This window comes from Cannabis sativa, chromosome 8, assembly GCF_029168945.1.
Source record: "Cannabis sativa cultivar Pink pepper isolate KNU-18-1 chromosome 8, ASM2916894v1, whole genome shotgun sequence".
NCBI lineage: Eukaryota > Viridiplantae > Streptophyta > Magnoliopsida > Rosales > Cannabaceae > Cannabis > Cannabis sativa.
In genome coordinates this window covers 39483213-39554744 of record NC_083608.1, presented here as the reverse complement: position 1 = coordinate 39554744, position 71532 = coordinate 39483213, and the positions used below count along the sequence as shown (strand labels likewise).

Sequence of the window (71532 nt, the reverse complement as noted above, 5' to 3'; positions counted from 1 at the left end):
GTGAAGGAGGTGAATAAGTTGAGTTCCAAGGGCAAGAAGCTAAAGGGGTCTGCAACGAAAGTGAAATCTGGTGGAGGAAGTGAATCATCTCCGGTTACTAGATCCAGAAATTCTCCAAGATTGGCTAAACAGAAATGAGGAATGAAGTCTCCAGATCTCGATCTCGATTTCGATTCTAGGGTTTATGTAGTCATTACCTTGTGAAATATATTATCTTTTTTATAGTTTTTCCTTTTTTTTTTTTGAATATGTAATGAAATCTAAGTTTAATGATTCTCAGTTGAGCTAGCATGATGAGAATATATGAATTTATTTCATTTCAATTTGTATTTTTTTTTCTTTCTTTTGGGAATGGGTTTATACTAGTAGTGATTTGATGTTTGAATTTGTTTTATTTGCTTCAAAATTGAGTAATGTATAGTCAAAATTGCAGGAGTTACTTTTGCCTACAATATAAAGATTTTCAATGATTTAGATATATTCATCTTAGTTTGTTCTCATTTTAGCCATTTTGTTTTGAAATGATAATCTTTAGGTATAAACTTACAATCTATCCAAAATAAACAATAACATGTAAGGATATGATTTGACTAAATCCTAATGTTTAATGTAGCTTGTTGGGACCCAAGTATTGGATGTGTTATATTATCCATGCTGCTGAGATTTGTTGTAGCATTTGGTCTAGTGACAAGATATGCAAACCCACTAAAGAACGAGATGGTAGAAGCATTCTTGCGCAGAAAATGAGAGGCAAACTACACTGCATAATTCATTGACTTGTGAAAATCTATGACAGACCATTGTCAGTGGTTGGGGCTTAATTAACAATAGTGTAATGTACTTAAAGTCATGTTATAATGATAAGCAAACTTACCAAGAGTGACCAAAGATCATAATATAGTACAGATGCAACCACTTTTTATAATTTGCTACTTTTTTTTACACAAGTGGAAGGTATTATTCAAAAGGTTTCTCTCTGCTATTTTTCATTTTGTTGTGGCTGAACTGTAGTTAGCCATTATGTAATTTTTTTAACATGACACACGCCATAACATTTACAATTCATAGCATCATATTTTTACCAAGCCACTAGCAATACATAAGACTAAGTATGGATTTTGATAAGAGAGTGCAAATAGTGTACGAGTGAGTAGAATAAATATGAAACAAAAACGAGGAACCCCTTTATCTTCCAACACTGTAAAAAGCCATATCAATGACCTAATATAACCACACCCCAAAAAAAAGAAACGTTTTTTTCCCTCCTCTCAATGGACTCAGAAATATCACTGTTTTTGCATACAAGAGGCTTTGAAATCCGGCTGTTGTTGAGCCACTCCCTCGAACTTTGACAACCTGCATGATTGTTTTACCACCAATGTTTGCAATGAAGGCACTTCCCATGGTACCATTCCAAAATCATCGTTGTACTCCTCCATCCCATCAACCAAATACTGCCAGATCAGCGCACCGGCACCAGACCCGCCTTTCTTGGCAGATTTGTAAATTATGTCGTAAATAACTTTGTAAAATATATCCCGCTGCTCCGGCTTGAAATCCTTGTTCAGGTTTGACAAGCCGAATTCAGAGAACACGACTGGCTTCTTCAGCTCTTTGTTACCATCTTCAATGTGAGATAGCATCCACTTGGAGAGGTATTTCAGTTTATCTTCAAATCCAACTTTCTTAAACCTATCATAATAATAATGATGAAGAAAAATTAATAGTGACATATGATGATGAATGCACATATTTGACTAAAACCCCTCTTTCCATATCTTCTCATATTTTAGTTTCATTTGTATTCTATGCTTACCACTGATCAGGGTATATGTGAACAGACGCAAAGTCGATGTTGGCAATCTGGGAGTTTCGAATAAAATCAGCTCCCAGCCGGGAAGCCCAGTCTTCAGGGTTCACAGACAACTTCTCAGGGCTTTTTGGACCATAAAATCCTTCAAGTCCTATGGTCACCAGGTGACGATTGTCAATTGATTTGATGAAAGCAGACATTTCTTCTAACCAATCCTGAAGTTTTATGCCATGAAATCAATTAATAAAATCATATTTCTAAGCAACTTGAAAGATATTGCCCCTCAGTTATACATGTTAAGTGGCAAGTCCAAGAATTAACAACTTACTTGGAGAGTGTCACCAGAAGCATCTGTGACGCAACGTGGTTCATTGATTATCTCCCATCCGAAAATGGTGGGATCATCTTTGTATCTGATGCCATTTACAGTATTCTTTCTTGTCAGGATAGTCTGAAAAAGAGAAGAAAAACAAATCAGAAATAGACAATATTATTATAGCACATAAAACAATTTTCTTGAAATGCAATTTCTATATTAGCAAAGTGTTTCGAATAAATAAGTGATGGTGCACCACCCAAATATTACACACTTATTGGGCAGATATTTTCAACTAATCATATTTCATTATATACACATAAATATTCATTATAAAAAAAAAGTGACTTGTAGTAGAGTGCAGAATTGGGGCACTAGAGGAACAAAAGATTCATTTTTCTCAAAGTTAACCTCGTTACATGCCATGCTAAGTAGCTCTACAGGATGTTAGTTTTTCCTCTTTGGTTTTCATTAGTTTCAACTTCAAGAAATTAACTTTTGTAAGTCATAAATGTTGAATTGCTACTACCACTACCTAGTGCCTATTAGTGAATTATACAAGATTCATAATGTTGCCACACATATTTTCATATCCATTAAGTTTAAGCACATGCATCTACCTCATTCTTTCTGAGACGCACACTTAGCATCAAAGAAATCGAATTCCAACAATTATGGCATTGTATCTATACCTTAGCCATGCGTTAACGGAATTTCTACTATGAATATAAATACACATTTACTTCACCAGGTTATCAAGATTATTATTCATCAGTTTGCACAATCAACTTGCTAAACTAACTTGCCAACAAAATTTTGATCCTTGTTCTACAAAATCATTGGTAAGCAGGGTCGGCCCGGGATATTATTGGACCCAAGAGTTTTTTTGTGTTACCTAAAGTGGAGTTTAAGTATTATTATTGGGCCTATTTTATAAAATTTTACAAAAGATACCATACTGCATAAGATAAAAGTATACTGTATAAAAATTTGGAGAATTACCCCATATACTATTTTTTTTAATTTTTTTTTTTTATCAAATTTACAGTTTGAGTTTCTAAAGTGGTTTCTATGCAGGTTGCTATACGATTTTTGGTTGCGATTTAGGTTGTTCTACTAGTTGCAATAGGGGTTTCTATGTAGAATTACGTAAAAATATAAAAAAAACTATTTTGAAGTGCAAAAAGTAAAAAAACCCTAAAAATTTTGATCCTTGTTCTACAAAATCATTGGCAAGCAGGGTCGGCCAGGAATATTATTGGACCCAAGAATTTTTTTTGTGTTATCTAAAGTGGAGTTTAAGTATTATTATTGGTTTATTTTGTAAAATTTTACAAAAGATACCATTTTTTTTACTGCATAAGATAAAAGTATACTGTATAGAAATTTTGAGTCTTGGGTTTGGGTGGGCCCTAGGCACGGGCCTAGCCCGCCTTAGCCCAGGGCCTGGCCTGCGGGTAAGAGTACAGACTTTCATTGTCCAAAAGCCAAAAGCAATATCAACCATGTTTGAAGTACTTAGGTCCTTGGAATGCTTAACAGTTTTACTCCATTCCATTATACCAATTCTGACTAATACTATGGTAAAAATTAACTCTCAGGTGTCAAATTTGTTGTCTAGTTTCCCAAAAATTAAACAAATTAAAGACATGAAAAAAAAAATATCTTAAAACTTAGTCAGCAAGAGCTAACTGAGACCATAAGTTGGCCCCATGATGAGACAGCATATATTTAAGATCAAACTCATAAAAAGATGACTGCATACATAAGTACCTTGACATAGTTCTTGAAATAATCACGGATGGTCGGGTCGAAGAAGAAGGAATCATTAGAAGCACTTAAACCAAGCCCTTCTTCCCATGCCCACTTGACATATTGAGTCTTTCCACCATAAGCTTGCAAGTTATTAACCAGGGCAAGAAGCAGCCTGATTCCACGTTGCCCAGCTTCTGCAATGACATAATCCAAAGCCTGCAGACCAAGTTCTTAATCTGTTAGAGCTAGTTAATTAATTTTCTTAACACCAAAAAGGAAAGAAAGAGGTTACTACAAAGTTTAGGGACCAAATTAAACCAACTCAACCATTTATTCTAGAGCTAAACTTCGTATGGAAAACGAGTACAAATGAAAAGCAAGTAGTGCAATTATAATTTTGACAAATGGTACTCATTAAACATTAAGATCGAATAAGACAGAAGAAAATGTTTGTGGTACCACTAACGGTAAATTAGCATTCATAAACAGGTATCCCACACCCTAATAACTCGAATTAGTAAACTAAGTAAAACTGATAAATTATTTAATACCGAATTAAACATGATTACCTCTCACATCAAACAAGAGATCGGCAAAAGAAAATGACTTAAACAGCAAAGACATATTTTTTTTCTTCTTCATTTTGGGGTCTTGCAATTAAGACTCAAATATCATCGTATGATTTAATGTAAAGCAAATCCTTAAGATTTGACATGGAAAAACAAAACCCAGAAAGGAGATCGATTATCCATGGAAATACCTTGAAAACTCGCTCGTTGAAGACACCAGGGGACATTTGGAGGGCATTGTAGGTACCATCATTAAAGGCCCAAGTACGACACACAGTGAGACCCATTTTAGATCCGGCTTCCAACATTTGCCCGACCCGATATCTACTGTATTCATCCACAGCGTGGTCCATTAACCAGTAAGAGTTCCAGCCATTAATGTAAAAAGGTTTACCATTAACCACAAACTGAGTTCCATTCCTTCCTACGAAGTCCAATTTCGGTGCTTTGTTGAAATTGAGCTTCACCTTCACGTCACCAAACGACATGTAGATGAAAACCATACATGAAGCAAATCCAACAATGGGATAACACATACCATACCCAGATGCCATTTTCTTTCTAGACATTATTACTTTCAGTAGCTGTAGCTGAACCAAAAATGTAAAGCTTGCCCAAATTGGGAACAATCCCCAAAACTCCTTTTTTTTTTGGTTAAAGAGCTCCTGAGATCAGCAATACCCAGATGAGATTTTGGAATCACAGAAAAGACAGGTTATGAATACACGTTTCTCTGACAGCCAGATCCCTTTTTGGAGAGAGAGCACCAAAATAGCTTGAACAAAACCAACACAACAATGAAGCTCAACAGTTCCACAAACCCATCTCAAAATGCATCGAAAAATGTATCTTCGAGTGAGAAAAAGGTTTGGAGAGATTTTCTTTCTAGTCCTATATGGACGGCTAGAAGATAGGGCTTTCTCCCTTCACTTCTTTTCAATAATGGAATATTGGAAGTTTTTTTAATATAAAAATAAGAAAGAATAAAGCTCAAAACTTTAACATACCCACCTCAAAATGCATCTAAAAATATCTCATTGAGAGAGAAAAAGAAGGGACAATGGTTTTCTTTCTTTTGGCAGTTGATGGGAATTAAATTGTTATAACAGAGAAAAAAACAAAACTCAATACTTTCATATACCCATCTGAACATGCATCCAAAAAAATACAATCTTTAAGAGAGAATATTTTGATATATAATTTTGGGTGGGGGTGAGCTGAAAAAAATGCTGGAAGGTGAGATTTTTTGTTGCTGCGATTTGTGAATGATGAAAGTTTTTATAGCAAGGGAGCAGAAGTGTATTGAAGTCAGTTCAAGAAATGAGCAAAAAAAATTGAGTCAATATGAAAGAGAAAGCAAAGAAAGAAAAGAAAGCACACCTAACTTGTCTGTGTCTTAGAAAACCAGTCAAAAACTGAAGGAGAGAAGAGATGAAGCAGAGCAGTAAAAGCAAAGACGGTGGAAGTGGGTGTGTGGTGGAATGTTGGTATCATCTCATCAGAACCTCTTGGTTAAATCAGATCTGTGTTCTAAAGAGATAAATCACAAAGAGTCTTACCACTTACTTAATTAAGATTAATAATAATTAATAATGTAATCAACAAGTTTAATTTAGTACAGTTTACTACCAGTCCCACCCCTGGCCCCATGTGTGATATACTAAAATCTTTTCCACTAGATATTTTCTTAATATAAAAAGAAAAATTAAAAATAAAATTTTTATGTCAGTTTTAATGTAGATCATGTAACATTGTTCAACTTTCTTAATTTTAATTGGTTTTATATGTATGCCACAGACAAAGATATTCAACAGTGCTAATAATCTCAAAACTACCCCATGTGAGTTAACCGACACTCCCTTAACTTTATTTATTGTTTTTCTCTATTTTTCATTTCTTTTTTTGACTTTTTGTAATGTTCTTCCCTCATATGTGGCTCTACTCACATTATTCACTAATCACTGCAAAGAAAAAACCAAACTATTTTTTTTTTTTAATTTTCTTTTTCTTTTGCAAGTAATAACTTTAATTTTTTTCACTTGGTGATCTAGCATATTTGGCTATATGGGGTTAGAAAGGAAAACCAACCCTAAGATATGATTAAACTTATGATAATAGTATAATAATTACACTGTATTATTAACTCAACACTAAAGCCAATGTACATGTATTTTCTGATCTGTTGTACAACCAATACCAACAAATATAAATCACAAAAAGATTTCATAGTAATTATATATTTTTAGGTTTTAGCTAAAATCTAAAAAATCATTTATAAAATAAAAACTCTTTAATTAATTTCTTTTTGGTGTAGCAAATCAGAATGGATGACTATCCTAAACCCCTAGAAGAAAACAAACTTCACAATAATGCACAAAGGATTGGGCTCACCTATCATAATAAGAGAAGCTAACAAAAGAAAGAAAAAAAAATGTCACTATCTGACCAAAAGAAGTTATTTTGTGAGAGAGTAGGGTCACCAACTATGAAGACCAAGAGTTACCAAGTCATCATCTTGGTCATGGAAATAATTACAGGAAAAATTTATGAGGTCTAGATATCATGAACTAATGGAAATTATGTGTCTAAAAAGAAAGTGTAAGAATCCCAGTTTGAAAATATTTATGAATTTGCTGATTTAGACTTAGAAGTACCACAATATTTCCTATGCCAATTCAAACATATAATGAGTCTTGAATGTTATGCAAGTAATAATAATAATGATTAATTAGTCTAGCAGAATGGTACAATGATCTTTTAGAAGAAAAAAAATGGTACAATGAATTCTCTTGGCAAAATCTTGTGTACTGCAAGATCAACCCCTTTCCAACTCATTAAAGCAAAATTGTGTTACTACTGAATTTAGAAAAGCTATTATAGTAGTAAAATAAGAAAGGAATTTATTGGAAAGAGGGTGAGAATTCAATGATGAAGTATTTTATTAAGAAAGTCCTAGTATTGCACTATTGCTTCAAGAAAATATAAATCCTAGTATTTGATGTTTTATGTAATAATAGTTTGGAGTCATTTTTAAGCAAAAAAAAAAAAAAAAAGATGAAAAAAAGGGGACAATAGGCTCTATTTTGCTCACTCAAGAAGTCACCGCATGTTTAACTTTCTTTCTTTTTTCTTTTTTTTTTTTTTTTTTGCTTTTTTTTTTTTTTTTTTTTGAGAAAGCATGTCTAACTTAATTGTAACAGTAATAAATACATGATCTCATAAAAAAAATTAAAAAAGAAAAACGCAAATCATCTCAAAATAATAATAATAATAAACAAAGTTCAAGTTCAAGGAAAATAGCCAAAGTACTCTCCTTTTTCCCTTATGCCAAAATTAAATTGAAGAGCAAGAGTGCAATGATTCTTTCAATCTCTTCCCTATCACATGACGATGATGCTTTGCTTTTTTAATTTTTCCCATGAAATGATGCTTAGCTTTCGGATTAGCATGGTTATACAATTTGTATATTGTATTTCATATTGTATATACACTATTAATTTATTATAAAATTGAGAGACATAATTTCAGTTGCCTAAAAGGTGGGTGTTGCTGGTCATAATGTTTTGGAACATGACACTGCATCCTCTTCTAAGTAGTATTTTATATAAGTTTATTATGAGTTAATAATTTTGATTTGAAGTATGATTAATCTTATTATATATCCTCATCATCTAATATTATTAGTAATTATAACACTTTCTGATACTTATCTTTAAGAGTGAAATAATGTAGAAAGAACCAATAATACTAGAGAGTATCCCACATACATTTTCTTCGTTTATTGATACTTATTAGGACCAAAAGTTTAGAATTATTACTCTTGAGTCTTACTAATTAAGCTTATATTGCTAACAAGATCATAATTAATTAGGATAGAGTTGGAGACAACAAGCAATACAACTACATAATCTTTAACAAACCCAAAAAAAAAAAGACTTTGATTTTTTAGGTTGAAATATTATTTTATTATCAATTTGTTTACCTGATATTATATTGTGTTGCTTTGTTCAATTTGATGACAAATAATGTTTGAGTAATCAATATCCATACTGTAATTGAATTTCGGATAACTACCACAAGAAGTCGATTTTTCTTTATTGACATTGATCATTTGATTTTATTTTAGCAAATAGATTATAGATTATATTATGTGAACAGACTGTTACTGAAATTAAACGAAAAACGAAATTACTGAATAAAAATTTTAGATTGAGTTGCGGACTAAGTCGTTTTTTTATATTTGTGGCACTGCTTAAGAATGTGCAATTAAGCAGTCAGAAATTACCGGTCATCTCTAGGATAATACAGCCCAGTCGAAAATCTACTATATTAGAGCTTTACTACACGATAGAGAACCGTCGAAATACCACACTCAAATACTACTGCTCGAAATATTTATATAATATAATCGTAAATATAAATTAAAAATGATTCTTTTTCTTTGAGAAAGATGTATTTCTCCCGTTAGTTATAATGCATTATATAGAAAATGCACGGAAGGTAGTAATGAGAAGATAGACGTTTTTTATTATGGGAAAGATAAGTGGGATCGTGGGAACGATGCTAAAAATAAAGAGAAGAAATCGTCTCTGTTTACCAAGTAATTAAACACCTTTAAAAACAGTTTTAATTAATTAAAAGAATAATAATTTAAAAAATAAATTTTTTTCAAGAAAATAAAATGACACCACAACCGCCCGCTCGACTCAGCCAAATGGCAGAGGTAGTGCGCGTGGTGATCCAGTGTGTGAGTCATTACCAACGCGCACAAAACTAGGTACCCCTTGGGCCCCAACCCAGGTGCCAAATTCGCACATTATATACACTTCTAATGAAGTGTTCATATCCCATGTAGGACTCAATGCACTCAGACACTTCACTTCTCATGAATTTTGAAAACTTTCCAACAAATCATAATCTCCATTTTTGTATGATCGTATTCATTGTATTGTACTTATAACAAGCCTCCTAATATATTTTGGAAATATTCAGATCATATCATACTGTTACAAAAAATAGAATTACCCAACCATATAATTAGTAGTGTTTTATTTAAGTGTTATTTAGGGTTTTAGTTTTGTATTTTAATTTTGAGATTGGTAAAAATTAAGAGGAAGAGGAAGAGCTTGGTAGAAAAGCTTTGAGTATTGTGATAAACTCTAAAAAGGGTTTTTCTTTCTATCTCTCTTTTTTTTTTTAAATTTTGTAATTTCAAGAAAAAAAAAAACTTGTATTCAATTATATAATTAATGATCTAAGTTAAAAATATAAAAAAGAAAATCAAAATCTTAATTTTTTAGATTTTTATAAAATTTCCAAATTTCTTGAATATAAATTTTAAATTTTTAAAGAATTAATTAAAAGTGGCTCTAATACCATTTATTTGAATTTTTTAACACTTATAAAATATGCAATATCGAGATTAACTTTATAGATAAACATATTATATATTATTATAAGCATAGATTTAAATAAAACCTTTGTTGATTTAAAGAGAAGAAGAACATGAATAACGAAAGCGTACCTTAATCCATTGATCGAGATGATCTTTGTAGTGATTTTGGGTTATGATCTTTTAAGAATACAAGACTTAAGGTTTCCTAATTTTCTCTCTTGATGGGGAAGATGCGAATATAGTTTCTTGTTTCTTGGGGACCGCTAGCAATATATAACCTCATAACTAGGTTATTAATTTTAAGTAATTCTAATTTAGCCCCTTAATAAATTAGAAACATCGCTTAAGTTATCTACACATTTAGCCCATAACACTTTAATACCCATGACCGACAATTACTAAATTAACTATTTTATTTGTGTCAAACTTCAAATAACAATACACCAATACATATAAAACCATATTAAAGATTTTAATGCAACACTTAAACAAAGACATATCAATAGAAGACGCATGGAACCAGTTAACTCATGAGCTAAAGCTTACATAGCCACATTGGGCAACATAGTTCAAGGCTCTAGGAACCTTACTATAACAGCAGTCACTCAAAAGTTTTAGCTATTAGAGCATTTTCAATGCTACTTCATATTATTTTAGCTAAAATAGTTAAAAAATTCAAAATAAAGAGTTATTTTTATGGTTGTTAAATTAATCATACTCTTTTAGTTAAAATATCTTCAAGCATGCTCTCTAAACATGTTTTTTAGCTAAAATAATGAGTGAGTTTTAAAAAATGAACTCCAACTATATAAAAAATAACTCTCTATAATAGAGAATAGATAGAGAGGTCTCTACTTTTTTGCTAAATTCTTTTTGATAATATTTTGATTAAAAATATTATTACTTTATCATTATTTTATTAAATTAATTTATATTTAATAAATTTAAATTATAAAATATTATTAAAATAATTTTCCTAACTAAAATAAGGAGTATGTTTGAAGTAAAAACTAAAAAAAATAACTCAATATTTTAACTTTTTAACTATTTTAGTTAAAAATAGAGTGTGGTTAGAGATACTTTATATTTAATTATTTTAATAATATTTTATAATTTGAATTTATTAAATATAAGTTAATTTTATAAAATAATAGTGTTTTCGATTAAAATATTATTTAAAAAATTTAACAAATAAGGAGTTTTCTACTCTTAGAGAGCTCTCTATTCATATTAGAATTATTTTTTTTTTATGATTAAAGCTCATTTTTTTCAACTCTCACTTCCTATTTTAATTAAAGAATATAATAAGAGAGCATAGTTAAGCATTAAAGGTGGTTTCAGAATCACATTCCAGCAAGATATAAGGTCGGTTTGGCACAGCTGTGCTGTGGGAAAAAGCAGCTGTAGCTGTGCTGTGAGAAAAAGCAGCTGTAGCAAAACTGTGGAAAAAAGCTGAGCTGAGTGTTTGGTAAATTATAAATTTTAAAATACTGTGAGTTATTAAGATCTATTATAATGATAATGATAATTTTATAATTTAGTTTATTATAATCACAAATATGTAAAAACTTATTTTATATAATATTTTATTTTTTAAAAATATTTTTAATTTTTTTCAAATATAAATTTGTCTGAATTTGATAAAAAATAATTTATAGTATTTGTTTATTATGTTTTATCAAATGTGAAAAAAAAAATAGAAACTCAAGTATATAAGAAAAATTCTAGGTTGATGTTGCTTGTTAATATTAAAATAAAATATAAATTATTTTTAAAAAAAAATAAGAGATTTAATAATTATTTATTTTATTATAATTAGTTTATTTTAATTTTTTTATATTTATAATATGTAATAAATAAGTAAATAAAATTTTAGTACAAAAAAAAAAATATTATAGTCTTGTAATCAAAACAATTTTTTTTAAAAGTTGGGTCGGAACAGCTGTAGTTTCTTCAAAAATTCTTCAAAAAGCTGTTTTTTTTTTTACATTTTTTTTACAGCTTTTTCAAAAAGCAGCTTTTAGCTTTTCCAAAAGCTGTACCAAACAGAGGTAATCCCAGCTCCCTCCAGTCCAAGGCAAGAAAACAAACTATGCTTCAAAATAGAAACCAATCAAACCCCCTTCAATTTAATATATTGCCCGCTTAGTTATAAATAGGTTAATAACTTTTCTAGCTTTTTGTATGACATAATTTATTCAATTATATACGTTTCATTACCAGCCATGAGACATTAAACCGAGTGTAACCTATTAATACAACTGACCATATTATTAATTGCAGTGAAGAACCAGAGAAATCTTTAGTCATCCAGCCAAAAATAAATAAGAGATACTGCCCATGTGGCAATAGAAGAGAGAGAGAGAAAGATATTGTATAAAATAATATATGTATTTCTCTTTAAAGCTAAAAGACAATGCAACTACTAAAGCTCAATTTAGTAGTATTATTATAATATTTGTAGATAATATTAAGAGTGTGTAGACAAATTTGTGAGAAATTCCATGAAGAGCCCTAGCTTCAACATAATATAATACAAACAAAGAGAACACATTCATGTCTTCCTTCTTTCCTTACATCATGTTTTTGTATACAAGAAACTGCCCACCGACACTGTATAAAAAGGGAAGCCAAGGTTGTCTTCACAGAATTATCAAACTCACTACCATTCAAACATTCTGAAAATAAATTGAGTGCAATAATATTAGGAATAATTTCACAAATTGTACACACTATTTATACATGATGTATATTTAATTTTTATCATAAATAATTCTATTTGGAGAACACATCAACTTTTTATTGTATGACTAAAATTAATTATACATTATTATGTATAAATAATTTATGCAACAATCATTTGAGATTAGCAAAAGAAAACTGTCCGAAACTCTCTGCACTACTGAAAAAGATAAAAACAAAACAAAACACTCAAAAACAGTAAAAATCAATTAAACGGGCATTTTGTGTGCCTTGGAGACCTTGCATTTGCAACGACACGCGTTACACATCTTTGTTATTATTATCAATAAAATATCTCAAGATAGTTGATGAAAAATGTTAATATTCTTGAGGGATCCCAGTTTTGCTCAATTGTATCCAAGAAACCACAATGGAAATCAAGAAAACGATCTGCAAAACACAATGGAAAACTATTAAAAAGATTGAAGAAAACCTCCATACACATATCTACAACTTCAATCTTTCACTCCAAGTTCATGGACATAGAAACAGTTTACAAAGCTATATTCTGTTTAACTAAAATATGGAAAAGCATCGTACTTAAAAATTTGATTTTTTTTTTCTCTTTTTTGTTCTTAAATGATAATGTTAGATGGTTGTTTTGTCTTGTCTTACTAGACAAAAATACATGAAAACAACAGTAAATTTAAACTACTCAAGGATACACCTTTGAGATGTGTCACAACAAAAGTTGAGTTTGGTATAATGTTTAAGCAATTATAGAAAGCATTTGTAAAATTTAAATTAAAACAGAGAATGAATTTCTGACATAATAATTCTATCGAACTCAACTTGTAACAATGCTTAGGAAGTAACTCACGGTTGAGCCCAATAGGAATAGTTAATTTAAATGCCCTGGCAAATCCCATATAGAATAAACTAAGGAAAAGAACAATGTCAAAATATGATACCTTTGAACGTTTTTTAAGCCTCGTCTACAATAAAAAAAACTGAGCTACTCCAGCCACTGGGCAACGTTTCTGCTGTAAAACATGAACGAGTGAAAAGGAAACAGTATTAGAAAGCATTACCATATCCAAAAGAAAATAATAACAAATAAAAAGGGGACTCTCATGAAGAATAGCAAGTAAACCTCTCAAGAACACCAATCTCTGGCATTTTGGAACATTTTCAACCAGGGACTTGGACCCTTCTTGTCCACATTCCAGTGCTTCGGATACCATGGGTATTGCCACATTAAGAAACAACGCTCGGGATGAGGCATCATAGCAAGATGTCTCCCATCTGGTGAACAAATAGCAGCAACTCCTAAAGGAGAGCCATTCATATTAAATGGATATTGCTCTGTCTCACTCCCATCATCATCACAGTATCTTACTGGGGCCAAATTGGAATGAAGCACTCTATCAAAAACCCCATCATCAGGGAAGTATGCTCTTCCCTCGCCATGAGCAGCCCACACCCCCAATGTACTACCCTCCATTCCTTTAAACATTACAGCTGGTGAGTCTCTAATTGTCACACTAGTGAATCGACACTCAAATCGTCCAGATTCATTGTGAATGAACCTTGGCTGTGATGGGTCCCCACCAAGACCATGAACACCACCAACTTGGGGGCCTGGAATCCATCCCAATAGAGCCATAAGCTGACACCCATTACAAATCCCGAGACTAAATGTGTCTGGCCGCTTATAGAACTCCTGAAATTGATTTAAAAGGGGTTGATTAAATCGTATTGATGCAGCCCATCCTTTTGCTGAGTCAAGGACATCAGCATAACTGAAACCACCAACAAATACCACTCCTCTAAAATCATCCAGAGAGATTGACCCATTTAAAAGGTCTGACATAGTCACATCCCATGGCTCAAAACCAGAAGCATAAAAAGCTGCAGACATTTCTCTATCTCCATTGCTCCCTTCTTCTCGAATAACAGCCACCTTTGGTTTTGATGTGGCGCTCATATACTTCTCATCTGTGAAAGTAGGAGTGAAGGACAAGTTCCACGAGGGTTCATGTCTAACTTTCAACCCCTCTTTCTCTTGATCAACACAAGAAGCCAATCTCTGTAAGTGTTCCAACTCAAAACTGGTCTCTTCCCACATGTCCCTAAGGAAAGAGGTTTTCTCATTCAAATGAGACGCCCCATCAACCCTTAATTCAATTGTGGGTTCAGAACTTACTTGTCCAATAATGTCGGCAGATATACCTTCGCTAATTAGCTTCTCCATCACAACATCCAAGTTTTTTTTACTTACCTCAATAATGAGACCAAGTTCTTCAGCAAAAAGTGTTTGGAAAAGGCTCTTCCCACGTGAATTCAAATCTAATACAACACCACAATTCCCAGAAAATGCCATCTCTAGAGCACACGTCAGTAACCCACCATCACTAATGTCATGACCAGCCGAGATGAACTCATCATCAAGAAGTGCCTGTGTGCACTCAAAAACTCTTTTAAAATAAGGAACGTCATCAAGATCAGGACAATCATCCCCAACTTGGTCAAAAACTTGAGCAAGTGCAGATCCACCCAAACGGCGCTTTCCCTTTGCCAAATCAATATGAAGTATCACACCATCATCTCCTAACTTCAAATCCGGGGTAACTGTTTTTGTTATGTCAGGACAAGTGACGTAGACGCTAATCACAAGGTTTCCGGGAGCCTTAACAATCTCACCTCCAGCATGGGCAGCCATTGAAAGACTGTCCTTTCCCCCATCAATAGCTATTCCAAGATCAATCATAGCTTCTGAGAGAGCATTAGCGGCATCATACATTGCAGCTCCCTCTCCATCAAGCTTGGCAGCATACATCCAATTTCCACTTGCTTTAATGTCAGCCAGAGAAGTCACCTTTGCCCAAACAAGATTAGTGAGTGCTTCTCCAACAGCCAATCTTGCCATTGCTTTTGGATCTAGCAAACCTTTGATTGGTTGCTCCCCAATAGCACATGCACCTCCAGTAAAGTCAGTATAAGTTTGAGCAATAACTGCAACATCAGCAAGTGTAATTTGTAAGGGTCCAACAGTTTGCTGCTGGGCTACAAGCCCTGTTACACACCTGTCCACCTTAGTAGTCAAGAAACGCTTTGAACAAACAGATGGAAGTCTTAATACCCTCTTGAGAGCGTTCATGACAGTTATCCCAGGAGCAATATCAAGTGACTCTCGTGCATCGACGACCCGATGGAATTCAAAGGTCTTCTGTGGCATATCACCAAGTACTTTATCCAACTCCAAATCCACAGCAGGTGGAGGTTTAGGAAGTCCACTTGATTGGCATTTTTCAATAGCTGCACTATCAACTAGAACAACCCGACCCTCACCATTAATGGTTCCAAGAACAGCCATAGAAACCCTTTCTCTTTTACAAATCGACTGCAGAAGGTCACGACTTTCAGGCTTCACCAAAATTGCATCTTGCTCTTGATATTCAGCACCCCATATCTCCAACACCGACATCGTGTGGTCACCAACTACAATTGCCCGGATATCAATCTCAGCACCCTTTGGATAAATGATTTCCTTGACAACATTACAATTTCCACCAGCTCCTTGATCGTGAATACTAATGATTGGGTTATTCTCTCCCATCTCAATGCAAGCACGAACAACACGATACAATTTTTGTGCCATTTCTGCATCTCCACGTTGTACAGCATTAAAATCAAGGTCTGCATCATTCTGTCCACTAACCATACTAGACGCAGCCCCACCTCCCATACCAATACGATAAGCTGGGCCTCCAATTTTCACAACCAGCATTCCAATGTCGGGCTCGCCTTTCGATATGTGAGTGTGATCAATCTGCCCAATGCCTGCACTAAACATAATAGGCTTTAGCCATTCCCGTCTTTCCCCACTTGGAAGTCGCATTCCGAAAGTTCTAGTGTAACCCTGAATCAATGGCTCTCCAAACTTGTTGCCATAGTCGGATGCACCATTACTGGCATCAATGAGAATCTGCAAAGGTGACGCCAAATTAGATGGATAGGTGAAAGAAGGATCTTCCCAAGGAGCATAAGAACCCTCCATATTGAGATTGCCAACACAATAACCAGCTGTTGAGGCAACAACAAAAGATCCTCTCCCAGTGGCGTGTGTATCCCTTATACGTCCACCTGCACCCGTTTCTGCACCAGGGTAAGGTGCCACTGCACAAGGAAAATTGTGTGTTTCAGCAGTGAACAACACATCAAGATCTCGAAGGGCTGACTCTAATGGACATGTTGAACCCGGATGAACTGGTCTCAAATGCTTAACTGGAAACCCCTTGATTGCACTCGAGTTATCCTTGAACCCAATTACAGAATTGTTTGGATTTGCTTGCAAAGTGCTCTTCACAATCTGCATTAGAGTCCTATCCATCGGCTTTCCATCTATGACTATCTTACCTGTGAAAAACCAATGCCTGCTATGCTCACTGTTAGATTGTGCAATATCAAATAGCTCAACTGTCGTTGGATTACGCTTGATTTCCTCTCTGAAAAGCCTAGTGTAATATTGGAGATCTTGCTCATCAAACGCTAAACCCATTTGTTGATTAATTTCCTCCAATGCTTTTCGACCATTCTCCATAACAGGTACATAGCGAACCTCCTCTGGAACCACAGTCGTCTCAAAAGATGTAAGCTTCTGAGTATACACACACTCAGTCATCCTATCATGAACCATTGCAGCTACCTCATTGATCTGAGGCTCCTGCAACTGACCTTTGGTATACAACAAGTATCTCCTTGAGCGTTCCAATCGATTCACCTCTGTCAAACCGCAAGCTTGACAAATTGATACAGCATTTGAAGACCATGCTGTTGTAAATGATAACCGGGGACCAACCTCAATTATAACCATACTCAACCCTTCCTGCCTTTTCTTCTCAAGAAAACTCTCAACCCCCAAATTCTCAGGCTCATAAGTCTCCTGAAGAAGCCACTTAAGAACGGATAACTTATCGACTGAAAGTTCTGCCTGAAGCCCAATGTTGAAACACTGCTCTGTTTTTAAACCAACAATCTGAGTTGAGACTTTAGTTTGAAAAGATTTGAGAAGCTCAGATGTAGCGCTATCCTGAATCAGCGGCACCCGATAAAAATGTACAACTCCAGCACCAGGCTTGGTTGTGGATTGCTCAGTTACCGGACTGCCCAAGCCATCAGAAACAACAGCTTTAGGCTTTGCCTGAGCACGACACCTCAAATTCAATGGAATTCCTCTTCTAGGGCGCAAAACCATGCCCCATAAGGGATTTGATCTTGGAGCTCGTGAATTACGATGGAAAACAAGATTTTGCTTATGTATTCCCTGAAATCAACATCAATGGAAAAACAGAATGTTACAATAATTTTTTAAAAAACTCAAAAAAAAAAAAAAGCAGTCAATATATATAGTATACACTTATCAATCTCCCTACATAGACAAACTCCACATCATTGAAAAATCAAACGCAAAAGGGCACACAGAAACATACTTGTAAGAATTCTGAAGTCGTAATTTCTCGAACTCCAGCCATTCTCACTCAAAAGAACAGTTCGTCCAATTAATCTGAAACCAAAACATAACATCATCAATTGATTAAGCATTCGTCTTCTACAAAACTCCCAACGGTGTTGAGAACCAATCCAAAAACTCATTCAGCACAAAACTAATTACACAAAACACTAACAACTCCGAAAACAACTTTTGTTAAGAACCGAGAACATCCTAACAGTACTACAGCAACAAAATAGTTATAGTACACAAACACATGTAATAAGTTTGTTTACCAGTAGGGATTTCACCAACCAGTCAGGGGAGTGTAGAACCGAGGCCGAGGCAAAGAAGGTCGACAAGGATGCAAAACGGAGGCAAAGAAAGTGGACGGAGAATGATTGAGTTGAGAGGTAAGAGAAGAAGAGAGAAAGTGAGTGGGGTGTGGGCTGAGACGGAGGGAGCGGCGGCTGTGTAAAGAATACGCACCTGTGATTCCCCCTTCAAAAACACTATACAGCCACAAAATTAAATTAATTATTATTTATTATTTGTTCTCTTTTTTTTTCGTGCTAATTTCTTCCGCCATTACATATTTAAGTTTTTTTATTTAATTTAAAATAATAAACATTATGTGTAATTGTTTGGAAGGATATTGTTTAGTAAGAAAGGTAATCTCATACATACATTAAAATAACAAAAAAAAAAACATTAAAAATACATCGTACTAAATTTTAATTTTTTTATTATTATTTTTAAAATTTTATTTATAAAAAATAAATCTTTCAATATTAATTTTTGTTATTTTATTATTTTTTTTAGTTGTATAAAAATATTGCTAAAAAAAATTACACATAAAAATGTAAAAAAATTAATATTAATTTTCTCAAAAAAAAAAATTATACATAAGATGTTGAAGGCGTAGATTTAAAAAAAATAAATAAATCAATTTTTATGCAGATGTTACATTATAATTAAAGAAAAACCCCTTACAATACTATTTTTTTTAAAAAATATATATTTTATTATATTTATTGTTAAAAAATTATCTCTCATTTTATTTTTCCCAGGCAGCACACTCCATCCACCACCCACAAAGTCCCATTCGTGAATTGAAGCTCAAAAATGAGGTTAGGGGTGGTTGGTTTCTATTTTTCACGTTTTGATGTAATATGAGTGTTCTTACAATCTTACCAACTATTTTGCTTGGTTTAGTTTGATTTTACTTGATTTTGTTTGCTCTTTTGCTAAAATTTGAATTTTTTTGTTGGGCTGAAAACGGTTCAAATTTTCGTGTTCTGAAATGTTGGGCGTGAGAAACACTTAACCGAACCTAGCTTTCAAATAAGCCACTAAGACTAGCTTAGTAGTGACGGAGGGATGGGTAAAAAGGAGAAGTTATGGGTTCAAACTCAAAATCTTTAAGTTATAAGCTATTAATTGATTGTAAAATATCATTATGCTACACTCAAAAAAAAAAAAATTAAGATTTCTTATTAAGACGGGTTTTGGATGGGGTGAGTAGGTTTAGATGGGCCAGATTGGATTGGGATAATTTTAAAAATAATTACATAAACTACTATTTTTTTTATATTTTTACGTTTAAATATTTTAATTTTTTTTACATTTTTACAATATTTTATAAAAATATTACGAAAATTACATAAAAGTATTAAAAACATAACATGCAAACAACAACAAAAAATAACATACAAATAATAAAAAATTAACAATAATTTAACAAAAATATACTAACGTATGTTCTGTAAATAAAATTATAAAAATCTTAAAATATTTAAAATTTCGTACAACCGTATTTTTATAATTTTTTTATTATTTTTGTGTATTTATAATTCTTATTTTTGAGCTTGATGGGCTTATTTTTTTAAAAAATGCAATTTTTTCAAATTATTTTCAGGTAACTTTAACATGCTTTTCAATTTTTCAATCATAATTTAAAACTTATAAAATTAACTGGATCATTTAAGATTATAAAAAAAAAAAAAAAAAAAAAAAAAACTCCATAAAGTTTCTAAACTCCAAATCCAACACATTTGAAAAAAAAAAAAAAAAACTAAAATTAGAACATAAAAGTTCAAGTCCAAAATCATATCATAAAATCCATAAAAATAATAAAACATAAGAAATAATTACATAAAACATTAATTTTTGTAAAAATTCAATTTTTTTTTTTTTAGATTTTTATAATATTCTATAAAAACACAAAAAAAAAAAAAAAACAATAAAACCACATTAAAGTAACAAGAAAACGACATCAAAACAACAATAAAACAACATAAAAAATAATATACAAATAACAAAAAATCAACAACAACATAATAAGAATACAACATATACTCTACAAAGTCCCAAAATCTAAAATATACTACTCATAAGTATGAATATTCAAATCTAAAGTATTTACCTCTTCAAATTTATCCAAAAACCTGCACAAAGTTAATAATATTATTTTTTTGAAGCCAAATTAATAATATTATTAGTATTACACAAATCTATATAAATTCAGCACTACAATATTTATTTACATTATAGATTACTAAACATGAATTTTATGTTAAAAATATTTGTTAAAAAAGTTATTACATAATCATACTAAAATTAAACTTAACTAATTAAGTCGAAAAGAATAAAGTATTAACACTTCCTATTAATGCTTAATAAAATTACAAAAATCTCAAATTTCTTGGTTTGGAAAGACTAAACAGAGGAGAAAGATTTTGATGATTTGATTTATGAGTGTTCAATCCGAAAACATTATGTGATTAGGGCATTCATTTCGCACAAGACTTTCCGTTCAGGTCGGCCAGCACACTTGAATCTGGAAAGAAGGTAAGAACTGTGTATAATGTGTAATATGAATATCTGAGTGTATATATGTGTTAAGTGTATATGCGTACTTATGTGTTAGTCGCACTATCAACACTTGTACAGTTTTGGTACAGAGTGCATTAGTATAGCGAATACTGTTTAAGAGTACATTACAGTGATACCGGCACAAGTACGAGAAAGTATAGGGTGTCTGTGGTATATCACTCGGTGGTACTCGGAGTACGAATCAAACCCTACCAACACTCGTACATCAAGGTACGTAGTGTATGTGGTATAGTGGTTGTACCTTAGTACGAAACGTTCTTGCTCATCTGTTAAGCCTTGTAAATAGGTGTATAGACACCTAGATATAAGTCGGTATTATATGATATGTTATATGCTTTTCTTACTGAGTCTGTCGACTCACAGTTCTGCTTCCATGTGTAGGTAAAGGAAAGGCGAAGGCTGAACAGGAGTGAGCCTGGCTGCGATGAGGTTGTACATGTCGTGGCAACGTGACCTGGATTGTTCGGTCTCGGGACATCTGGGGATATATTTTGTAGTCGCTGTGCGACTTGGTTATTGTATTTTGGCATGTTTTGTCTAAAAGTTTAGAAACGAGATCCCGGTGTTTGTAGATCACTATGTAAATTATAAAGTTTAATGTTTATTATAAAAGTTTTAATTTGACACATTTTTTGAGGAAATTCTTTGATTAGCAAAGATAGCACTGTAATTGAAAAAGCACTGTAGCATGCCTTAGCATTAGGGCGTTACATACTCGATGGGTGCTCAATATTTTTGTTTGAGTGTTGAACATCCTGAACTTGATTGCTCTCGATAGGGCTTAATAATATTATAAGATGGTGTAAAGAGAAATGCTAAAAGGCACCATGGTGTCTAGCACTCTTGTGAGATATAATATTATTATTGGTACAATTTAATATCGAGTCTTACTTGTTTTACTTTAATAAATATTATAGAAAATCACTAACCAACTATAAAACGACACTTTATTGTGGTGTTAGGAACCATAGGTGCCTCATAGCAATGCTCTGATGTAAAAGACCCAAATCACTGGGGAGAACTTATAAAAGAATGGTATGCCTATACAAATGGACCCGGGCTAGACGGTTGGGGCTAGATGGTCGGGGATGGACGATCAGGGCTAAAATGAGAAGAATAATCAAGAAGAACTGAGAAAAGAAAGAAGAAGAGGAAAAAACGGAAAAAAAAAATCTTTTATAATTTTAATGTTTATTTTAAGTGAAAAGGAAAAAAAGAGTTTTAAATTTTATTTTATAATTTTTCTATTGATGAGTGCTAATTATAACCTCGTATTACAACCTTTTAGTCAACTTCTACACCCGAAATTACATGTCAAAATATTTTTAAATTTTTTTTTTCATAACAATATTCGTTATAGTTACAATATCATCTCTGTAAATTTTTGAATAATTTACAATGCTGAAAATAGAGTTCATGATATTCTAATTTACCACGCGCGTTAAAAAAACTTTAAATATATTTTTGGTACTGTAAACTATTCAAAAAAATTTAAAAAAATTCAAAGATAATGTTGTAAGTATAACGAACACCGCCATAAAAAAAAATTAAAAAAATATTCCAACATGTATTTTCGAACACGAAAGTTGACTAAGAGGTTGTAATAGAAAGTTTACAATAGCACTCCTTTTTTTCAACTTATTTTTGTTTTTGTTTTTTAATTTTTAATTATTTTCATAAATTTAAATAACTAAAATTACATAGATCAATACAAATATATCGTGTGTAGACCTATGTACACTCTAACATGCTTATTTGGCATTTAACATAACTTTTTAAATGGAATTATGAATACCAAAACAGCATATAAATTTGAAAGATTTTAACTATCACAAATCATATAATTCAAGTAGTCTCAATATTTCTAAAAGAAATTAATTATAAAGTTAACTATTACAAATCATATAATAGTAGTCTCAATATTTCTAAAAAGAAAAATGAACAAAGAAACTTTTCTATATGTCAAAACGGATATAGACTATAGTCTACCGAAATATTCCTTTAGAAAAGTATACTATTGACTTAGACTTACCCATCATTTTACAGGAATAATACGTATTATTGACATACACTAATTAGAAGTCCTTGTGTTCACAAGAAATCACAAGTTAGAAAAACAAAATATGAAAACTAAAAACTACTATAATTTGAATAACCATTTATGACCAGCCTCTCCTAAATAAAACGTCAAATTTAAATATGCATTAATATATTGCAAGTGGCTACTCTAATTTGCATTTATTTATTTACTTTTGTATTTTGGTATGTTCAGGAGGATCATGTTATCGTTTGCTTCTACCTTAAACTTGGCAGGCTTTTTCTCCATAAAATATTTTTGGAGAGACTGAGTTTGCTGATAACATCTAAAGAGTTGTTTCTCCCACCAAAACAAACCAAATTAGAAATAATTAATTCAATTCTATGTGCATATCTATATAAATATGTATATATTAATCTGACTGGTTATTAGATTGAGTATCCTAGCATCTTCGAATGAGAATACGTGTTACTTAAATGCGGGTATTAAATCAAAGCTCAAAAAGATAAATAATATTTTAATATTGTTGCCATTTCTATTGTATACAAAGAAATGATTTTATTATATATGTTTTTTTTTTTCTCATAAAAGACTTACCCCAAAGTTGTTATTATATTGCCCAGTTCTGCAAATAAGTTACCTGTTTAAGAATCTTCTTCCTTGTCTACTCTCCCAAGAACAAAATAACTGTCTCATAAACCAATCACATCATCACATATCATATCTATTGTCTACCTAATATATTCACAACTAAACTAAAGGGAGAAATTAAAAAGATTCAAGTTTTCAAAAGAAGACTCTTGTTATATAAAAATAAATAAGTGCTAAGCCATAAGAAAGTGTTGTGACCCCTAATCCAACCAAACAAAGATTTTCTTTTTCTTGAACTTATAGCTAAGAAATCGCCAGTTGAATAATAGCTATTTCTCATTGAATAAAAATATTAATAACAAAACACTAAAGTTCAAACTACTCACAACTCCACAAAGTAATTTTGAGCACAAGAAATCAGTGTAATTTCCTAATCTTAATGGGGTTTGCCACCAACACTAGATATAAATCTACATATTGACATGCCTGTAAAGATCATAAAGGCCAGTAAATAAAATATACACATATGCAGCAGCAGCAGTAGCAAGCTTGTTATTTTGGGAAAAGAATAAATAGAACATCATCAAGATTAGAAGAATTTACAATACATCCAAGTGGAAATTTAAAACAGGTAGTGAATAAGGTTAAAAAGCCCCCAAAGAAAAAAGTTTGTTTTTTTTTTAATCCTAAATTTATAGAACAAGTAAAAATAAAGATTGTCTCAGGAGAGATTGAGGAACACTTTACCAAAATTTTCATAGGAGTTATAATTAATCAACCTCAGTATTCCTCCCAACAAGGGCAGAATAACCTAAAACAGCACAAACAGCAGCCACAAGGCTACCTTCCTTCAACAAAATTCTGATCACAAACCCCACAATCTCTCTGGTAATCTTCCTACCTTCCACCACCAAAGCCCTCCTGGGTTTTCCAAAGAAGGCAAGCAGAACAACAATGGCGATCCATGTGACCATAGTGGCTGGCACCACCACTGCCAGAGCTGCAACCATGGAAACAACCCCAAATACAGCTCCAAGAAGCACAGATGCATAAAGGGCTGCCCACCCATAAGAAGATGATGATGAAGAAGAAGATGGCTGGGATTGGGAGTGTAAGTTGTACCAAGAAAGTATAGATTTAAGGAAATTCCATGAAGAAGTTAAAATTATTGCATAAACCAGCACAAAGATGCATACCCATGTCCTCCTTTTGCTCATAATTCTCATAAACAACATGTAAGATGCAGATGCTTGTGACTGATTTGTGGGCGTTGATGGTCTTTCCACCTCTTCCTCCATGTTGTCTCCCATTGATTTAGCTTGACCTACCTTTTTTCAACCCTCTGCTAGTAAAGATTGATTTTTTTTTTTTTGACTAAAAAGAAAGAAAGAAAGAAAGAAATCAAGAAATCCAAACCCCTTCCTAAGGTTTTTCTTTGCAATATTGACTTTGCTTTCCTTTCCTTTTCTCTGGGTTTTTGGTTGGTTTTGGTGACTTTCCTATTCTGATACTTCTGTCTATGTATCCCATGTCCCTCAAACCAGATGACGAGAAAAAGTAGATGTTACAAAGATTAGGTGCTCAATGAGACTACCACGCGCAGTTGTAGAGCGTGACACTTATTCTTTGGTAAAAATGATGGAGCGTGTAAGTCACGCTACATCACGAGTGTGGCGAGAGGGTCCTTCCATACAATACATTGCACTTATTTATTAGACTCGACGAGAATGACAGTCAAGTTCCTCTTTCAGCTTCAGCTTTATTTCTTTGCTTTTTGGGCTTTTAATATAGGAAAACGCAAAGGTAACGTTTCGGCAACTTCTCAGGAGTTTTTTTTTTTTTGTTAAGCCTTTACTTACCACTATTGGTGATTCCAGTGGTTTATGCTTCAGGCTACAGGACTTTACAACTAGTAGATTCTCTTCTCTTTGTTTCGTAATGCATTATATTCCTTCCTTTCTTTCTTTCTTTCTCTCCAATGACATGTCTTTAGTTCTCTTTTTGTGCTATATAGTAAAAGAAAGAAACCGAAAAAAGAAAAGTGAGAAGAAGAGATATATATGAACCTAACAAAAGTAACAAAAAAAAGGAAACAAAAGAGAGACAAGAGATGTAATAAGTTAAGCTTGTTCACATAATGAAACAATGAAAACTTTATATAGTGACAAATGCAATCACAACTCAAAAATAACGAAAAATCTCAAATTAGAATCAGTATAAATAAAAGAGATGCAAATATACAATTTTTTTTTTTGGACGAAAAGAAAACTCGAGCACAAGTATAACAAAATTAACATAAGATTTGGAAAACTGAACATCTGAACTTCACCCTGACATTATTTATTTGTTTTCAGAATTAGCATAACAATGCCAATAGTATGTACTCACACAAGCCCATCTGAATTGTAGTATAAGGACTTATTTGGTAAATTGGAGTAATATCAAAGATGAGGTGTTAATAGCGGTTGGTGTTGGTGGTCCTTGTGGACCTGATTGTACTCGGTGAACTTCCCCCCATATGTGACTAGCCCGTAGTCACGCCCCATTCCCCATTGTTTGAAAACCTATATAATCCCTTGGTCTGTGTGCCCATTGCCCATAATTAAAACATCTTATGTGGCCCAACAAATTCAATAGCTTCTTCTCCCTCCAAGACATTCAAATTTTGCTACTGGAACATGTCAAAGTTATCATGTTTCTCTAATAAGATACCTAAACTACAAAACTCTACCATTTGGAGCATTTTGACTAGAGACATGAAAACGGACCTGCTGAACCAAACAAAAAAGACCACAAAAGTGTATTGCAGTTGAAAAAAAAAAAAATCCAGACAGAGCTAATGAGAGACTAATAAATATCAGCTTACCAGGCAGCATATGCCAGCACTAAACAATCTGATCAAAGATCACCATCCACAACAACTAAACAGGGTCATTATTTTAGTACAATCCGTATACAAAGTGATCTGCAACTGAGTATCATTTAAGATTGCACATCTTTGTAGCACATTATAAGGTACTTTCAGTCTTTCACTACAACACTTTACCTCTGAAATGAAATTGTAACACAGCCTTCCTTCCAACACAATTTGGATATGAGAAATTTTAAGCAATGTAAGTTCGTGATTAGAGACAATGTTCAAACAAAACATCATTTATTACTAGACAGCAAATATTTCATGAGAATATGCAAAAACCCCAGAAGAATAAGGATTGTGATATTTATTAAAACAATTTAATGTTCATATATATTTGTATGAGTTTGAGTTGAACTGTTTGGTCCCTCCCAATTCTCATAAATTCATATTCTAACAGTAGGAGAGCCTGAATTTGCAACCAGAAAAGCTCACAATTTTGGATACAATTTATGGGGAATTCAGCAGAGTAACTAACTACATTCTATGGCCTTGAATTCCCAACTTCTTCAATTCAAAACACTCAATTTACGTTCAGTTTAGTCATACTTCTCCCTCCAAGAATAAACCAGAAAGAAAACCCATGAAAGAGCAAGAGCGAAATCCCCAATGACTTGCTTAGGCCAGTCCCAAGCCAACACCTCGAGCCTCCTCTCAAAATAAACCCTCCAAAATGCCATTGAAACATGAAGAAGCATACACCCTTTAGCAAAGAAGCTCTGAAATTCCCTGTCTTTGACAAAAGCCACCATGAACAACAAAAACCCTATAACAAAAAGAAGCAGCCCTGCAAAAGAATTGGAGGTTTGAATCAACAATTGGTCATGTGGCGTTGAACCCGAAAGCTTCCGAGCCGTTTCGGCGCCATGGCCAAACACTGAGAACTCGTTAAGGTAAAACATTATCAGTGATCCGGTGGTTAATGAAATCAACGAATGAAGGATGCAGATGATGGGGAAAATTGAAAATCCCATCTTTTTGTTTCTTTTTTTCCCCGATAGATCGAATCAAACAACCCAGAAACAAGAGAACTTTTTCTCCTCAGACCCAAAACTCTAATTTTCAGAATTATACAATATGGATCATTACGATTCAAAGGAAACTCATCTATTTAACTCCAATTCCTTCAAAACACAGATCAAATAATAACAATTCAATACAATAATTGGTTAGGAAAAAATTGAAGGATGAGAATTGAAGTGAGGTGAATCCATTAATGGGATAATGATGGTCGTCTTGAAACTTCGGGTTCCCGCGGACTTTATAAGTTAATTATTAGGGAACATAAAGATTTGGTTCACCAAAGAAAAAAAAAAAAGATAAGAATGTCGATCGAGAAAGACAAAAGAAAATCTGATGGTGTGAAATTGGGAATGGGGACTAAGAGCTAAACCGACGGTGCAGATTGAGTTTGAGATGAGTAAGGCATTATTAGGGATGGCGACTTTTTTTTTTTTTTTTTTTTTTTTTTCTGGGTAAATAGGGATGATGACCTTATTTTAACGGTTTTTGTAGGTATTTTTGAAATTCCTTCTTAACCAAGTTTTTTCTTTTGTTAACCAAAGTTTAAGCAATGGTGCGTTAGACCACACCAATGATCACACTGATTTGGTGTAAGAAATATTATTTTTAGTATAACAACTTCAATAATTCATACTAAATATTATGGATTGCAATCAAAACAAAATAACATCAAAAGTTGAAATGACCACAATTGTATAAGATTATTTCAATGATTTCTTTTCGGCTTCGACAATTGACCTTCAAGCCTTAGATCTTGTTACGGCAACCATTCCAACAACAATAAATGCAGAAATTAATGACACACTTACTCAACCTTTTACTGCAGCAGAGGTTTTAACAACCTTGAAGACAGTAAGTCCTGACAAAAGCTCGGGAAGCGATGGTATGTCAGCAATGTTCTATCAAAATTATTGGCACATTGTGGGTAATTTCATTCATAAAATTACTATTTCAGTGATTGTTTATGTACTAAACCATGCTCCCCAAACTTTAATATCTAACAAATCATGTTCCTCGAACTTTGACATGTACTAAATTATGCCCCTGAACTTTCATCTATATTACAATTTTTTACTAAAATTGGAAAAAAGTCCTTAAATCCATCAATCTCAATAGTTCAGGGGGTATTTTTAACGACCTTAAAAGTTCGGGGGCATGATTTGGTACATGTCAAAGTTCAGGGGGCAAAAATCATAATTAGCCTAATTTTTATTGCTCCATAAGTACAAATGGTTGTGGCCTGTATTCTTAGAGCAGATCCCATAGTCCTGTAAGACGAGTATAATAAGATGTCACATCATTTGATCCTTGAGTTTATGTCTGCATGGTTCTTTTAACTTCAAAGATTCTAAGAGCATTCTTTTGATGGAACATTTCCTACAACTCAGACTAAATTTGTGAAGCATCTTCCATGTACATGATGCTATCAACAGTAGTAGGAGAAACAGAGTTTAGGATCCAGGATATTACCAAACTGTTGCATTTGATCCACGATTCATAATCCTCATCATCTTCATCAGGTTTTGGTAATTTTCCATTGATGAACTTTATCTTGTTCCTTGCCATTAAAGCCACCATCATCAATCTACACCATGAGCTGTAGTTGTCCGCACCAGTTAGAATTTTAGGAACTAAGGATGCAGAGGCATTATCACCATTTGAAAGAAAATAAGGACTTCGTGGATCAATAGTAGGAAACTTGTTACTTTCATCCAAAGCTGCAAATTGATTAGAACATTTAGCAACTCCATTGTTACTGTTGCTTCGAGTTTGAGTTCCTCCTCCTCGAGCTATGGGGAAGCAGAGAGAACAAAGAAGAAAATAAGTGGAAGAAAGAGCTCACCAATCGGTTGGCTCTGATACCATTTTAGTTTTAAAGAAGTGAGAAAGAGAGAGAGGAAAAGAAGCTGTTACAAACTTCATTAACCCAAAATAGAGCAATACAAAGTGTATTTATATACACTGGTTCAAAGAGATAAGAACAACCTAACAACCTAACCAACTAACTCTAGCTCTAACAAAAATTGTAACTAACTCAACAAATACTACACCTTACAACAAAGCTTAATAGGTTAGAATGTAAAGAAAAAGTTTTATACCAAATTGGTGTAGAATCAAAGTCCAACACCATTAATGGTGTAGAATTTAGTGCATAAATTGGTGTGCCATTGGAGTGAAATAGCGTGAAGTATCATTTCGGTGAAATTATGCACCATTGGAGATGCTCTTATAGGATTTATCCACCTGAACTATGACTCTAGTAGAGTTTTGACCCTTAAACTTTTCTTTGTTGCAAAAATTCTCCTTAAACTATAAAAATTATTGCAAATGTCCCCTGTAATTGCATTCTAGCAATTTGTTTAAATAATTTACAGACATAACATCAACATAACGTTAATCTAGCCTAATATAAGAGTTTAGACAAAAAATACATATATAATTAGCAGTCTAATAATAAATTATAAGAGTATGTATTTGCATTCTTAGAGCTACTAATTGTATATTTAATGCCAATAAACTGGATTTTAAGTAGCTTAAAATTATTAAATAAGCCTTTTGTTGAGATTTTATGCTTTAAATAAAACTCATTTCAATATATTCTTATTTACTATCAATAAAAGATTAGGAGTCATTTAAGTTTACATGTAGTTTTCATAATTATAGTTTTAATATACAATTTCTGTTAAATCAAGAACATATAGTTATTCACAATTACAGTGATGTCATTATAGAGGAAAATAATCATGATTATATGCTTCAAAGTCTTTAGTTACATGATTTATCAGTAAACTAAATTTACACTGACGTGATAATCAGCAATAAAGTTTACTTACACAATGATATGTGGAATGTTCTTTTTAGTTAGAAAAGTATAGTAATATTAGATGTATTGGGTATACATCAGACTGGACCAATATTGACAGTGAAAAAAAAAGAGGAAATTAGACTTTATACCCTTTTTATATTGTACTCTTTTATTTGTACCCTTTTTTTTTTTTAAGTCTTATTATATTTTACCTCTTTTTTTAAATATTGTACCAATTTTACCCCTTTCACTTAAAGATACTCTCCATGTGACTACCTTATGTCAGGACATTTTGGGTACAATACATATAAAAGAGGTATGTTTCAATTAAAAAAAATTAGAGGTAAATTTGGTTAATTGATTAATAAAATAGGCATTTTTCAACTTACCCCGAAAAAAAAAATCATAAGCTTATTTTTATATCTATTTCTAAGTCAATATCACTTAGTTGATCTTAGATCAAAAGATCTCAATCCTGAGATGGTTAGGTTTTGGCTTAATTGTATTATTTGTATTCTTTGACTTGTTCGTTAAAGCTGACTAATTGGATTGGCGCAATACTTACATCTTGGGAACATAATAGTACAATTGAGTGGGAGCGCTAATTATAAATATGTCTATAGCTTCTATAAATAAGTCTTGTTTTTCTCTTGTCATTATATACCTTCTAATGGATGATACATTTAAATATATATTCTCAAAATGATAATAAAAAAGGTGATATTTTTGTAAACTTTTGCTATAAAAACTAAAAATGAAAATTATCGTTAATATATTAGTGCACAAGTTTCCTTGTCCTAAATTCAACTTGGCCCATTAATGGTGGGCGATGTTTGTTAAAATTTTGTCAATTGGAGTATAGAGACTAAAAAAATTACAAAAATATCATTTTACGTATACACAAAAGTTTATGAGTATCATATAATATAATAGTTTTTTTCTTATAGAAAATTATATTGTATACTTACTTTACTTTACATGTTTTAACTTTTACCTTTATTTCCATATTTTTTAAAATATACATACTTTTATAGATGATGTTCTAATTATACCCTTTAAGTTAATGTAAATTATGTGCTAAATTTAAGTGGAAGTTGAGGGTATGTTGGGTAACCCACCCACAAAAGTGGGTACATTTTAATGAAGTATAATATGAGAGTATTTTTGATTAATGGATAAAAAAATAGGTATTCCTCAACTTATTAAGCATTAAAGCCCTGCCCCTCTCACATATATAGGGGTTTTTACAAAAATATTAGATTTGGGTAAAACTTATAATTTTACTGTCACACAATTTTTTTTTACAAAATTACTGTATTTTTATAAAATAACCGTAAAACAATAAAATAGAACAATTAAAATAACAATTGAACAACTAAAAAATAACCGTAGAACAACTGTGAAAAATTAACACAATATAAAATTTACACAGTGCTTTTGAAAAAGAACACAATATTTTTTTAAAAAAATTCTACCCTATAGTAAAAAAGTAAAGAAAAAAAGGAATTTTTATTGAAAAAATATTTTAGTATGTGGTGTAAAAATCTTACATATACATCATCTTTATTTTTCACTTTTAGAAACATCATGTTTTGAAACTGCACACTTTCAAAAGGGTTAAGTTATAGGTCCCCACTTATGCTAATCATGCATGATTTTTTTTTTTTTTGGAATCATGCATGAAATCGATTTCAATATGTTTGGTAAATCCATTATAAATCATGATAAATGGGTTACATATATAGTAGTATATTTATAAGCTGTATACAACCATAAATCATTAAATTATCTTCAAGCAACAATGTGTGTTAAAATAACTTATTCATTACTCATGGTTATGATGGTAAAGCCAATAACTGTAATTGAAAATATTTATGAGACAATTATTCTAAAAAAGATAAGCAGAATTGTTAGAATAAAATAGAAAAATAAGAAGAAGATATAGCAGTAGATGTAGGTTTTTAAAAGTGTAACTTTCATTAAGATAAAATAGTAAGCCCAAAATTTACATTTGAAGAGTTTTTGGAGCCAGTCTAAACTAACTCAAAGTCTAGTCTTAATGCCATTCTCGCTAGATTATGGCCAATACACTTACAATAGTTTTAGAATCAATTTCATTTTCAACATATAAAATTGGAAAGGAAGTGATTAAGCACCAATTGAGAAGACATTGGTATAGTTTGGTTTCTCTACAATTCCACTAAATTTAATAACCTTTTCCCTACTAGCCCTAATAAAAAAACACACACACAAACATTTATAAAATGAGAAGTGAAATATTCATCCTCTCACGTGAAATGCTAAAAAGTACACATGGTGCTTAGCATTATTGTAAAATATAATATTACTATTGGTGCAACTCAATATCAGGTTCTACTTACTTTATTAATAAATATTATAAAAAATCGCTAACTATAATGCTAGGCACCATGAGTGCATCATGGCAATGCTCTCCTCTCACATGAGCATTGCTATGAGGCACTCAGGGTGCTTAACACCACGGTAAAATATCGCTCTATAATTGATTAGTGATTTTCCATAATATTTAATAAAATAAAATAAGTGGAATTCAATGTTAAATTAGATCAATAATAATATTAGGCACTATGAGTACTTTTTTATATTTTTCACTCTGTTCAATTTTAGGGTTGTTTTCTAAAATGTAAAAGTTGTTTCTTAAATGTTTTTTTCCATCTTTGGAATTGGATCCCAATTTATATTAGTTTCTCCAAGTCAATTAACGTATATCATATATTTCTATAAGAGAATAAAATAAAATTAACGTATACGATATCTAACCAATTAGAGCACGTACACACAATTTCACAGAATTATTTGAAATTTGAATAGTTATATTTTTTTAATTTATTTTATATATATTTATATGATGGTGTATATGACAATTATTTAATGGCTTGTTAGCTACACCATTCTATTGTATTGTATAGTGTTGTATTGAATTGTATTGTATTATAATATTAGTATTTTTTTTTGAAAGAGATATATCAGTAATATTTAATATTATACTGTGTTTGGTATTAATTTGTATAATATATTTTCAATAATTTCGACCCCAACACTGATTCCGGGTCAGATTGGGGGTCTGGATGCATATGTCCGGGGTCCGAGAGCTAGGTTTGGAGTCCAGGTCCAGTCCAGGGTTTGGGTTGGATTTGGGTTAGAGTCCCGAGTTTCGAGTCCATGTCCAAGTCCCGGGTCGGGGTCTGGGATCCGAGTCAGAGATTGGGCTTGATCCCGAATTCTTTGTAAATATTATTATACAAGTTATTATAAACTATTTGTTATGTATTAAATAATACAACTTATATTATATTAAATTTTTTATCGCAATAATTAATACAATACATTATTATTTTATTCAAAAATAGAGTTAATTATTATTTAATATAATACGACTTTTACACTATCTACCAAACGAGTCCTAAGATATCACAACACAAAAGAGAGTTCAAACTATTTATTAAATAAAAAAAATAAATTGTTTAAATTTTACTTTTGACGTGTTAAATTATTTTAAATTTTTTAAAAATATAATATATATTTCAAATAATTATAATATACACAGTTATATAAAAAAATTTAAAATTAAAACTATCTCGATAAAAATAGGTATCAATATATATATTTTTTATATAAGAATGAACTGTAGAATTTTTCTTAATTATATATCTTATGAGAAAAATTATATGTTCTTTATTAAGTTGGTTTTAGATAATTTAATTTATGGGAGCGAAAATTTTGACTAATTACACAAAAATGTTATCTTTTGTTAATTGAGTTCCTGAACTTAAATTCAACAAAACTCTTGTTGACTCGTCCAAATAGCTTACTTAATAAGTTTATAAGTGTATCCATAAAAATATTATATGATTATTGTCATTTGTCACTAGTAGTATATTATATTTATATGTAAGAAATAATCTAATCTTCCTACTAAAAAGAAGAAGAAAAAAAAGTGGTCAAGAGTTTAGACTGAATAAAATTAATTATACTTTAACCAAAACCAGTATTACCTAACTATATACTGTCATCATACTACATACTTTATAACTGTCACATTTACAGGGTGTTAAAATAACAATAAATACGATCACGAAGGGTGGTAAGTAGTAACTACGAAATTGAATAAAATGCAAATATAAAACCAATAATAGCATAAATGTATTAATAAATAAATAAATAAATTTATAATTAGGAGTAGATATATGATGGAATAGGTAGCATGTGCAACATATTGAGCCTAAAAAGGCCAGCAAAGCGTGACAGACATACCCAATAAGGACTGACTTTTATGGAAAATTATTAACCATTTTGTGAGTTGGTCTGCTCACATCTCACTTTATTAGATTTCATATCAAGTTTTTAATAAACTCTTCCTTTTTCTTTTACTGTTTATATTGCATGGTTTGTATACTTATATATAGTTGTTAATTTATCTATTTAGACGTTATATATGTAGGTCAATAGAGTCATCAAGTTTATTTTGTTTACACTTTTTTAATAAGAATAGTAGTGGTCTAATTTAATTGAGCATTACATAAAAACTATAAGAACTATATTATATATTGATCATATTATTAATTTAACATGGCATAGCTTCAAAATCGGACAGCCTTTTTCTTAACAAAAAATGGGACAGCCTTTCTTTTAATTTTTTGTTCTTATAATCAATTATTTAAGAGGAAGAAAAAAGCATGGTAGATCCAATAATTTTAAACAACTTATTAATTTTAATTAAGGGTTTTTTCATTTTTACACTTTAATTTTTTTTTTTTTTTTTATTTTACAGAATTCTACATAGAAATTCCTATTGCAACTAAAGCGGCAACTTAAATTGTAAAAAAAATCGTATAGAAATTCTTATTACAACTAGCGCTGCAACCACTTTAGAAACTCAAATCGTAAATTTGAAAAAAAAAAAGTTAAAAAAATAGTATATAGAGTAATTCCCATTTTATGGGTATATATTTTTAATATAGATATTAGTGAATTAAGACTATTGAATAGTTCACTATTGTTTTGAGAAGTTGATCAATCATTGTTTTTCTAAAACAAACAAGTACGTAGTTACGATAACAAATATCTTTTATTTAACAAATGATTTTTAATTCTTATATATTAACTTTTTTTTTTTAAAAAAAAAATCTTATTAACTTCATTATATAATATTATTGTTTAGGTGTCGTGTTTCATTATAGTTTCTCAACTTTATGTTTTTATTCTATTTCAAAATAGCAATCTAAAAAAAAATGGCACCCATCAAAGTCCACGGCTCAGCCTACTCAACTGCCACCATGAGAGTTATAGCCACACTCAATGAAAAAAACCTCGATTTTGAGCTTGTTCCCGTGGACATGAGAACTGGTGAACATAAGAAAGAGCCTTTCATTTCTCTAAACGTAAGTACTATATATATATATATATATATATATATATATATATATATATATTTATCCTTCTAATTGATTAGTATTTTTTTTTTTTTTTTTTTTTTTTTTTTGGATATCTCAGATTCTCTTTTGGATTGGACTGAAAATTCGATTATGAGGTGAGTTTCTTTTTTGTTTTTGAATTAAATCTTTCATTCTTTTTAGATATTCATATGAGTTATGAATTTTAGAAATATCTTTTTCGAACCCAAAATCTTTAATACCCTAAATTTTCTTGGCCGTGAGACCCCAATTTCTCCATAGGAGACGAATTTCTAAAACATAGTAACACTATTCCTCTAGTTTATATTATTTTATTTTTTATTTTTGTGTCACAGATTGTATATACATACAGTATGTGAATCTAGATAACACTAGTCCTTTAGTTTTAGATTTATTAAGATTGTTTGTAGTTGGTTTGTTTGGGAATTTATGCTGGTTTCTTTTTGAGTTAGTGAAAGACCTATAGATTTTAGAATTTTTGCTTAAATGTTTGCATAGTGTGATGAAGTTTTTGAGTTAAATTTTTAAATTTAGTTTTGAGCCTGGGAGATCTCGGTCAGTGTCGTGTTGGGTTGAAGGCTGAAATAGTGGATAGTTGATTTCATCTTGTTATTTGTTATTGATTTTGTTCTTTTTTGGGTGAGCTGATATAATGGGGTATACTGGTAATTTTGTTATAGGTTTGTTTTATATTGATTTTGTTCTATTTTGTGCCATTATTTATGGCTTTGGCGCCTTACAAGGCTTTAGCACCTATTATATGGTTGGGCCCCTAATTATTTAGGGTAGTTTGTTTAAATTTTCACGTTTTTCGGTATTGAATGTATAAGAAAATTTTGACAAAATAATATTTTAAAGTTAAAGTTATGCACTATACAGATTTATTAGTCGGAATAAAAGGATTATTTAGGTTAAGGTATGAATTAAAGAATATTTTAAACTGAAATAAGGTTTAAGAGGGTTTACTTTAAACGCTAATTCCTATTAGCTATATTTTGGTTTATATTTTTTAAGAATCTTCGTGTTTGAAATTTTAGTATTCAGATTTTAATATTATAATTAATTAAATAAATTGAAGAATAAGAATCTTAAGGATCTTGTAATAAAGGGAGGTGGTAATACTAATGGTCTAATGAAAATATATTGCTTCAGATATATTTGGGAATATTTGGGAAGTCAAATTATTATGAAATTTTGGTTGTTATCAATATTATGGGAATGTACCAAAATTATTACATTATTTGTATTTTTAAATAATTTCTGTATGAGTGGTATTAGCTTTTTTGATGGAAGAAATGAAAGTACAAATTTGATGGATAAGCTGCGTCATTATTATGGCTTTGGTGCCTTTCAAGGTTTTCGCGCCTGATTTATGGCTGGCCCCTAATTATTTAGGGTAATTTGGTTAAAATTACAAGATATCATTAATTATAAAAATATTATAAAATTTAATAGCTAACAATTATGGTATGTAATTTTGAGATTATTGACTTATTAGCTTATTATGGATAAAATAATATTAATTTTGGCTAGATAAATTATAAATATGAGTTTATTATAGATAACATAATATTATAAATAACATAATATTAATTTTGGTATATAAATTATAAATGTGAGATTTTGTAATTAATTGGAGGTAGGAACATTTATTGTGAATTGAGAATATTTTGTTTTATTTTATTTTTATTTTGGAAAGATATTGAAATTAATGGGAAGTAAATACTAATGAAATATTGAGATTATTGCCTTATTAGTTGTATAGGAAGATACTAATATTAATGGTTTTTATAATAATTTGAATGGTATAATAATTAGGAGGTTATTTTTTAAAATAATAAATAAGGAAGCATTATGTCATATTATTGAATTGGATTAATTAATATTAATTTAATATTATTAATTAAATGTATGATTAAGAGGTATTAGGAAAAAGGTATTTTTGAATGTGAAGAGTACAATCTTAAGTTTTAAGGATATTAATACAATTTTGGTTTAATTTAGGCTGAATAAAGATTATAGATACCATGTTTTACGGTATAAATAAAATAATAAACAATTTGACTTATTAAGAAATTTTAACATGTTTTAGTCTAAAAATAAGTAATACTTTTAAGAAATAAATGAAAGAATTAATATATAATATTTTGAATATTTAAGGAATAATGGGTATTAAAAGGAAAATTTTATTTATGTTTGTCTTTAAAAGGGTAAAGGTAAGGAATAAGGATCCTATGAAGGTTATGAAGTAGAATGCTATAATTTAGTTATTACTAGCCAAAGGGTACTCCCTTTGGCTAGTTCTAGTATTTTGTAGAGAGATCTAGTTGCTTAGTCTTGGTGGTTAGTTGATTCTATTTAGTTTGAATAATTTTCTAATTAAAGTTTTATTCTGTTTTTTGATATTTTTCAGGTAGAACTTCAGTATTTTATTGAGTTGGGAGCGTTATTGGAAGATGTTATAGCTTTATTGTCTAAATTTCCGGGGGCAGTTTTGTCCCATGGGGCTCGCTCTAAGATTTTAGCGGCCTGTGGTTGGCAAAGCATGCTCTGCGGTTAGACGATGAGCTATCCTGGTTCGAGGAGGTTCCAGCGCCGGTGGCGGACGTGGACGTCGTAAATTCATGAGTGATTTTAATCACTTTGTCAAAAAAAAAAAACAAAAAAAAAAAATAGCAATCTAATTATGTTAATTTTTTTATGTAATAAATTATTTTGAAAAATTATATTAATTTACTACAAGTTAATAACCATACTTAAATATTTATTTATTTTTTGAAAAAAAATTTAAATGTGCAGCACTAGCAACAAGGAGAAGCTCCTGCTTAGCACTTATTCTATTTTCAAGAGTAATACTTAACTTGGCTAGATAATAATGAGCTACATAATTTAATTATCTAAATACAAAACAAAAACCTGCTGGAGTATTAAGTGTTAGTTGTCACACTACTGTTACTACCACTGGTTTAGTAGTTATTTTCTGTTGTAAAGTCGGTTGGTTAGTTATGTTAGTTAGTTGTTTTCTTTGTGTAACTAATTTTTTGTACTGTACTTTCATTGAGCTTGAGCTATATAAGACTCACTCATTGTTTCTCTGTTTCAATAAGAAAGATTTACTCTGTTCTTCTTCTTTTCTTTCTCTCTCGTTTTTACTTTCTGGTTTGTAATATGGTATTAGAGCCACGACTCTCGTGAGCTCCATTTTTTCGATTCTTTATTGTTCGTGGCTGGGTCTATGGCTCGTGGTGGAACCAACACTCGAAGCTCAACGAATCAAGGAGATGAATCTCAAGCTGCAAATAGGTTCTCTGTTCTGGAACCGAACAATCGACCACCAAGTGAGGATCCTCGAAGTCCCTACTTCATTTCGAGTAGAGATCAATCTGTTGTGAATCTTGTTCCCAAGATTTTGACTGGCTGCGAGAATTATAGTTCATGGAGAAGATCCATGATAGTAGCTCTTGCAGCAAGAAACAAAATCAAATTCGTTGATGGTTGATTACGTGAGCCAAAGGTTGATGATGATGTTTATGATGTGTGGTTTCGATGCAATAGCCTGGTGATCTCTTGGATTTTACATGTTATTTTGAGTGAGATAGCTGATAGTGTGATATACCTTGATAATGCTGCTAAGATTTGGACTGAGCTCTAGAGAGATACCACCAGAAAAATGCGCTAAGAGTTTTTGAAACCAAACGATCTATGCAAGCCTTGGTTCAGGGATCGAACTCTGTTACTACTTACTTCACTCATCCAAAATCTTTCTAGGATTCGATACAAGAGTTTAGGCCACAACCCATTTGCCCTTGTGGTGTTATGAAGACCATTCAAGTATATCAAGATGAAGACCGTGTTCTTGAATTTTTGATTAGTCTGAATGAATCCTACAGTGGAGCTCGATCTCAGATTTTAATGCAGGATCCCTTCCCTAACATCAACAAAGCCTTTGCTTCTGTTGTTCAAGAAGAAAGGCAGAGAGGGATTACTGTCAACAACAATGAAAGAGGCAATGAAAGTGCTCCTCCCACATCATCCACCTCTGGACAATTTATTGGAAGTGTTCAGCCTCACATACCAAAAAATACTTGTCATCATTGTGGTGTGCAAGGGCATATCATGGCTAAGTACTACCGATTGCATGGATACCCCCAGGACACAAGCTGTATGGGAAATTTTCAAACAAAAATCAAGGTCCTGAAAAGACTCATGCTACTAACTTTTCTGATGCTCAAAAGAATGGGGAGACCAATGGAATGGGAAGAACATTGAGCATGATTTCATGGCCACCTTTGCTGAGTGCCAAAGATTGATGAATATGCTGTCTCAAAAAAGTAGAGAACAACAGAATAATGAGCAGACAAATCAATCTTCTGTTTCACAATTTTCTAGTAAAACTCTTCCTAAAAGCTCTTCTAATTGGATTCTTGACACAGGTGCTACTCACCATGTGTGTCACAATCTATCTCTTTTTCAAAATACTTATGCCAATTCAAAGTTTTCTTGTGTTAACTTGCCTAATGGTAATGCTGTTAATGTTTCTTGCCTAGGAACCATTGTCATTTCATCTAATCTTGTTCTTAAAGATAGTTTGTATGTCCATGATTTCTATCTTAATTTATTATTTGTCTCATCCTTGCTTGAAACTAGAGCTTGTGTCTTCACATTTTCTCCTGACCATTGTGTTATTCAAGGAACCTTGAAGACACAGCAGATTGGGATGGCTAGGAGACTTGGGAACTTGTTTTACCTTGAGGAGCCTGCTGAGAAAATCAGTCCCCAAATTTTTTCTTTGTTTTTTGATTCCAAAATAAATGATGATATTATTTGGCATTATAGATTGGGGCATCCCTCTTGTATAAAAACTCATTCATTGAATAAAGAATTACAATTTCAAGGTCAATCTTGTCCCAATTTACATTGCTCTATTTGTCATTATGCTAAACAAAGAAAGCTACCTTTTGTTTCTAATCATAATATTGCCAAATAATGCTTTGATATTATACACATAGATATTTGGGAACCTTTTAATATTCTTACTGTTGGGGGACACAAATATTTCATCACTATTGTTGATGATTACTCTAGGTACACTTGGGTTCATTTCATCAAAAATAAGGCTGAGGCACAAACTGCCATTCCTAACTTTATTCAGCTCATTAAAACTCAATATCAAAAGACTATTAAAGCTGTGAGGTCTGATAATGCTAAGGAATTGCAGTTTGTTAAGTTGTTTAATAGTCTTTGCATTATTCATTACCATTCTTGCATTCATAGGCCCCCAAAAAATTTTGTGGTTGAAAGAAAGCACCAACACTTATTAAATGTTGCTCGTGCTCTCTTATTTCAATCTTGTATCCCTTTAGTGTATTGGAATGAGTGTGTTTCCACTGCTGCCTATCTCATAAATAGGACTCGTACACCAAATTTAAAAAATATCTCTCCATGTCAGATTCTTTAATTCAAGCCTCCAAACTATACTCATCTAAAAGCTTTTGGTTGCTTGGCCTATGCCTCCACTTTGTCTGCTAACAGGTCAAAATTTTCCCTAAGGGCAGCTCCATGCATCTTTCTTGGGTACCCCATTGGCATGAAAGCATACAAGTTGTTGGACCTCAATTCTAACATAATATTTTATTCTAGAGATGTGCATTTTCATGAAACTATTTTTCCATTTCACACTCCTAATGCCTTTACTGTTGAGGATCAAAATTTCTTTTCTGCATCTGCTGCAGATATTTCTCAGCCTGAGAACACATCCCCTAATAACTTTGTGTCGACACCTGCCATACAACCCAATGATATGCCTAAACCTGCTTCTACTACTATTCAGAATAACCTAGATAATGACAGACTCATATTTACAGGATGATCACTGTTTTTTAGCTCAAACTAACTATGTCCAGTGTTGCAGGAACCTTCAAAGGTTACACCTTATTCTATTTCTCATGTTGTTGATTATAGCAGGTTGTCATCTACTTTTCGAGCAGTTATTTTGGCCATTTCTAGCCATTATGAACCTGAATTTTTCAGCCAAGCCAAGGGCATACCTATTTGGGATAGTGCTATGGATTGTGAGATTGATGCCCTTGAGAAAAACCACACTTGGATCATAGTTTCCCTACCTATTGAACATCATGCAATTGGCTGTCGATGTGTTTATAAAATCAAATATAATGCTGATGGATCTATTGAGAGGTTCAAAGCAAGGTTTCTGGCTAAGGGTTACAATCAACAAGAAGGTGTGGACTACACAAATACTTTTGCACTTGTTACTAAGTTAGTCACTGTGAAACTTGTGCTTAAATGGATGGTATATTTACATCAACTTGATGTTAATAATGCATTCTTGCATGGAGATCTTAATGAGGAAGTGTATATGACTTTACCTCCAGGGTATAGTCCTAAGGGGGAGCTTCCACCAAATGTTGTATGCAAACTTAAAAAATCTCTATATAGACTAAAGCAAGTATCAAGGCAATGGTTTGCTAAATTTTCTAGTGTCTTGGTTGAGGAAGGCTTCCATCATTCAACCATAGATCATTCATTGTTTATGAGGCACAATGGAGATAAGTTCATTCATTGTTTATGAGGCACAATGGAGATAAGTTCATTCATTGTCAGGTAACAATTTGGTTGAAATTGTGGCTCTCAAAGTTCAATTGAACAACAAATTTTAGCTTAAAGATCTTGGAAACCTTAACTACTTTCTTGGATTGGATGTTGCTAGGTCTTCCAAGGGAATCATTATATCTCAAAGACATTATGCTTTGCAAATGTTGGAAGATTTTGGTCATTTGAGGTTGTAAACCAGTGAATACTCCTATGGAGGTCAACATAAAATTGAGCCAGGATGAAGAAGACAGATTGGCCGATCCTAAGCTCTATAGGAGGACAATTAGGAAGCTGTAATATCTGACCATTAAAAGGCCATATGTATATTTTTTTTGTCAACAAATTAAGTCAATTCTTGGTTACTCCCAAAGCTAGACACATGAAAGCTGCTGAGAGAGTTCTTCAATATGTCAAGCATTGCCCTGGGCAAGGTTAGTTCTTCCCTGTTACATCAGAAATGCAACTTAGAGATGCAGATTGGGGTGCCTGTCCTGATACTAGAAGGTCCACTACAGGCTTTTATATTTTTCTCGGAAAGTCCTTGATTTCTTGGAAGAGTAAAAAACAACATGTGGTCTCTAAATCCTTAGCTGAAGCTGAGTATAGAGCTATGGCCAATACCTCTTGTGAACTTGTTTGGCTGCTGTCTATTCTTAAGGAATTGAAAATCAAACATAAGGGTCCTACTTGGCTTTATTGTGACAACAAGGCAACTCAATACATTGCTGCAAACCCAATTTTTCATGAGAGAACAAAACATATAGAGATTGATTGCCATTTAGTGGGGAAAAGGTGCAAGAAGGTGTAATTAAAACTAGTCATGTTGGTACCAAGGATCAGCTTGCAGACATATTTACTAAGGGGCTTTTTCCTACTCAATTCAATGCTTTCAAAGACAATATGGGCTTAATAATCATTAGCTCTCCATCTTGAGGGAGAGTATTAAGTGTTAGCTGTCACACTACTATTACTACCACTGGTTTGGTAGTTATAATCTATTGTAAAGTCGATTGATTTATTATGTTAGTTAGTAGTTTTCTTTCTAAATGTGTAACTAATTTTTTGTAATGTACTTTCATTGAGCTTGAGCTATATAAGGCTCACTCATTGTTTCTCTGTTTCAATAAGAAAGATTTACTCTGTTCTTCTTCTCTTCTTTCTCTCTCGTTTTTACTTTCTGGTTTGTAATATGGAGTGATGTTCTTGATGCTCCAAATGGTATTTTTCTAGTGTCCACATTAGTTGTTGGAAGACGAAAGCAGAGATATAGCTCTAGCACAATCTTACACAATAGTAAACCTCCTCAAATCTAGCTCAACCCCTAGTTTGATTGTAACGCCCCGATTTCCCGAGACGTCACACTCGCTAGTCCGTTTAAAACCATTTATAATAAAAACAATAAACTAATTTATTGAAAATAATTAAAGCATGAGATCTCATTATTTTAAAACAAAAACACTTGATTCATTTACAAATTTTTAAACATTAATTTTTACAAAAGTAATCGAGCCATAATCTTTAAAGAAATATTCTTAAACCAAAACATCGTGACAATCCCCTAACATGTAATCCATGCCTCGAGCTCGCCACCCTCACTGTATAGTTTTGCCTTTACCTGCACATAGAGTACCCGTGAGCTAACGCCCAGTAAGAAGAGCTATGTAGGACATAACCCCCCCAACCAGATAACATAGTCATAAGTATAACAATATTACAACATCAAATCAATTCATACCATACTTGCATACATATAACAACATGTCATATCACATATTATTCTTACATACAATACAACATCATATCACAGTGTAATCTTAACGCATGCTATACTCACACACATAACACATAGTATCTTATCGCACATTGTCCTCACATACGATAATCTACTCCCACTCATGTTGATCAGACATGAAGTGTAACTTGCCCTGCCTTGTGCTGTTCTCACACTCGGCATCCAATAGGGCAATCCCTTCTCACAAGTTGTACTCACCCATGATAGGATAACCTGCAAGTAAACCCATACAAGCAGCCAAAAACATATCCTGCAGTGCTATGCTCACACCAGCAGCAAAAAAACATATCCTATAAGTGCTATCCTCATACAAACAGTCAAAAGCCTTATCACTATCACACACTAATAACATTATCTTAAAACAACAATCTACCATAGAATAAAACATGTAATAATACAAACCCATAATACAGTTGTATGTTTCAACATACACCCTGTGCACAGATGTCCACTCTTCTTACCTCAGTTGTTAAGAACACCTTCTTGCTACTCCAAGCACCTCAATAAATTTTCTTGTTGAGTACAAGATCCTCAAATCCCACTGCTTAAGACTTGTTATCTCGTCACTACTACATATAACAACACATGGTTCAAGGCCCTAACATTAAAATTCGTACTCTTACAGTACAACAGAAAGATCACTATTTTTGACCAACAACTATACTAATTCAGTGAAAGTTGTCTTCATAAAAATTATAGGAAATTTTATTATCTTTCTAATGATATAAAGATCATTAAAAATAGATTAAAACTGAGTGAGTTATGATTCTTTTACTGAAACTATTTCTGAGAAGGAATATGGAGTAACGAATTACACAACTTAGCAAAAATACAAACTTTTGTCATTGAATGGTTCAGAACTAGAAGATAACATCTTCATCAAAGTTTTAGGAAATTGAATTCCCTTTCCAATGATATAAAATTCTTTGAAATTGGAATTATATTCAAAGAGATATTATAATTTTACCAAAACAGTTTTGCAAGAACAAGATTCTAGAAACGAATTACATGATATTGAAAAAACTAATTTTTTGACATAGTATGGCTTCGAATTAACAAAACGTTTCTTCATAAAACTTATGGGAAATTGAATAAGCTTTAAAACCATATATAGATCATTAAAAATGAATAAGAATTGAGAGAGTTATTGTATTTTAAGTGAAAGTACTTTTTCTGGAAATATAAAGAAAACGAATTACAACAATAGCAGAAAGATGATGATTTTCAACATAGAAGAACACCGAATTGGTCAATAGTTTCTTGATAAAAATTTTAGATAATCGAATAAGCTTTCTAACGATATAAAAATCTCTAAAAATGGATCAATATCAAGAGAGATATCATCACTTTACTGAAACTTATTTTTTCTGAAAACGAAAAATATAATAGGTCCGAACCCTAGATAACATTTAGAATTATTGAGCAAGAAAATATTTCATACCTCTTCACAACTTTCTATTTGATGTCTCAAGCCCACAAGCCTTTATTATAAATCCAAAACTTTAAGAATGAATATAGAAAATAAGAAGAAGTGTGGAAGGTTTGAGAGGAGCAACCATGAAGAAGAATGAAGTTTGACTAATTGGTTTGGAGAGGAAAAATAAAACTATGATAGTTTAGGGTTTGATAAAAAGATTATGAGATATCGTATTCTGATAGGTTTAGGTTAACTAAAAAATAATAATATATAATAAAATGCTAAAATATTATTAAATCAACAAATATCTAATTTTTAAAATTTAAAAGTAAGCCCTTTATCACGTAACTTTAGGCTCAGTTTTCACCTAGAAAAATTCCGAATTATGATATAACTATTTCTACAAAATTTATAGATCTTTGAATTATCTTTCCAACGCCACTGGAATCATCTCAATCGGAGCTCTAAAACTCTAGATATGGTCATTTTAGTAAAATAGTTTTTAATCCTGCGAATTTATCCAAACCTACGAATTTTTTTAACATTAATTCCATTATAATGTTATTTAATGCACTTCATACAATAAATTAAACCCACTAAATAATTTATAAAACTCTAATAGACTTTCATATTGGACTTTAATTGAGTAATTATCCTAATTCGTAAAAACACCATAATTTTACCTTGACACTTACTATAATTTCAAGTATGTTTAGAAATCTATCAATACTATTTTAAGCAATAGTCTCTATTCACTATTAGTAGAAATAAATAAATACTTATTCTCACACAAATTGTATAACAAATAAAATTTAAAATATATGTATATTTTTACCGGGTATTACATTGATCCCTTCTTGAATGGCTAGGATTTCTATTAGGATAGGTAGTTATATCTTCTGTTACAATTATGTTATTACAACTTGTAAGTTAGTTTCTAACTAACTCAGCTCTTCTCATTCCACTGCCTTTGTTAAAGCATTTCTATCTTTGTAATATGTACATATTTCATATTAATAAATTTATAGAGATAAGCTCTAGTTTTCTTCCGCTAATGGTATCAGAAGTTAACATGTGATTTTTCAAGAAAAGTCAAGAAGCTTCAAAGAACTCAAACAATCAACAATGGTGAGAACTCATGCAACCTTTTTAGCTACTACCACTGGCCTTGATCCAGTGGTCGATGCCACGTATCTAGTTGCTCCACCACCATTACAAACCTCAGCTGGTATTACACGGGTAACTTCTCACCGAGCTTCGAATCACCCTGCTTCGAATAATCGACGAGCATATGAAAATGTGTATAGTCCCTACTTCTTAAGCATGAAGATCATCCAGGGCTTGCTCTAACAATTCTGGTCCTCATCGATCAAGACTTCCAGCCATAAAAATGCAATTTTAAGCTTTCAATTGGTGCAAGAAACAAAACACCATTCCTCAAAGGTACTCTTTCGCAACCGCCTTCTACTTTACCACTTTTAAGTTCTTGGATTCGCTGTAAGAAAATGGTAATGTCCTAGATCTTACATTTTGTTTTCACTGAGATCAAGAGTAGTATCACGTGTCTTGATACAACTGTTGAGATTTGGGCAGTCTTTAACAATCGATTCAATCAGGGAAATGGCCCTTCTTGGATCTTTGAATTGAATGAATCGATTATTTACCTTTGACAAGGAGATAATTCAGTTGGTACTTACTTCACCGAGTTGATTGCTACGTGGGATGAGATCAGACAATGCATCGGTGACGTGGTAGTCTAAAATCTCTCTAAAGTTTTTTTTTTTTTCTCTTAACTCTCTCAATCTTTTAATTTTTTATTAGAGCATAAATTTACAAATTAATATTATTATTTTAATAAATTTTCTATAAAAATATCTATCTTAAATTAATTATTTTTTTAAAAAACACATAATAATAAATATAAACTAAATTAATAATATTAAATTAAATAATTATTCAATTATTTATATATATATTCATAACTATATATATGTGTGTGATTTTTTTTTACTTTGCAGAATATATGAAAATCGTTTTTTTTTATAGAAAGAATTTATTATGAATCAAACATTATAAATTGAAAAAAAAAACATGTGTGAGATTATGAATTAAATTTTTTCATAATGCATTATTTGTATATCCTGATCATATAAAGTTGATCAATAAAATGCTACATGTAAGTATAGTATTGACCAAACTAATAATTCTTTTAGAAAAGATAATTTTAAAAAATGAAAATTAATTAAAATAAATTCATATTATTAAAAAAAAATAAAAAATATTATATACATATTAAATGAAATAAAAATCAATTTTTCAATTTTCTTCCAGCCATATTATCTTTACAGATTAACAATAAACTTTTTTTTTGTAAGGAAGATTAACAATAAACTTTGATTCTCGATTCAAATGTTATTTTTCAATTCTACTTTCATATATTCAAAATTTTCATTCTATAAATTTTCTACTAATATTTTTAATCAATGAAACGAAAATACAAACTTTAATTTCCGTATAAAAAATTAAACTTTCAATCCCAATAATCAATTGAAACAACATCAAATTTCAAGTTCTCAAAATCTATATAAATAAATAAATAAAAACAAACACAAACTCAAATAATAGAACTCCAGTAAAATATTAAAACTCAAACATTAAAAACACACAATAAAATTCGAACTCAAAACTTAACACACACATCAGAATAACAATTAAACCATAAATGAGAATTTATGCTACTATTTTTTAAATTTCGGTATTTATTAGTAACAAATTTAATATTTTAATTATTTATGTTACAATTTTTTTCTATAATAAAGTTAAAATTTTAATATAATTTTACTAAGTAATTATTATTAATTAAAATACACAATTTATTTTGTTATATATAATTTAAAATATTTTATATATCCGCCTCGAAACGAGATGTTTATTAGTTCCCATATATATGAAAAATCCCCTATTTTTTTTTTTTGAAATTAAACTCTTATTAATAATAATCGAGTTTAATACATCAATAGAAAATGATAAAAAAGTATCAATCCAAGCTCGTTCACAATCCACCCTAAGTGCATGCGCAACTAATTCATGAACGGAGACATGAACTAGGGATGCCTCAAGAAAACTGGAAAATAAACTAGCCAAATCAGCTAAGAAAGCGTCCAAATCATTACATCAAGTGAAACACTTAGAAAAAGCAGAGATCAAAACTAAACAATTGGACTCTTTAAATGAATAGAAAACTCTAACAAACAAGAGAGACCACTCTAGCCCTTCCATCACAATAACTGTTCTTTGATTGAATAATTGAAAATTTCCCTACAAAAATAACAAAACAAAGAATGAGTTCTTACAAAATATCTAGTAACATCAAGTAAAATAACTATAGAAATAATCATAAAATAAGCAAAGAAAAACAAAAACTTATCTCATGTAAGTAACTCCAAAAGTGACTTTGACAACCTCCACCAAATAAAATAAATAAAACAAAACAAAAAGTACCATACTATAACCTAACATACACAAACATAAAAAATAATCCAAATATATTTAAATTACCAATAATTAGTAAATTTAAAAAATTAACCAACATATACTATAATTAATTAATTTAACAGTAACAAAAACTTTTATAAAATTTGAAATTTGTATTAACACCTTATAAAAATAACAAACTTAAAGATTTGAAAAAAGATTCTCAAAAATCAAAATAAGTTAAAAGGTAAAAAAAAAAAAAACCAATAAAAAATAGATATTGTAATTACAATTTAGATTAAAATAATAAATTAGATTAAAAATTTTACTATGAAAAATTAGAGAAGGCTTAGCTAATAATTTGTTTGAAATACTAATAATTGACTACAAATAATTGAGAGGATGAGAGTAATTAAATAAAAATATTCTTTGTAAACGGTAAAAAAAATAATTACAGTTATATATATTTTAATATATAATAATTCTGTAAAAAAATTAAAAATTAATTAGGCACGTAAAGATATAATAAAAAAAATCTCCACCACTTTCAACAAACCAGCCAACTAGTCATTAGTAACTCCTGCATGAGTAACTACCCCTGGCCATTTTTTGAATAAAAATCATAAGATTTATTAATTAATAAATTCGTTCAAAACAATAGAACGCACTTTAGAGGAACAGTCCTCTAACTGAAGCACACGACCTCTAGAGAAACAAGAGTCTATTGCCAAGCAATGAGCTAACGTATTTGCAGATTGTTTTATTAAACACAAATCAATAAAAGATAAAGCCAAAAGCGAATTTCGAACATCTTGAACAATAAGACCAAACTTTGAAGGCATAAAAATACCGCTCTAAATTGTTTGGACACAGACCAAGCTATTTGTTTCCAACATGATTCTATCCCACGAATGAGTTGCAATCCAACACAATGCTTCTTTAATTCCTATTATCTCAACAATTTCGGGTTGAACACATCCAATCTTCCTCTTCTTGAATGCTTCCACTATAGCACCATGATGATTCTGAGCTACACAACCCATGCCAAAAGACAAGACTCGAACCAAAAAAAATTAAAAGGAAAAGACTAAAAAATCATGTCAAGAGACAAGACTAATGGGAAAAACTAAAAGGAAAAGACTAAAGAACCATGTCAAAAGACAAGACTAATGGGAAAAACTAAATTAGTTTCAACACATAAACACGATCACAACATTAAAATTAATTAAGGAATGAACTTCTTATAATTCTAACCCCATAAAAACATTAATTGGAATTAAACTAATAATAGTAAATTAATAAATGAAAACAAAAATTTGAAACGGATGACGTCGTTGAGCCGAACCGAACCACTCTTAGACGACTGCTCTTGAATCCCTCACAAAAGAAGACGTTGACGTGGAAATGAGAAAAATAATACCATGATTGATTATTGTCTATTGATTTGAGTTCCAAAGCTCCTTCTGTGTTTTTAATTATGCAAACACACACAAAAATAACAAAAAATTTGACAATCGCATGAAAAACCCCTAATTAGTAAGTATAGGGTTTTTATCATCAAGGGATGGTCAACTCTAAACTAAAGTGAATTAGACCTGTTTTTAAGACCCATCCAACTCATAGGTCCTAATTATTTTATTTTTTTTTTAAAAAATACACATTTATTTTAGTAATTTTTGAAAATATTATAAAACAATATATTTTTTTTTGAATTTAAATGGATCATTTTATTAATTTAAATAATCATTCTTTAACAATCTCTACTAACTCAGAAGGTGAGTTGTAGTCATAAAAAACACGAACTGACGAAAAACAAGAACTTTTTAATACATAGTCAAAATACAATTCGAATAAACAACATTTTCAGAGTTAACTTTTTAATTTGGCTAACTAAAAATTCAACTACAATGCAAATGAAAATTCAATTTTGGAAAACCTCAAGGTTACCAAAAAGTACGAATAAATGAAGAAATACAAATGCAATAGTAAAATAATTATTATTATAAATTTAGCTAAATCGTTACATTTACGCATAATCATAATTGATTAAATAAATAAATCTATATAATGCAGAAAAAAAAAATACAGGAGAATGATTATCTTAAGTTTTCTTTTTATAAGAGAATCATTATATTATGTTGCTTGTAGAATTAGAAATTAGATTCATGGTCTTTGCACTTAGCTACATTGTGGAGTGTTAGCATCTCCCATTGATGTTGTGTGTAAGCATTGTTATTAAGCATCACTAATGTTCAACATTTTTTATAGGTGACACTTTATAATTGATTAGCGATATTACTTAAAATTTATTTTCTTAAGTTATATGTAATATTATACTTAATTATACTATATGACAATGAGGAGGCACCAATAATACTTTTTAACAATTTTCAATTATCTATGGAGTAATCTTTACTACATATGCATTTTGGTCAACATTTTAAACTAATTTTATGAATATCATTGTCTAAAATGGGCAATGGCCATGTAGCATTATTATTATTATTATTTTTTTAAAAAAAATTACTTTATTACCAATCATTTTTTGGAGAGAATATATAATTATAAAATTTAATTAAAAAGTTGTCTGTGGGACTATGATGGACAATTTTTGAAGTTGTCCACTATAAGCTAAACATCAGTCGGTTTGGTCAGTTTTTTTCTATATAAAAATTTAGAATTCGATTTTCGGTCTGGATTGGTGCAATTCGAAAACCGATCGACCAATCCAGATTTTATCTTAAAACTGACCGTTTTGAACCTCAGTTTGGTCGGTTTAAACCGCCCAAACTGAGGTTCTTTTTTTTCTTTAAAATATGATCCAATTTATTCTACAAACACATTATTCTACATTCTACAACTACAAACATACAAATTAATTGTTCAAAAACTAATTATCTTATTCTTTTAACTTTAATATTAATAAAATAATAATATATTATTAGTAACAAAAGCAAAAAAAACTTAATAAATTAATATATATGTATAACGGTCGGTTTTAGTTTTTTTGGTCGGTTTATTATAAAAAAAATGATCGTTCAATGACGGTTTTAACCGTTAGCGATTTTTTCAGTTTTTGGTTCCGTCGGTGTCGATTCCAACAGCGTTCGGTAGGTCAGTTTGAACAGTTTTTTTGGTTTTTTGAATTTTATGCTTAGTCCTAATATTAGAGTAATTTTTGTAGGAAAATGTGCTAAATCTTATGTGAATGAGAGAAAAAATAATAAAAAAAATTAGGATGATGTGTGTATTTTGACAACTATGGGTGTTGCCCCCATTGGAGATACTCTATTCATCAACTTTCTATTACAACCTCTTAGTTAACTTCCGTGCTTGAAAATATATTTTATGGCGGTGTTTGTTAGTTACAACATCATCGCTTTAAAATTTTGAAAAATTTCAAACAATTTACAGTGCCGAAGTTATGTTTGAAGTTTTTTTGAATACACGTAGCAAAAATTCTGTTTTGTTACTGTAAACTATTCAGAATTTTTTAAAAATTTATAATGATGATATTGTAATTCTAACTAATACCGCTATAAAATTTTTTGAAAAAAAAAAATACCGACATGTGATTTTGGACGTAAAAGTTGATTAAGAGATTGTAATTAGTACTTCTCAATATAAAAACAACAAATGAGTAAATAAGGTTGATGTTTCGACGGTTTAAGGTATATGAGGTTAGGAATTGATATTTGACCTCCTACTTTAAAATAACCCTCTATACCATTATACTAAACATAATTTTGATATATTCTCTTATGGGTGACTATTCAATGGTTACATTTTTATTGTAACCATATGGTTACATTTTTCTTTAACCTGTAATAGTAGGTTACTAACAGGTAGACTTTCCTTTTTTAGATTTAATTAATTATAATTAACTATTTTCTTAAAATAATTAATTAAATAGACATTCCTTTTTAGAATTATTTAATTATAATTAACTATTATCTTAAAATAATTAATTAAATATTTAACAAGACCTCTTTTAGCAATTAATATTTATATATAAATTCTTACTTGAATTATTTTAATAATTAAGCCATTTAATTATAATATTTACAATAAAATTTATTTTTTTTTACAAAAGTTAAACTTCTTTTGACACAAATTAAAATTCTCTTCTTATAATAAATTTTCAAATAATTAATTATTTTTAAATGATATTTAATTATTTTGTTACAATTATATGAACTAAGTATGAGGTCTCAAGCTAATCAATCGATAACAAGTGCAGTCATTTTTTTTTCTAAAAAATCCTTCAACTTATTTCATTTTTTAATTTTTAAATATTTAAATAAAAAAATTAAATAATTAAGTGTAATAATTTAAAATTAAGATTACATGTATAATAAAATTTAAATTATGAAATTATATGTGTATAATTTTAAATTATAAAAAGTTTTGCTATAAAATTTTAAATAATTTAAGTATAAAAAAATAAATTGCTAAAAGATCCTTATATAGTAATAAATTGAAAAAAATTAATTAATAATTATAATTAATTTAATTTTAAAATATAATTAATCTTAATTAAAGTTTTATAAGGAAATAAATGATTATGTTACTTTCAGGTTACAAGTTATTTATTATTTATTTTTATTTAATTTCCAAATTAATCGCAACCATTTAATAGTAATCCAATGACTACAAAAAATGTAACCATGATGGTTACAATAAAAATGTAACCATTAGAACCTCCTCCATTCTCTTATTACTTAATATTTTATTTTTATATTAATATTTTTTTTACAATTTTGGGCCTTTGAACATTTGGAAGCTCAAAGCGCACGCTTTGCTCGCCTCATCTCAGGATTGGTAGTCCTGTGTCTTATGACTTGATACAATTTATTCATTATTTTGATAAAATAGTTTTTATATATATATATATATATATATATATGGAGGAGGTTCTAATGGTTACATTTTTATTGTAACCATCATGGTTACATTTTTTGTAGTCATTGGATTACTATTAAATGGTTGCGATTAATTTGGAAATTAAATAAAAATAAATAATAAATAACTTGTAACCTGAAAGTAACATAATCATTTATTTCCTTATAAAACTTTAATTAAGATTAATTATATTTTAAAATTAAATTAATTATAATTATTAATTAATTTTTTTCAATTTATTACTATATAAGGATCTTTTAGCAATTTATTTTTTTATACTTAAATTATTTAAAATTTTATAGCAAAACTTTTTATAATTTAAAATTATACACATATAATTTCATAATTTAAATTTTATTATACATGTAATCTTAATTTTAAATTATTACACTTAATTATTTAATTTTTTTATTTAAATATTTAAAAATTAAAAAATGAAATAAGTTGAAGGATTTTTTAGAAAAAAAATGACTGCACTTGTTATCGATTGATTAGCTTGAGACCTCATACTTAGTTCATATAATTGTAACAAAATAATTAAATATCATTTAAAAATAATTAATTATTTGAAAATTTATTATAAGAAGAGAATTTTAATTTGTGTCAAAAGAAGTTTAACTTTTGTAAAAAAAAATAAATTTTATTGTAAATATTATAATTAAATGGCTTAATTATTAAAATAATTCAAGTAAGAATTTATATATAAATATTAATTGCTAAAAGAGGTCTTGTTAAATATTTAATTAATTATTTTAAGATAATAGTTAATTATAATTAAATAATTCTAAAAAGGAATGTCTATTTAATTAATTATTTTAAGAAAATAGTTAATTATAATTAATTAAATCTAAAAAAGGAAAGTCTACCTGTTAGTAACCTACTATTACAGGTTAAAGAAAAATGTAACCATATGGTTACAATAAAAATGTAACCATTGAATAGTCACCCATATATATATATATATTTATATATAATTAAAAAAGATCTAGGAACAGAGGCAAAAACTCAAATTAAGGGGGCCAAAATGCAACAGAAAAGATTAAACAAAGTCAAAACATAATTTTTTAAAAGAAATTAAAAGAAAATATAAAAAAAATAATATAAATTTTTAAAAAATATTAAAAGATGAGGGGGGGTCATGGCCACCCCTCCCTACAACATAGATTCGTTCAATTGGTGCACATTCTATCCTCACTTTTTCGGTTTAATAACAATTTTGGGGACACTTTTTCGATTTAGTAAGGCACACAAACACTTACTACTCCCAAATGAGCGCTAATAAAGCTACAATAAAAAAATAGAAATGTTAAATTTTAAACATGCTATATTCTTTGTTTTTTTAATCTATTATTTTTCTAAAAAAATTAAGATTTTCTAAAACTCGGGGTGTGTATAGGGAGTGATGTATCTCAAACATAATATAAGGAAGTTTCAATAAAAAAATTAAAAAAAAAAAAGAGTTTATAAGAGTGCGTTTGGTAACACTTTTTTAATCAATTTTTTATTTTTTTTAATTAGAAAAGTGAAAATATTTTCCAAGAACATGTTCTATAAAATTGTTTTCACTTTTCAATTTTTTAATTAAGAATCAAAATTTTAAAATTTTAAAAACAAAAAAAATCACTTTTAAAATTTTTTTAATCAATATTTTGGTTCCGATCCCAACCTTGACCTTGGGACATGGACTCTGCCCTAGCCCGTCCCTTACTCGGACCACAACCTCGGCCCTAAACTCGAATCTAGACCTAACTTAAATAAAATAAAAAAAAAATGAAAGTTATAGAATATATTTTTATTTTTTATTTTTAAAATTAATAAAATAAAAGTAATTATAGAATATATTTTTATTTTTCAAAAAAGAAGATAGGAAAAATTTATTTCCCCTTTTTAAAAAACAACTCACATTTACATTAATATGTTGAAAATTTGGCAAACTCACATGATTATATTCACTTATATTGACATAACAAATCTACCTTTTTTTTTTCCTTTGATAAAAATTGTCTACAAATTTTCACAGAAAAAAAAAATGTCAATAAATCCGCACATCAACAAATTAATTTATTCTTTATTGTCTATTATATAAAAAAAAGCAAATTAATTTATTGTCCTATAAAAAACAAATTATTATTATTATTATTATTTTAAGTTGCAGAGTAGGAGCAGCATTATAGTTATTATTATTAGGTTAATTAGTAATTTTTTCCCCGAACTTTGACATGTACTAAATCGTGCCCCTGAACTTTTCTGGCCGTTAAAATTTCCCCCCGAAATATTGAGATTGTTAAATTTAAGGACTTTTGTCTAATTTTAAGAAACAGTAAAATTGAATAAAATTAGAAAAAAGTCCTTAAATTTAACAATCTCAATAGTTCGGGGGAATTTCTAACGGCCAAAAATATTTAGGGTACAATTTAGTACATGTCAAAATTCGGGGAAAAAAATTACTAATTAGTCTTATTATTATTATTATTATTATTATTATTATTATTATTAGGGAAAAAAACAGAAAAATACAAAAAAGGAAAAAAAATTACAAAAATACTATGGGCCGACCCATTAAACATTTATACAGTCCACATACAAATATTTACAAAAATACCACATGCACTAAACCTTTAGCTGCACGGAGCGAACAATGAAGCTGACATACCTTGATCGTTTCAAAACCGCAAAACAACTAAAATGAAACCAAAACGAAGAAAATACAACCATTAATTCCGGCGAAATCAACTGGAAAAGAAGACCTGCAATGATCTAAATAGAAATTTACGAAAAAAAACCAGAAAAACTGGGAAGAAATTAAAATTACACAATTATTTTCGGTTTTATTCGATCAAAACAACTCCCCCTAATATCGAAATCCGGATTCATGAAATGTAGATCTGTAACAAATAGATCTAGAGCTCCCCCCGAATCCAAAACAAGGTATGATGTGAAATTTTTTTTAAAAAAAATCTCATGAATAATAGATCTACGTTATATATAGTTGCATTTTGGTTGATTATTGGTTTCCAATGTGGAATATATTTTTAAAAAAACAGAATAAGAAGAGCAAATTTGAATTAAGGGACAACACGTTACGTATAAGTCTGTTTATTTTTTGTTTTGGTTGCATTATAGTTGCATTATCGTTTTAAGATAGTTTATATAATATGCAAGTAGCAAAACTATAATAAAACTACAAAATAACTGTAAACAAACTAAAATACAGAAAAAACTCTTTGAACATCAACATCCATGATAAATTAAATTGTTACCCATTGATGATATACAAATGGATAGGAAACAACTAGACAAAAACATATTTCCAAAAAAATAGTACAGAACGTGTTTACACTATTAAAAAGCGTGAAAAAACTAATACAAACTTCGAATAGATCAAATGAAAAACCGAAATGAAAAAGAATAAAACATACGGAAAAACATAAAACGAGAAAAAAAAAAAGACAACAAAATGAAACAGTTTTTAAGACTAAACAAACGAAAATGAAAAACCCATAAAAAGAACAAATAAATTAAACTAAAAAAATAGTAGCCCTAAAAAACCAAACGAAATGCTAAAATAAAAAACCTAGAATAGTAAAATCGAAAAACACAAGACACACAAATGGCAAATACAAACAAATTTTAAATAGGGGCGAAACCAAAAAGAAACTAAAATCAAACCTTATACTGAAGACCAACTCCATCTTGATCATTTTTTTTAGCATCATCTTGAGGAATTTTTTCATGGGCTGCCACCTTTGATTTCTTCTTTGGAAGAGCTCGCCCACGTTTCGACAATGGAGCAAAATTAGAGTCATCATCCTCAACAACATGTCGTTTACCCTTGTTTCTATTAGCTAAAGATTTCAACTCCATTTTAGAAATTTTTTTTTGAACAAGGGAAGGAGTTGATGAAGAATAAGTTACAACCATATTTATATATTAAGAGAAAAATAAAAAGAGAGAAAACGGTTGATGGGAGTTGAAAAAAAATTTGAAGAACAAAAAGAAGAGTGAAAATGGAGTTGTGATTGTGAAGAGGGAAGTGTTAGCTATGAAGGTTATTATTTTTTTTAAAAAAAACTGAAAAAGAAATAGAAAATAAAAGGAAAAAGAAGAGAAAAAAGAGAGAAATGATGTATAGAGTGATTGATGTAATGCATCAATCAATCAATCACGTGTCAAAAAAGGTTGAATTGTGTGTGCATGTGGTAAAATAGTAATAAAATATAAAAGATGTGTAAAAAAGTTGGTTTAGCCGTGTATAGATATTAATGTAATAAATTTATCATTTTAGATTTTTAGTGTAAAAATTTCTTATTATTATTATGAGAAAAGCATATTAATTAAATTTTACAAAAAAAAATAAATGAATTAAAAAAGCTATATAAGTTAGGGGATATTGTTATTTCATAAAAACGCGTTATTGCTGCATTGAAATACCAAACAACTTTCTTTGAACACAAAAACCAACTCCAACTGCTTAATAAGAGAAATGGGGAAGAGAGAGAGAGAAAAAAAGGGGAATTACTTTTTATTAGTTCTGAGAAAGTTAAAAATTAATTAAATTAATATTATTGACTCAGCAAAATAGCCGGCAAAGCCGTCTTCTTTAGTTAAAAATCATTATTTTTTATTTCATATCATACAAATATATTAATAATATGAATCGATTATCTTTTGAATGCGCGTTGAACGATCAAACCAAGCCACTCAACAAGCTTTCTCCTCTTTCTTGGTAACTAAGCCTCTTCCCATTTCAATTCATCATATTCACTTTCTTTTTTGTTGGGTATTCAACGAAATTTCGTTTCCTTCAGACCCTTTTAGCGTATTGATCGATCATCCATCGTTGTTTTTGGGTTTTATTCAATCCACATGGCGGAGTACGAGGGTGACTGAATTCAGAGACTTTTTTTACTGGGTTTGTTTGAATTCGTCAAACTTTTAGGCATTTTTCTTATAATTGGGTTCGTCTTGGGGTCTTTCGTTAGGACCATCATCTGAATTCTAAATAGTTGTGAAGTTTGACGTTGGAAAGTTTTTACTTGGATATAAGAAGTAAAGATAGTTTTTCAAGAATTTCAAATATGAATTCCTTGAGTGGTTATTGGTAGTTGATCATTGGGTGATATTCCTTTTTTATGGAGTTGAAGAAAGAACAAGTTTTTGGGAAGTTTGGGATTGGTTTTGGGTTCTGATTTCGCTTGTGGAGTGGGGTTTTGTTGGGGAGTATCTTCTATTTGTTTTTGAGAAAATGGGTTGTATTTGTTCAAAGACATCTGCTGTCAAAGACAGCAGGGAAAGCCCGAGAAAGATATTGTCATCTTCAAACAACCAGTACTCGGAACTGAAGGTCTCAAGACACAATTCTTCAAAAAGAGAAGAAGGGGTTTGGACAAAAGAGAGACTGGATGGTGGTGATGTCAAAGTTATGTTAATTGATAAGAAAATCAGTGGCTCTGTGAGAATTTATGAGGATCAGGTTGAGATGAAGAAGACAGAGAAGACTGAAGTTGCTGTCTTCAATCATCCCGGGTTTGGAAAAGTTCCAAAGGCTACACAGGGAGAGCAGGTTGCTGCAGGTTGGCCGACCTGGCTTTCTATGGCTGCACCTGAAGCTATCAGTGGATGGTTACCACGCCGTGCTGATACTTTTGAGAAGTTGAATAAAGTACGTTTGTTCTTTAATTTAGATTTTCCATTAGCCTTTTTATTATAGTGTTGACTAATGTTATTTGAAAAGAACGATTTAGATTACTCACTAAATTCTGTGTGTTGAAATTTTGCTCCATGTAATCCTTCTATCTTGTACTTTTAGATTTTCTTTTTTATGACCATTTAGAAAAGTGTAAAGCAATTCACTGCAAGTATTTTGATAGTATGCAAATTTAAGTAAATACTGAAGTATTACTAGGGAATTGATTGCTCTGGTTTGTTGTTTTTGTATTTTGATGACATTATTTTTTGTCAGATTGGTCAAGGAACTTATAGTAGTGTTTTCAAGGCTCGTGATGTCATTAACAATAAGTTTGTTGCTTTGAAAAAAGTACGGTTTGATAATCTTGATATTGAGAGTGTCAAGTTCATGGCGAGGGAAATCCTTCTTCTAAGACGGCTTGACCACCCTAATATTATTAAGTTGGAAGGGTTGATCACATCACGTACCTCTTGCAGCTTATACCTTATATTTGAGTATATGGAACATGATCTTACTGGACTTGCATCTCGTCCTGGTATAAAATTCACCGAATCCCAGGTACTCATCTTGTTAGAGTTTCTGTTTGTTCTGGTATTATTTTGTCGTCATCAATGACCATTTAACAAAATTATGCAGAAAGAATGAATATTTGGAAGTTTCCTTTTGGTATGATTTGATGCTTAAACTGTAATGTGGTGCCTAAATTTCTTTAGGTTAAATGCTACATGCATCAACTTTTGAGCGGACTTGATCATTGTCATAGTCATGGTGTTCTGCATCGTGACATAAAGGGTTCGAATCTTCTTATTGACAATAATGGTATCTTGAAAATTGCGGATTTCGGCTTGGCAAGTTTTTATGATCCTCATAATAGTGTCTCATTGACGAGCCGCGTGGTTACTCTTTGGTATAGACCACCGGAACTTCTACTTGGAGCCTCTCATTATGGGGTTGCAGTGGATTTATGGAGTACTGGTTGCATTCTCGGAGAACTATATTCTGGCAGACCTATCTTGCCTGGAAAAACAGAGGTAAATGTATACATTGTTGAATGTTAGTAGCCTTTCGTTCCATACACTAATGAATTTAGAACATTATGCTATACTAGATGTCACTTATATAAACTCTTTTTTCTTTTGTAGGTTGAGCAGCTACATAAAATCTTTAAGCTCTGTGGCTCGCCATCTGAGGAATATTGGAGGAATTTGCACTTACGCCATGCAACAGTAATGAAGCCTCCACAACCTTACAGACGATGTGTTGCAGAGACATTTAAAGAACTTCCTGCTCCTGCTGTGCAGCTTATGGAGACCTTGCTTTCCATAGATCCTTCCAATCGAAGGACAGCATCTTTTGCTCTCAAGAGTGAGGTGTGAATTCTCTTTCGAAATATAAATAAATATTAACCTAATTTAGCATGTTTCCATGCTCTTTTAATATTTATGACAGTAGATACAATACCAAAATGCGTTAGCTTTTGGTTGATAGGAAAAGGAGAAAATGGAATCATTTTTAACTTTAGTAGCATCTATTATCAAACTAGTGCCACAAAAGGTTTTTTTTTTGGATAGATTTAGTCACACCAAGCACAGTATTTACCCAATTACCAAAACCCAGTCACTATATATAAATCTTAATATATGTCCACTTGCTTTTTAGTTATATCTTATGTATATGCCCACTTTCTTTTTTAGCTGAATTTTGTGCTTATGTTGGCTTACCTTCAATAAAAATATTAGAAGGGTGGTGCATCAAAGATCTAGAGTACTAATCTTATTTCAATCTTCATACCAAAACTATGGCATTTTCTAGGGAAAAAAAATCTTTTAAGAAAAGAATATAAACAAGAAAGATTTGGTGTTTTTATATTGTGTTTAATGCATAATTATTGAGCCTGATCTTTAGCTATCCTCTAACTTTGAATATTGTTTCACAGTTCTTTACCACAAGCCCTCTTGCTTGTGATCCTTCAACTTTACCCAAATATCCTCCCAGCAAGGAGATTGATGCTAAATTTCTAGAGGAAGAAGTTAGAAGGTACATGTTGGAACATTCTTTTTTTGGTTTGAAGAATTGAGGTTATTTTTAAGGATCTATGGTCTTCTATAAAATATAGATTCTTGCATTTTTAATGCACCTATTGCTAATATTTTATGAAAGATTAATGGTTATGTATCAGTTCCCTTTTACACTCCTATTTACATTAGACAGAAGCATTTGTGTATTTTCTAGTTAATTATTTATATAACTTGTACAGACAAGGAGCAAGGGGCCACAAGATTGATCTTGAAAGAAGAGGACAAAGGGAAGCTCAAGCAATTCATGCAGCAAATGCTTATGCTGGGGTAATCATGTCATCTTTTAGTTTCAAGTTACATTGTCCTGTTATAAACTAAAGAGAGAAAAATGGAATGAATAGAAAAGAAGATTGAACTTAGATTTTAAACAAAAAAGTTTGATGTTTGAAATCAGGATATTACTTGAACTGTATTTTGGAACTATTGAAATCTCATTGGCATTCGAAAAATACTTGTTTGAACCAGTACACTAATGTATTGTACCATGTAACATTTTCTTTTTCTCTTTTTGACTTAGTTTTAAAATTTCTTTCTTAATTGGCTACAGAGAAAGCAAGATCATTCCAATTCAAAGAGCCATAGTGAAGTGTTTAACCATCGAAGAGAGGAATCTTACTCTGGATATTTGATTGATCCAACCAAGCAGTCCCGGGTTGTTAGAGATTCAAGAAAGGATTCTAGAGATGATCATAACAGGAGGACATCATCTCATTCAGGGCCACTAATTCCTGGATATGGACTAACAAGAGCTGGAAGGGACCGTAATGATCCTTCCAATGTTTCAACTAGAGCCAACTTGTCTAAGTTATCTGGTTTAGTGGCAGCTAGGACTACTGCATCATCTGAAGATCAGCAAGAGAAAGCTGGTTCCTCACACTCTCAAGAGACAAGTGATGGTGGCAGATTACGATTATCAAATAATGGAGCAGATTCTACTAAAAAGCAGGACCGAAAGCATCACTCGCTAAGAGTAGCACATTCTCGTCGTCAAGTAGATGATGGAAAAGCCTGTGACAAAGAATCAAGTCTGGTTAGTCTCATCTTTCTTTCATCCAATGCATTGTTTTGATTATTCTGTTTTCCAACATAATTCCCCTGTTGATTCGTATTGCATTGTCAAAATCATTAGTTACTGTTGATTCGAATATCACGAATATTATGTTATAATTTGCCAAGTTATATATCTGATGCATTTGTTTCTGTTTTCCTTCTCCAGCATGGTCATAACCCCAAGTCCAACAAAATTTACGTCTCCGGCCCTTTACTTGTTTCATCGAATAACATGGATCAGATGCTTAAAGAGCACGATCGCCGGATCCAAGAATATGCTCGAAGAACAAGAATCGACAAAAGCAGACCGGGTTCCCAGGGGCTAGCTTATCCAGTGTCTGCCTCTAAGCAAGTAGCTGGATAGATATACGATCCCACGGCACCCAACACATTCATTCCTTTTCACTTGTTAGAGATAATGTAGAGAGAAAACGAGAGTGACAAGAGCATGCTAAGCTCTCCTCCCGTAGTACTTACTTGGTGTGATTATTCCATGTATAGGTAGGTAAATCTAGATAGAGAGCTGTAAGAGGCCTCTCCATTTACTGCATTTAATACAGTCATAGACCCAGAGTCCTTTTTAGAAGTAATGTGAGAATGAATCCGTAATTGTATTCTGGCAATATTCATATAGTATTTCAATTTATAATAATAGATAGAAGGAGAAGAAGAAGAAGAAGAAAAAAAAGGCATTATGAATTTATTTCAAACCACACGTATGGTCCCTAGTTTTCTTTATATTGTCAGAGGAGTTGTTTTCATGCATGGCGTCCAAAATATCTGGCATGGAGTAGCGGACTGGTCTGGACGTGATGTTATTCAAAATTCAGAACAGCCTTTTCCTTTTGTCAAAAGAGGAATTTTACGCTATATAATAATGTAAAACATCGTAATGACATTAATAATGATAAGATATTTTATTCTTGATAGAAAGAATGAGGAAAAGTCAAAAGAAGATGTTAGTAACGTTCACCTGTTTTTTTGTCAACCAAACGTTAAGACTTTTATGTTATCCGTCAAACTTTTCCTACAGCGCCAGCCAATTATCATAGAACAAACAAACACAAAATTTCAACACTACAATAAATGCATGTCCTCTGTATATTGTCAGTATTTTCTACTACTTTCCCTTTTACCACCAAATCCATAAACAACTTATTCATATTTTATGAAGTTAAAATTGTACTTTTTTGACTTTTTTTTTTAACTGGATTGTACATAGAGCTCTCTGAGAAATAAAAATGAAAGAGACAACAAAATGGTATTCTACTTTCCCAAAAACAATTCCTTGCATTATTCTCTCGGCTTCTCCAATGTCTCTGAAAGTTTTTGCCTTGTTCTTTCCAACCATCATAGTTATAATCCTTAACTTGAACTGGGTTTCGTCTACAACTGAGTTCATCTTCAACACTAACTTCAACTCATCCAATATTTTACTCTTTGGGGACTCTACTGTTGAGTCTTCCATCCTCAGCCTAACAAATGCCTCAACCTTCTCCCTTGGAAGATCTCTGTTCCCTACAAAAATCACCACAAAACCCAGTAATTCTTCGACTTTGGTAGAACCCTTCTCGACCTCTTTCATTTTCTCCATCGCCTCAGTCGATGGCTTCCAACCCGGCCATGGTTTTGTGTTTGTGTTCGTACCCTTTACAGGTACAGTGGGCGGGACCTCATCCCAGAATCTGGGTCTCTTTAATTTCTCCAATAATGGCGATTCAGGTAACCATATTCTCGGAATCGAATTTGATGTGTTCCAGAACCAAGAGTTCCAAGATATTGATGATAACCATGTGGGTCTAAACGTTAATTCGCTTAATTCTGTGGCTTCTCACTCTGCTGGGTATTGGGATGGTGAAGATGGTGAGCAGTTTAGAGAAACTGAGCTTAAAAATGGAGTTAATTATCAAGTCTGGATAGATTTTTTTGATTCAAGGATTAACATAACCATGGCTCCTGCAGGTCGAAGAAGGCCTCGAAGGCCATTGATAAGTGAGTCTGTTAATCTTTCTGGGGTATTCTTTGATGAAATGTATGTTGGGTTTTCTGGATCAACTGGGCAGTTGGTTGAGAGTCATAGGATATTAGCTTGGAGCTTTAGTAATACTAATTTCTCCATTGGTGATGCTCTGGTGACTCAAAACTTGCCTTCTTTTGTGGCTCCAAAAGGGTCGGTTTTTAAGTCAGAAGGGTTTATTCTAGGGATCAGTATTGGTGGTGGTTTACTAGCTATTGTGTTTTTGGTAATTGGATATGTTGTTCTGGTCAGGAAAAACAAGAGTGTGGAGGAGAATATTGAAGAATGGGAAACAGAGTATTGGCCACACAGGATTGGTTATAAAGAGATTCACCAAGCAACAGAGGGGTTCTTGGAGAAAAATGTAATTGGGTATGGAGGTAATGGGAAGGTTTATAAAGGGGTTTTGCCAGGAGGAGTAGAGATTGCAGTCAAGAGAATTTCAGTCAAGAATGATCAAGGAATAAGAGAGTTTTTGGCTGAGATTTCAAGCTTGGGAAGACTAAAGCATAGGAATTTGGTTGGATTAAGAGGCTGGTGTAGAAGAGAGAAAGGAAACTTGATTTTGGTTTATGATTATATGCAAAATGGGAGCTTGGACAACAGGATATTTGACTGTGATGAGAGTATGGCATTAACTTGGGAAGAGAGATTAAAGGTTTTGAAAGATGTAGCATCTGGGATCTTTTACTTGCATGAAGGTTGGGAAGTTAAGGTTTTACATAGAGATATCAAGGCAAGCAATGTGTTGCTTGACAAGGATATGACTGCAAGGTTAGGAGACTTTGGCCTTGCCAAGATGCACCATCATGAGAAATTAGCCAGTACCACAATAGTAGTTGGAACTGTGGGATACATGGCTCCTGAAGTGGTTCAAACCGGTCGGGTCTCAGCTCAAACAGATGTGTTTGGTTTTGGAGTACTTGTTCTAGAGGTGGTCAGCGGGCGAAGACCGATTCAAGAAGGATTGCCAGGCTTGGTGCATTGGGTATGGAGGATGATGGAGGAGACAGGTGAAGTAGTTTGTGTTCTTGATGAGAGGATAAAGAGTAAGGGTGGATATAACATGGAAGAAGTTGAGAGAGTGCTGTCCTTGGGATTGTGGTGTGTGCACCCTGAACCCAATGAGAGACCAACAATGAGGCAAGTTGTGAAGTTATTGGAAAGGAGTGTTGGTGATGGTGTGACTGAAGAGGAGGGAATGGAAATGAACAATTTGCTTGAGAAGATGAAAGAGGCTGCGGCATCGTCGTCTAACACTCGCCTGAATAACATTGGTGGAAGAGGGCTTCACCCTACTTTTGATGAGCTCAAAAACACTCTCTCTACTTCCATGTCTCTAAGTGGCTCGGGTCCCATTCAGGTTGGCCGGTGAAGATTTTGTTGTTACTGTCTTGTGTCTTGCTTTTGAAACATTGTTGAGACTTTAGATACTGGCTTCTTGAGTGCTGCCATGGAATTATTAGCTGCTTTGTATGATACAAATTGTATATCGATACATTTCATATTTATACCGATTATAAATACAAAATTCGTTAGTTCATTTTTTTTACACTCAATGCTGAGAACATTGCAATGTTGGTGGTACCAGTTGGTTTGTCTGTTTATTGGTAATAGGACTTGGATTGAATATGATCGTCGAGTTGTACTTAACATATTTATTTTCATGTTTAATGTTTTCAAATCCACCATTACCAACAACTTAATGTTAGCATCTAATTAAGGAAATGTCAAAATAATGAAGTTCATTAAAGTAATTAAAAGCTAAGGTATGGTTGCGGGGATAGCTCAGTTGGGAGAGCGTCAGACTGAAGATCTGAAGGTCGCGTGTTCGATCCACGCTCACCGCACTATCTTTTATTCTTTTTTACCAGCATAAATAGAAATGTAGTTCTACTCCTATTAATCTTTTCCAGGTCATTTTTTTTTACTTATAATAATGTCTCATTATTATCTTTTATTTGGGTCATAGTATCTCCTATTGCCTTAGAGAGGAATTCCAGAAAACATTTAATTAGTATAGATATATATTTTCTCAATGTATACAAAGTTAACTTGTGTTTGGTCGAACAGAATGTGGTACCTTTGATTGGGAATTGGAGAGGATGGGAAGTTGAGTTGCAGTTTAACAGAGGAGAGAGAAGAGGCATGATTAGCAAGACCACTGATAAAGGATTAGTTAGGAGTTAGTATGTTAGCTTTAGTTAAATTCTGTTTTAACATAATTAGTCTCAGACTCAGAAGCATTTTAACTTTTGTAAAGGAGTGTTTTTGATGGTGTGTGACTGAAGAAGAAGAGGGAATGGAAATGAACAATTTGCTTGAGAAGATGAAAGAGTCAGACTTGTGATACTGGTTTCTTGAATGCTGCTATGACGTTATTTAGTTGCTTAAATTGTATCTATACATTCAATATTTATACTGTTTATTAATACAAAATTCGTTTGTTCATTTATTTTTACACTCAAAGCTGAGAATATTGCAAATTTGTTAGTAGTAGTAGTACCTGAATACATTAGAAAAGTTCCTAATTAAGAAATTTTTAAATTGTGATAAATAAATAAAGTTACTAAAGTCAATGTAGCGGGGATAGCTCAGTTGGGAGAGCGTCAGACTGAAGATCTGAAGGTCGCGTGTTCGATCCACGCTCACCGCATCATTTTTTGTTTATTTATTTCCTGTCAATTAACGTCATACCATATTTTGACACTAAACATGAAAATTGCAATTGGAGAGAAAGTGAGGGTTTCTTTAAGAGTTTGGAGAGAGAGAGGGACCATAGGCATAGATAAAAGTGTAGTCCTTTTTGTAAATAAATTAGGGAAATTTACACCTACTACTGATTTTTTCCATTTTATTACATTTATACTGTGCCACGCTGGAAACAACATTTGTACTGTTTTTTTTTTTTTTTTTTTTTGGCAGTTTACTGCCTTGAAACTTTAGCTGTGTTTGGTTATTTTCTTCGGATTCCAGAGTACATAATTCATTACCAATTTCTTCATTGCTTCATTTTTCCAAAATATTTTATAATAATAATAATAAAATAAGAAATAATGGGTAGTTGTGTCTCCCCACTTCAAAATTTAAATTTTTTTGTTTTATTAAAATGATTGATTTGGATGTGAGATGTGACAACTCTCACACACACTACTCAATAAAGCTAACCCTCTCATCAACTTTATCTATTTATTTATATTTTCCACTCTAAACAAAAACCAAAACCATTTACAATTCTTTTTCACCTTTCTCTGCAATCCCTTTGACTCTCTACATCCCTCCCCCAAGAAACCTAAACCTCTTTGTTGAAACCATGGAAGATGCTCTCAGAGAGTCCAAACCTTACACTGATAGACTCTTCTCTAGAGCTCGCCGTGTATGGTCATGGATCTTATCTTGGGTTCTTTGTGGACCAAGAAGAAGAACAAGGTAGAAAAAACACATACACAACAGAATTTTCAATTTCAAATCATTACCCTTTTGTATATACAACTCAAGTTTCAATTTTTTTTTTTTGGGTTAATTTTGTTATTATTGATAATAATAATAATGATGTGTGTGGACTATGATGGAGTTTTCTTCTTGTGTGGGCATCTGTTTGTTTGTTTTTTTTTTCTTTTTATTTTGTTAATGTAAAATTTGCCCACATATGAATGAGCAATAGTTATAATTTGGTTTGTGTAAAGTTGAAAACTTTAGTTTGTTTTTGTGTGTTTTATTATTTATCAAATCATGAGATGTTTGAAACAAAGTAAAAGATGCAAACAGCCAAAAGAAAGTTCAAAAGTCTCCCAAATCTGATAAGGTTTTTTTTCTATTGTTCTTGTATTGTTTTAAGAGTTTTTTCAAGTTGATTATATTTCTATTTCTTTTTTTTTTCTTGCATGTTTTTTTTTGTTAGTCTTTTTAATGTTTTTTTATGCTTGTTGTTTATGTTCTTTAATTTTTTTTTTTTGTGTTGTTTTGGTAGTGTTTTCTTATGTTTTTTTATAGGATGGGAATCCAAGTACACCCGATCGAAATACTACCATTCCAAAGTTTTTTTATGCTTATTTTTTTATGTTCTGTATTTTTTTTTGTGTTGTTTTAGTAGTGTTTTCTTATGTTTTTTTATAGGATTGTCACCTTCTCTTGAAATAATTATGTTCTTTTCCCCATTGTCCATTGCTCTTTATGAGAACTGATATAGATTTCATGTCCTGTCATTTTTTACAATATTTCATTTATGTGGCCTTTTTTTCATATTAAAACAATAGTAAAATAACACTACAAAACAGTAATTTGTTGTTGATTTAGTAAATTTTTCTCTTTGCCAGATTTTATGGTTTTTCCCCGGTGTTTTCATGATTCTGGTGTTGATTTGTCCGTCCCCAACCACGAAGGAAGTGACGTTTGTGCTATGTTACTGTTAACAGTATAAAAGTAAATATTTTAGGTCTGAACAATATAAAAGAAAAAAAAAAGGCTTGGACAGTAAAAAAGAAATAATTGCCGTGTGGCAGTATTATTGTAAAATTTGGGAAAAAAACAGTATTTTTGTAAGTTTCCCATAAATTACTAGGGCTGTTCATCAAACCGCCCGCACCACACCATAAAAAAATGCGTTTTGAAATTTTTTGCGGTACGGTCGCGGTTTGAATTTTTCCTAAACCGCACGGTGCGGTGCGGTTTGCAGTTTTAAATTGTTAATATGCGGTTCAAACCGCATTGCACTGCGCCGCATATTATAAAAATACCATTTTTTATATTTATTTAGGTCTAATATGTGAATATTCAACTTAAAGTCTACTAATTATTGTATTGTTGACACTTAATTTTTTTTTTCATATTTATTTTCAAGTCTTATGGTATTTTGACAAGTTTTGCTTAAAGTTTATTGTATTTGTGATAGTTTAATTATTTAGTGATAGTCCAAACTGCATAAACTACAAAACCACACAGTACCGCACTATTTTTTGCGGTGTGATTTTTGCGGGTTTTTAATTTCGCGGTGCGGGTGCGGTTTGAAAAATTTTAAAAACCGCATGTGCGGGTTGGTTTGAAAAAATAGTCAAAAATCGCACCACCCGCACCGCGAACACCCCTAAAAATTACTAAATTATATGAAAAACTGTTGTGCGGTTTTTATAATGATAAAAAAAACGTTAATTAGGATTTTTTTCTTTGAATTTTGACAAGTACTAAATCACGCTCCTAATTTTTTTGCCGTTAAAAATTTACCCTGAACTATTGAGATTGTTAGATTTAAAGACTTTTGTCTAATTTTATTTAATTAGACTATTTCAGTGATTGTTTATAGTAATATTTAGATGAGATCCTGGATTTTAAATGTAAAAAAAAAAACTAATTTTTATGCATAAAATTAAATTTTAGAATTTTTTTACTTTATATATTTATTTTTTACTTGTTTTATTGTAAAGAATTAAGAAAAAAAATATATAATTTTATCTTTGAAATGAAAAAAATTTAATTAGAATTTTCGCTTCTTGAATTTTGTCATGTACTAAATTATACTTCTAAATTTTTCAAGTTAAAATTTCTCACACACTATTGAGATTATTAAATTTAAACTTATGAGGCTATTAAAAATTTCTCACAAACTATTAAGATTGTTGAATTTAGAGACTTGTGTCAAACTTCTTGCTATGATTCTTATAGTCCATGCACTTTTTATACTCAAATTAAATAAAATTATTTTAATAATTTGTTTCTTTTTACTGTATTTTTTCTTGCTTTATTTATATATTTCTCAAACTGTTATAAATCATCCCTTAATAATTTGTGTTTTGTTTTTTTTATTTGTTTGTCATATTTGTAAGTATGCATTGTACAAATTATAATTACATGTTAAATTAGTTATATTTTTTTGTTGTCATTTTCTTTTTTCTTTCATAATTATTTAAGTTTTGTAATTGCTTTTTTTTTTTTTTTTTTTTTTTTTTGTAATGAGTTTGTACATTCCAATTAAAACATGTTATTTATAAAGTTAAAAAAAAAAAAGTAACAGTTAATACGATCCACTCCTAATTTTTAAAAAGGCTAATTAAGATTTTTGTCCTCTGAATTTTGACATATACCAAATTATGCCCCTGAATTTATAAGGTCGTTAAAAATGCCCCCTGAACTATTGAGATTGTTGGATATAAGGACTTTTTTCCAATTTCAGTAAAAAAAAATCTAACATGGATGAAAGTTCAGAAGGCATAATTTAGTACATGTCAAAATTTAAGGGACATGATTTGGTCGATATCAAAGTTTGGGAGCATAATTTAATACATAAACAATCTTTGAAATAGTAAAACTGAATGAAATTTGACAAAAGTCCTTACTTAAATCTAACAATTTCAATAGTTCAGGAAACATGATTTGGTACATGTCAAAGTTCAGGGGTAAAAATCTTAATTAGCTTTTTAAAAATTCAGTTTTGGACAGAATTCCTCGTTTCTTCCAAAATAAAAAAAAAACCAAAAAAATTGTCGTCGACAATCGCAGTAAATAATCTTTTTCTTGAAAACATGATAAACATCACATTAATAATCTTAGTTTAACCATGTTCTTTAAACTAATCCTTTTTGTTTCTCACCAACGGTTTAAAGTTGCAGATATATAATTAGTAAATATGTTTATTAATACTTTGTTTACATTACTACTTCCACAAAGCGGGGATAGCTCAGTTGGGAGAGCGTCAGACTGAAGATCTGAAGGTCGCGTGTTCGATCCACGCTCACCGCACTATTATCTTTTTTTTTTCCCTATAAAT

The 71532-nt window shown here is 31.0% G+C and overlaps 9 protein-coding genes and 3 non-coding genes across 15 annotated transcripts in view; 6 read left to right on the top strand and 6 right to left on the bottom strand.

The window, feature by feature from the left end:
* LOC133030306 (uncharacterized) overlaps positions 1-323 on the top strand; it is a 956-nt gene extending 633 nt beyond the window's left edge. Inside the window, exon 1 of the mRNA XM_061102924.1 lies at positions 1-323. This exon is cut by the window's left edge and continues 633 nt beyond it. Within this exon, the coding sequence (XP_060958907.1) occupies positions 1-138 (138 nt within the window). The 3' untranslated portion in view covers positions 139-323.
* The window catches only part of LOC133030305 (mannan endo-1,4-beta-mannosidase 2-like), a 6973-nt gene extending 683 nt beyond the window's left edge, over positions 1-6290 (bottom strand). The window contains exons 1-6 of one of the 2 annotated variants that reach the window (XM_061102923.1): positions 5834-6070; positions 4645-5118; positions 3903-4100; positions 2142-2264; positions 1817-2028; positions 1-1692 (exon numbers count right to left, since the gene is read on the bottom strand). The exon at positions 1-1692 is cut by the window's left edge and continues 683 nt beyond it. In XM_061102923.1, coding sequence (XP_060958906.1) covers positions 1287-1692; positions 1817-2028; positions 2142-2264; positions 3903-4100; positions 4645-5022 — 1317 coding nt within the window. In that variant the 5' untranslated portion in view covers positions 5023-5118; positions 5834-6070 and the 3' untranslated portion in view covers positions 1-1286. Of the gene's footprint in view, positions 1693-1816; positions 2029-2141; positions 2265-3902; positions 4101-4644 lie in introns of both variants that reach the window. The other variant, XM_061102922.1, reaches the window with a different exon arrangement.
* A 6237-nt stretch (positions 6291-12527) lies between these two features.
* LOC133030304 (probable phosphoribosylformylglycinamidine synthase, chloroplastic/mitochondrial) lies at positions 12528-18648 on the bottom strand. Of its 3 annotated transcripts, none has more exons than XR_009684157.1 (5): positions 18318-18648; positions 18023-18096; positions 13684-17856; positions 13502-13573; positions 12528-12980 (listed from the first exon to the last, which is right to left on the bottom strand). XR_009684157.1 is itself a non-coding variant. In XM_061102921.1 (4 exons), the coding sequence occupies exons 2-3, from the start codon at positions 18062-18064 to the stop codon at positions 13687-13689; spliced, it is 4212 nt and encodes a 1403-aa protein (XP_060958904.1). In that variant the 5' UTR covers positions 18065-18096; positions 18318-18578; the 3' UTR covers positions 12902-13573; positions 13684-13686. The 3 variants fall into 3 exon arrangements, 1 of the variants encoding a protein (XP_060958904.1); XR_009684158.1 differs by having other exon boundaries at positions 13502-13570; positions 18318-18578; XM_061102921.1 differs by having other exon boundaries at positions 12902-13573; positions 18318-18578.
* A 5424-nt stretch (positions 18649-24072) lies between these two features.
* On the bottom strand, positions 24073-25789 carry LOC133030302 (uncharacterized). The gene has a single exon (XM_061102919.1). It carries the CDS (start codon positions 24853-24855, stop codon positions 24316-24318), a length of 540 nt encoding a protein of 179 aa, XP_060958902.1. The 5' UTR covers positions 24856-25789; the 3' UTR covers positions 24073-24315.
* A 956-nt stretch (positions 25790-26745) lies between these two features.
* Positions 26746-27433, bottom strand: LOC133030303 (uncharacterized). The gene has a single exon (XM_061102920.1). It carries the CDS (start codon positions 27431-27433, stop codon positions 26999-27001), a length of 435 nt encoding a protein of 144 aa, XP_060958903.1. The 3' UTR covers positions 26746-26998.
* A 1438-nt stretch (positions 27434-28871) lies between these two features.
* LOC133030608 (uncharacterized) lies at positions 28872-29677 on the bottom strand. Its single transcript, XM_061103405.1, has 2 exons — positions 29611-29677; positions 28872-29272 (listed from the first exon to the last, which is right to left on the bottom strand). Exons 1-2 carry the CDS (start codon positions 29675-29677, stop codon positions 28872-28874), a joined length of 468 nt encoding a protein of 155 aa, XP_060959388.1.
* Positions 29678-56452: 26775 nt separating this feature from the next.
* LOC133030301 (uncharacterized) lies at positions 56453-58365 on the bottom strand. The gene is made up of 2 exons (XM_061102916.1): positions 57608-58365; positions 56453-56618 (listed from the first exon to the last, which is right to left on the bottom strand). The coding sequence occupies exons 1-2, from the start codon at positions 57857-57859 to the stop codon at positions 56529-56531; spliced, it is 342 nt and encodes a 113-aa protein (XP_060958899.1). The 5' UTR covers positions 57860-58365; the 3' UTR covers positions 56453-56528.
* LOC133029040 (probable serine/threonine-protein kinase At1g54610) lies at positions 58345-63468 on the top strand. The gene is made up of 8 exons (XM_061102915.1): positions 58345-59600; positions 59901-60185; positions 60341-60658; positions 60770-60997; positions 61564-61664; positions 61885-61972; positions 62253-62735; positions 62922-63468. Exons 1-8 carry the CDS (start codon positions 59184-59186, stop codon positions 63117-63119), a joined length of 2118 nt encoding a protein of 705 aa, XP_060958898.1. The 5' UTR covers positions 58345-59183; the 3' UTR covers positions 63120-63468.
* A 115-nt stretch (positions 63469-63583) lies between these two features.
* LOC133030300 (probable L-type lectin-domain containing receptor kinase VII.2) lies at positions 63584-66331 on the top strand. The gene has a single exon (XM_061102914.1). It carries the CDS (start codon positions 63997-63999, stop codon positions 66145-66147), a length of 2151 nt encoding a protein of 716 aa, XP_060958897.1. The 5' UTR covers positions 63584-63996; the 3' UTR covers positions 66148-66331.
* Positions 66332-66549: 218 nt separating this feature from the next.
* Positions 66550-66622, top strand: TRNAF-GAA (transfer RNA phenylalanine (anticodon GAA)). Its single transcript has one exon. It is a non-coding gene; the product is annotated as a tRNA-Phe (tRNA).
* Positions 66623-67355: 733 nt separating this feature from the next.
* TRNAF-GAA (transfer RNA phenylalanine (anticodon GAA)) lies at positions 67356-67428 on the top strand. Its single transcript has one exon. It is a non-coding gene; the product is annotated as a tRNA-Phe (tRNA).
* Positions 67429-71431: 4003 nt separating this feature from the next.
* TRNAF-GAA (transfer RNA phenylalanine (anticodon GAA)) lies at positions 71432-71504 on the top strand. The gene has a single exon. It is a non-coding gene; the product is annotated as a tRNA-Phe (tRNA).
* Positions 71505-71532: the final 28 nt, after the last annotated feature.

Bases quoted from the DNA above. Each gene is read 5' to 3' on its own strand.
- LOC133030301 (XM_061102916.1), bottom strand. From the start codon at position 57,859: ATGGTTGTAACTTATTCTTCATCAACTCCTTCCCTTGTTCAAAAAAAA. The intron at 56,619-57,607 runs GTTTGATTTTAG...GTTTCATTTTAG, and splicing joins GAGTTGGTCTTCAGTATAAG to TTGTTTTGCGGTTTTGAAAC.
- LOC133029040 (XM_061102915.1), top strand. From the start codon at position 59,184: ATGGGTTGTATTTGTTCAAAGACATCTGCTGTCAAAGACAGCAGGGAA. The intron at 61,973-62,252 runs GTAATCATGTCA...AATTGGCTACAG, and splicing joins CAGCAAATGCTTATGCTGGG to AGAAAGCAAGATCATTCCAA. The intron at 62,736-62,921 runs GTTAGTCTCATC...TTCCTTCTCCAG, and splicing joins GTGACAAAGAATCAAGTCTG to CATGGTCATAACCCCAAGTC.
- LOC133030608 (XM_061103405.1), bottom strand. From the start codon at position 29,677: ATGATACTTCACGCTATTTCACTCCAATGGCACACCAATTTATGCACT. The intron at 29,273-29,610 runs GTGTTGGACTTT...GCTTCCCCATAG, and splicing joins TAAATTCTACACCATTAATG to CTCGAGGAGGAGGAACTCAA.
- LOC133030302 (XM_061102919.1), bottom strand. From the start codon at position 24,855: ATGGGAGACAACATGGAGGAAGAGGTGGAAAGACCATCAACGCCCACA.
- LOC133030304 (XM_061102921.1), bottom strand. From the start codon at position 18,064: ATGGCTGGAGTTCGAGAAATTACGACTTCAGAATTCTTACAA. The intron at 17,857-18,022 runs GTATGTTTCTGT...TGTTGATTTCAG, and splicing joins CGACTTCAGAATTCTTACAA to GGAATACATAAGCAAAATCT.
- LOC133030303 (XM_061102920.1), bottom strand. From the start codon at position 27,433: ATGGGATTTTCAATTTTCCCCATCATCTGCATCCTTCATTCGTTGATT.
- LOC133030300 (XM_061102914.1), top strand. From the start codon at position 63,997: ATGAAAGAGACAACAAAATGGTATTCTACTTTCCCAAAAACAATTCCT.